The 56,969-nt window shown below is 39.0% G+C and overlaps 1 protein-coding gene across 1 annotated transcript; it reads right to left on the bottom strand.

Annotated features, from left to right (window-relative positions):
- Positions 1 to 25,158: 25,158 nt before the first annotated feature.
- Positions 25,159 to 30,707, bottom strand: LOC104608278 (seed imbibition 1). The gene is made up of 14 exons (XM_010274214.3): positions 30,630 to 30,707; positions 30,224 to 30,443; positions 29,846 to 30,093; positions 29,646 to 29,736; positions 28,603 to 28,651; positions 28,245 to 28,336; positions 28,059 to 28,166; positions 27,836 to 27,970; positions 26,886 to 27,296; positions 26,629 to 26,770; positions 26,439 to 26,506; positions 26,223 to 26,357; positions 25,898 to 26,115; positions 25,159 to 25,708 (listed from the first exon to the last, which is right to left on the bottom strand). The coding sequence occupies exons 2-14, from the start codon at positions 30,412 to 30,414 to the stop codon at positions 25,332 to 25,334; spliced, it is 2,265 nt and encodes a 754-aa protein (XP_010272516.1). The 5' UTR covers positions 30,415 to 30,443; positions 30,630 to 30,707; the 3' UTR covers positions 25,159 to 25,331.
- Positions 30,708 to 56,969: the final 26,262 nt, after the last annotated feature.

The following is a 56,969-nucleotide window of genomic DNA, read 5'->3' as shown; positions in this document are numbered from 1 at the left end:
AGTATTGCTAATTACTTAATAAAATAATTAATTTTTCCATGTTATCTATTAGTGTTCCATTTTATTTACTTTATTTTATTAATGATTAAATATTACAATTTTTTGTCAATATTATTTAAATATTTAAAATACTTAAACATTAATAAATATATAAAATTAGGCTATAGTCAAATTTATAGATTAAGTTTTTTAGTCATAATTAAATTAATCTAAACCTAAGTTCGAGGTTTAAGACTATGGGTTAGGCTTCGGTTGATCCTCGTCATGACCCAACCCTCTCAAGTTGCACCCCTAAGAGCAATGTGACATGTGTAATTAGATTGGAGGCTCCAATTTAATTTTGATAGTGTATTAACAGTTTTTAAGGTTGCATGGCCTAATCTGGCCCTCACCTCAAATGTAATAATTCTTATCTAAGCCTAGGGCGTGGCCAAGCTTGTTCATGTTAATTATAAAGCTATGATTTCTTTTACAAATTAAATTATTTTATTTTATTTTGGTTATTATAAAAATGTATAACATTTCTATCTATATATTAATATAAAACTTGTTATCTAAGACCGTCATTGGACTCCAAAAATCCAATACCTGATTAGACTTCGAATCCGATAATCCTATATTTGGATGTTAGAACTTGCATTTGATTAAGATTGGATGTAGATTTAATCTCATCTGATATGATTAAAATAATTAGTTTTAGATATTATGTGTAATTATATAAAGTTTATAATAATAAATTCAATATTTTATATTTATATTCATTTATTATACATATATACTTTAAAATAATTAGTTTATTTACATTCCAATTTCCAGGTATTTAAAACACAATCAAATTGTTATGGATTAAATTCGAAATCCAACATAATAATCAAATGTGGATGCAAATCTAGAGATTTCATAATTGGATTGATGTTGATGTGGATGTAGCTGCATCTGATTTGAATCTAATTTGCTTAAAGCCCTACTACCTACATTATGTGTGGGCCTGGTACAAATCTAAGTAGACCTAGCTCAAAAGAAAATAGTTGTTTGAGCCTGAAAAAATGCAAGATCGGGCTAAGTTATAAATGATTTGTTAATTTATCTTCTCAATACTAATTTTTATTAATTTCTTAAATTTTAATAATTGCTAGATAAAAATTTACTAAAATTTAATATTTTATTAACTTTAGTAATTTTTTATTAATTTTAATTATTAGGTTACAAATTATAGTTTTCTAACAATTAACCAATTAAATAGAATTTGAATATAAATAAAAATTTGGATGAGAATAAAATTCTCTCTTTCTTTGGAATACAATAGACTAATAATAGAAGATGGCTATAGAAATTGTTAGATAATGTATGCCCTTAGCTCCAATCAGAATGATGTACATAAACATTTATTGTAAATGAATAAATTACATTGTTTGTTTCATGTTGATATTAATATGTTTCTGTGTATTACCCCTTAAATTGGACACTTAAGAGGCTCGTATTAGTTTAGAATGTTCTCAGCCATTGGATAGACTTAGAGAGTTTATCCTAACAAGGCTGATACTAGTGTGCTGCCAAGTAGTTGGAGTAGCTTGTCTCAACTGCTAGGGTTAGATCCAAGTACAACCGGTGTTTATTAGAAGCACTAAACACAAACTAATTTCCAGTTATGCCCTAAGCCTTTGAGATAGATGGGCAAAACTAGAAAGTTACACATAACCCCAAACTTGATTATGGTATCACACTAGGTGTTAGATTGGACTGTCTTTGATATGCCAATGAGTGAAATCCATCAAGGGTCAAATACCTGGGTATGTTGGGGCAGTCTAATAATTCACCTAAGTGGATGATCATAGTGATAGGATTGGCCCATTTGTCGGACAAAGTAAATATCATGGTTTACACTACCTCTGATGGAAACTTAAAAGGCTAGCCGGTAGTGGATTTCACCCGTGTTTGAAATTTGTTTTTTGCAAAATGTATTTATATGTTATATACTACTATTTTATGAAAAAGGTTTGTAAAATGCTTTAATCTCGAGATCCATTTGAGCAAAGAGTGTGGCACTACACCTTGCAACTAGGGGAGAGGTCATTCCCTGACAGGCAATGTTTTGATCATTATAAGCCGAGAAGTTAAGTGTAAGAGACCATTATGTTGGATTTTCATAGGGTGACTGAATCCAAGGATCACTTAAGTGTAAATGTTTTGGCCCCAAACTGAACCAATGCTAATTGGGTCAAGGGTTCATTGCCCTAAGCAATGAATTTGACCTAGCCCCTTTCAAGGGTAGGGCCAAATCCATGTAGACTTGTGTGAGATCATTGTGGGGTCCCACGCCATACAATATCAGGCCCAAAGTGGCCATGCAACACCTAGGGATGTGAGCCTTTGAAGAAAATGGGCCAAATGCCCATTACTAATTAGAATAGTTAAGGGTCAAAACTGGGTATGGTTCTGGGTATGGAGCACCTATCCTCTTAAGAGGATAATACTGACCTTTTAAAAGAGTCCATATCCAGAGCAGATTTGGATAATCTCCTATTTAGATTAGGAGAGTGCTCCATATAAGGGGGTTAAGAGGAAAAGGGCGAATGGGACTTGTTCTCTTCACTCTCTTGCTCTCTCCTCTTCTCTCTTCTCTCCTAGAAACCCTATCATGACCAAGGCTTTTCAAGAACTGATTTTTATTAGTTTTTCTTTTGAGTTTTTGCAAGAAAAACATTAGGGAAATCATGCTTACACATCCCATTCGATCCAAGCAACTTGGGTAGCAGTTTTGTTAAAAACTAAGTTGTAGTTTTCCAAGTCTAAGGGTGATATCTGATTGGACGTTGATGTTGATCTCAAGGTTCTTATTCATCTTGTGGATTGTGGTCAAATGAGGGTATTTCAAGCTTTGAAAAGTGTCAAGTTAACCTGGTTGTGTTTCCAAGTTTTTTGGGTCTAAGAGGAGGGTATAAAGAGGTAGGGTGAAGGGACCAAGCAAAAATTGGGCGCTAACAGTTGCCCCCTTTTTGTTGGAGGTAGTAAGCTGCCGAATAACAAAAAAAAAGAAGCACAAAAAGATTTTTGTAAGGGATAAGTGGTTAGAGGTCGCAATTTTGATGCTGGAATTTCAGTTAAGGTTGAATCTAATGTAGTGGAAAGCCTTTGTTTGGAATGTGTGGTATCCTAAGCCTTGGAAGGCAATTGCAACTATCAAACAAACATGAGAAAAATATAGTGGTGCCATCCTAAAAATAGCTAGCCTTAGTTGATGTTTGATTTTTTATTAATGCATGCATTGGTGATTGACGATTTGAAGGGTTTGATATGTTTAGTATGTGATGAAGCTTGTTAAGTTTTTTTATTATTTCAATGGATTTCAAATTTGTTATTTGTTGGATGCTTATAGGTTGAGTTTGTATTGGTTTGACCTTTATATGGTGTGACATTTGAATTGATGAATTGATGATTTGATGAAAGCCTATAAATTTTGATTTGAGTTTTAACGGATTTAGGTTTTTGATAATTGATGTTGAAACTTGAATTTTCTATTTGATCAGGTATAGCTCCCAAAGTATACTTGATACAAAAGTATACCTGATACAAATTCCACAAATATAGCTCCAAAAGTGGTAGTTCATGCCCAAACTGAATCCCAACACCATCCTCCACTAAAGATGGGGCAGCTTGAGATGAAGTCAGTTCAGCAGCGTAGTTTTCAGTAAAACTGTAATCCAACACTTTGAATCGTACAAGGGAGGTGAGCACGAATTTTCTTTACAATTTTCTTGCAAAATTTAGAGAAGGAACTGATAAAAAATTAGTCCAAGAAAGGGAGATCGAACTAGGGTTTCTAACAGCAAGAACAGAGAGGGAGAACTGAAAACAGAAGATGATCTGGAGCAGTTCGCCTCCTCTCCTTTTATAAGCCTTATGGAGCACCACTCCTAATCGAATTAGGAGGTTCCTAATCCAAATCTTTATTTGGATTTGGACTCTTTAAGTGGATAAGACTTGTCCTCTTATCCTAATGGGTGCTCCATACCCTTATCCAAACCTAGATTTGCCCAAGTCACATGACTGCTTAAGATGTCATGTGACACCCTAATTAATCCAATTAATCTTGGGCTTTAGGCCCATTAAACAAGTGGTTCATGTCCCTAGGTAGTTGCTGGCCCATTTAGGTTTACTTTGTATGGCGTGGGACTCCAACATTGACCTTACATAAGCCCACATGGGTTCGACCTAGCCTTTGTGAAAAGCCTTGGCTGAATTCACTGTCAAGTACAATGAACCCCTAAGTCCATCAGTATGGGCTCTTAATGGGCCCAACATTTACAATAAATGATTCTTGAGTCCAACCATCCTATGAAGGCCCAAGGACAATGAACTTAAGTAAGATATAGCCCATCAGGTAAACAACCCTTAATGGTCTCTTACACATAACCTCTTAGCCCATAATGATCAAACATTGCCCGACAGGGAAGTACCTCTCCCTTGGTTGCAATGTGCAGTGTTGCACTCTCTACTCAGATGGGTCCCAGGAATTAAAACATTTTTCTTAAAACATAATATATATTATCATATAAATATGTTTTGCAAAACAAATCTCAAACACGGTTGAAATCAACTATCGGTAGTTCTGGTTTCCATAAGAGAGAGTGTAGTCCCGATCATTCACTTTGTTCGACAAAGGAGCCGATCCTATCACTATCACTATCTTTGATATGCCAATCAGTGTTTCAAACAAACACACACTCTATGTACTTCGGGTCTAACCCTAGCAGCTGAGATAGGCTACCTCAAAGAGGCAGCACATTAGTCTCAGCCTTGGAAAGATAAACTCCCCAAGTCTATCCATCAGCTAAGAACATTCTAAACTAACGCAAGTCTCATAAGTGTCTAGTTTAAGGGGTAATTACACAGAAACACACCAATCATAACATGAAACAATTATGTACTTTTAAACATTTACAATAAATGCAACAATACATCAATTTGATTGGAGCTAAGGGCATACACTATCTAACAACTCCCACTTGCACTTAGGTCCAATCTAGTACAAACCTCAGTCTCATACTCTCTACATGTTTCTCAAACACTTTCTATGCCAGTGGCTTAGTCAATGAGCTTTCCACATTCTCCGTTGATGCTACTTTTTGAATCTAGACGTCCCCTTTACCAACAATCTTCCGAAGTAAATGATACTTCCTCTCGATGTGCTTTGACTTCGAACGGGCTCTTGGCTCCTTAGCTTGAGCAATGCTCTAGTGTTGTCGCACAACAATGGAATGGGTGATGTGCTGGATGGAACAACTCCTAATTCATGAATGAACTTTTTCATCCACACTGCTTCCTTGGCAGCTTCACTTGTGGCAATGTACTCGACCTCAGTCGTGGAATCTATTGTGGACCCTTGTTTGCTACTTTTCCAGCTAACTGCATAGGACTCCATCGTAAAGATGTAATTAGATGTAGACTTTTTATCATCTGGGTTTGATTAGAAGTCGACATTAGTATACCTGACCATCTGTTGTGAACTACCATCAAAGACAAGACAATACTCTTTAGTCCTCCGAAGGTATTTGAGTATGTTTTTCACGACAATCCAATGCTCCTATCTTGTGTTTGATTAGTATCTACTTACCACATTCATAGCTTGAGCAATGCTTGGCCGAGTGCACAACATGGCATACATGATACTCCCTATGACTGAGGCATAGGGAACCTCTCTCATGCCCTCAATCTCCTTACGAGTCTTGGGAGACATACCTTTGGAGAGAGTGACTCCATGTCTGAAAGAGACAAATCCCTTCTTGGAGTTATCCATGTTGTACTTGTTAATAATCTTGTCAATATAATAGATTGGGATAATCCTATTATCCTCTTTGATCTATCTCTATAGAGTTGAAGTCCCATGATGTAAGAGGCTTCTCCAAGATCTATTATGGAGAATTGCTGCGAAAGCCATACATTCACCGTAGTCAACATTCCTACATCATTCATAATGAGCAAAATGTTGTATGCATACAAAACTAGAAACGTAACCTTGTTTCCCACTGATTTCCTGTAAACACAGGGTTCATCCAGATTTTGCTCAAAGTCAAAATGTTTGACCGTAGAATCAAATCAAATGTTCCAACTTCTTGAACCTTGCTTTAGTCCATAAATGGATCTGTTTAGTTTGTACACCATGTGTTGTCGACTAGAAGCAATAAAGCCTTGTGGTTGTTGCATATAGATATATCTTCAGTAAGATCTCCATTCAGGAACACAGTTTTGACATCCATATGCCAAATCTCATAATCGTAGTGTGCTGCTATGGCTAACAGAATCCTAATGGATTTATGCATGAACACAGGCGAAAAGGTTTCCTCATAATCGACTCCTTTCTCAGTGTACCCTTTTATTACAAGACGAGCTTTATAGGTCTCAACCTTTCCATCAGGGCCCTTCTTTCTCTTGTAGATCCATTTGCAACCAATTGCTTTCACCCCAGGGGGTGGGTCTATGAGAGTCCAGACTTCATTGGTTTTCATTGAGTCCATCTTGACTTTCATGCCATCTAACAACTTCAAGGAATTTATGTCCAACATAACTTTCGCATAAGTCACGTGATATTTCGCATTGATTGTGGCTTCCATCAAGTAACTTTCTTGATCATAGTCGTAACGAATTGGAGGCCTAGACACTTAGGTAGATCTTCTAACTTGGGTATTATCTGGAATTTGTGGGACATCTCCCATTATTTCTGAGCTCTCCTCATCAAGAACAATTTTCTGACGATGATCGTTCAAGATATAATCCTCCTCCAAGAAGTAATCATTTCGACTACAAAACACTTTTTGTTATCTTGGGTCATAGAAAAATGTACCCTACAAAGCCCTTGGGGTAGCCTATAAATAGGCAATGGCTGGTCTTGGATTCCAATTTGTTTGCACTTGTTCTTTTAACATGTGCCTGACAAGTCCAAATCTTCAAGTGTCTTACACTTGGTTTCTTACCGGTCCATAACTCATAGGGAGTAGGAACGAATTTGGTTGGAATCTAGTTCAGTACGAATATAGCAGTTTCCAATGCGTATCCCCAAAAGGATATAGATAGTTTTGAATGAACGAGAAGTGATTGGACCATATCCAATAGAGTCTGGTTTCTCCTCTCAGACACACCGTTTAATTGTGGTGTAACAGGAGGAGACAACTATGATATAATCTCATTGTCCTTTAGGTAGTCCTTGAATTCGTCGGAGAGATATTCACCTCCTTGATCTAATCGAAGGGTTTTGATGTGTCTCCCCAACCGTTTCTCGACTTCTTGTCTAAACTCCTTGAACTTTTCGAAGGATTTAGACTTGTGTCTCATTAGGTACATATAACCATACTAAGAATAATCATCGGTGAAGTTATGAAATAATAGTGTTGGTTGCGTGTCCTAACATTCATGGGACCACATACATCAGTATGTATCAGGTTAAGTGCGTCCGTAGATCTTTTAGGCTTACCCGTAAATTGCCGTTTTGTCTTCTTACCCTGAAGACAAGGCTCACAAGTTGGCAGATCTTCTACAGTTAGAAAATAAAAAAGACCATCATTCACCAATCATGTGATATGTTCTATATTAATATTGCCAAGTCGGTAATGCCACAGACATGTGGGATTAACCGTATCACGTAATCTCTTCTTGGGGATATGTTCCAACGTAGTTTCGGTTATGTTCATTTCCAGAAAAGGACGGAGGACATAGAGACCATTCTTAAGCTCTCCATAAGTAAGGAATTTATTATTCAATTTAATAGTAAACTTATCACTAAATAAAATAGAATAACCATCTTTACATAATTTAGAAACTGAAATCAGATTCCTTCTAAGTAATGGTACATAAAGATAATCTTTAAGTGTTACAATTCCTTCTCTAAAAATTAAATCTACAGTTCTTATAGTAGTAGTTCAACTGTTGCAAAAGTCCCCAAGTAGAGCACCACCTCATCATCATTCAGCCTTCTACTTTCCTTGAACCCCTATAATGTGTTACATGCATGAGTGGAAGCCCCACATTCAATACACCAGGATGTAGAAGTGACCAACATATTGGTCTCTATGACAAGAGATTCGAAATTACCTTATTTATTCTTATGGGATTCCAGATACCGATGACAGTTCCTCTTCCAGTGTTCGGTCTGTTTGTAGAAGTGACATTCATGTGATGATTTGTCTTTCTTCTGCCTTTTGACTTGCCTGCTTTCTTCTGAGGCCTCTTCTTTTCCTTCATCTTTCTTTTTCCAGATTTTCCACCTTCAACAAGCATGACTACTAGCTTATCCTTCTTAATTGGTTCTTTATCCCTCTATAACATATTGTTGAGTTCTAAGCTTTAACTTGTTCATGTTATAGTTCATGACAAACTGATTGAAGGAGAGAGGCAGAAAGTTTAGGACGGAATCAGTTTTGGTGTCATCGTCAAGCTGGGATCCAAGTGCCTCTAATTCATTTATGTACCCCATCATCTGCATGACATGGTCATGAACTGGCTGGCTCTCAGTCAGCAGAAGTGACCAACATATTGGTCTCTATGACAAGAGATTCAAAATTACCTTATTTGTTCTTACGGGATTCCAAATACTGAGGACAGTTCATCTTCCAGTGTTCAGTCTGTTTATAGAAGTGACATTCATGTGATGACTTATCTTTCTTCTGCCTTTTGACTTGCTTGCTTTCTTTTGAGGCCTCTTCTTTTCCTTCCTCTTTCTTTTTCCAGATTTTTCACCTTCAACAAACATAACTACTAGCTTATCCTTCTTAATCAGTTTTTTATCCCTCTACAACATATTGTTGAGTTCTAAGCTTTAACTTGTTCATGTTATAGTTCATGACAAACTGATTGAAGGAGAGAGGCAGAAAGTTTAGGACGGAATCAGTTTTGGCGTCATCGTCGAGTTGGGATCCAAGTGCCTCCAATTCGTTTATGTACCCCATCATCTGCATGACATGGTCATGAACTGGCTGGTTCTTAGTCATCTTCGTGGTCATCAACAACTTGAGGACCTTTTATTTAGAAGAACGGTTTTGCTCTTCGTACATAGTCTTTAGACTATCTAGAATATCTTTGCAGATTTTGATCTTATCGAATTGTTTTTGGATACTGTTGTCTAAAGATGCTACAATGTAACACCGGGCAAGAGAGTTCTTCTCCTCCCATTCCTGATGTTCCCTCCTACATGCTTCAGAAACTCTGTCACCTGGACATTCTGGAGTTGGGTTCTTGGCAACCTTATCCAATTTCTCGAACGTGAGGACCATATTAAGGTTACGATACTAGTCAGCATAATTAGGTCCATTAAGTTTGTTGTCGTCCAACAATTTGGAAAATTATCCAAATGCCATTTCTAGTAAAAGACAACAGTTATTAGTGCACAACCTAAAATTGTTTCATGTTATCTTACATAGAATGACATTTTATCTATGTTCCATCTTCATTTATTCATCTTCGAGATTTTCCTCCTATCTCAGTGACGAAGACACGGTGCATGTCCCTGGAAATGTGGGAAATCACATAAGTGCATGGAGCCAAATGTTTCAGCTGCAAAACCCCACCACTTTCTATGAAGGATTAAGTATCACTCATCCAATGAGCTTTCCCTTTGGCCTCCATTAGACAAGGTTCATTGCCATTTTAGGTTAAACCTTTCTGTCTATTAAGTGTTGACCCGTCATATCGTGGACCCCAAGGTACCATGAAAGAGTCTTCCATTTTAGGATATGCCTCTCCCACCTCGACCTATGACGTCCCTATCATCTCATGAAGCAATGCCACCGACTAGACCAACAAAATGGATAGACCAATTTTATGGTGCATCTCCACCCACCAATACAGTCCGTTTTCATATTAATGACGGAAGGCTTTTAGAGAATTCATCATATGATATACCCTATATCTTTGCACTTACTTTAATCTAGAGGGAACGAGCAAAACAGTTCCTAGGTCTGATTTAGGTTATACCGGAGTGACTCCCACTGACTTTCATAAAGTCATATTCGAATGGGCTTAAAATGGGGTAGGGTTTTGCGGGATTCCTCTTAGAGAGGAAGCTGATTAGGGGCCCATCGAAAAGGGAGATCATGCAATGATCTAAGGGCATTATGGCAATGATGTGCATTCAACCATGATGTTCACAGAGAGCCACATACGTCTAAACATGGGCCAAGCACTTATGGCCCATGAACGAATCACATTCATTCAGCACATCACAAGCACACACACAAATTGATCCAATCAATCATAAGGCTTGTAAAACCCTAATTAATTTAAATTAACACACAATCAGCCCATTAAAGGCCCAAAATTATCCAATAATTTCATCTTGATATATGGGATAAATTGCAAAAGGCATTTTGGCCCACATAGCAGGTATGCTGAAATGGGCTAATGTGCTTTAACTTAAGATAAACTGAGTTTTCAAGGGAGGCCGAATTGGTCCATGTGATGGGCCATCAAACCCTTGGCCCAAATCCTATTTTGAGCCACCTAAAATGTGACCCATGGGGGTGTAATCAGACCCCATCGAACCATTGGTTTGGCCCAACTAATTTGGACCAAACTAGGTCAAATCGGCCAAGGGTTTGGTATCCAAAACATGCAACAATTCATAAGAATCTGATCTGAAATTTTAAAAGCTGAAAATTGACAATCAATCACAACAAAAAAACAATAATCTAGGGCTGCAAGTGTGATGGTTCGAATTTGATCCGAACGAACTGCAAACCTCCAAAAAACTATTAATCGCAGATCTTGGCGCCAATAAAGAATTCGATCTACATCACACAAACAACCCAAGAACCAAAGCAACCACAATAGAAAAATTCTAAATTATATTAGAATATAATAATAAAAATTTCATATCAATTCGCCCAAAAATTGAGAACCAATTTCTCAAAGAACTACAAACTGTGCAAATCAGCTAAACTAGTTCTGCTGATTTTAGTCTTGTTTCACATCTGGTCTATTTCAGTTCAAGATTGAACCTTTGGCTCTGATACCACTGAAGGAAGGCTAAATCCATCATATGGATGGACGAACCATGCTAGATGGTTGGGCGAAATTTAAAAAATTTTCTTGCAACCTTCCAAGAATCGTATTCCCAGTTTTAGAAAAAACTGCAATTTTCAATGATCATTCTTGCACCGAAACTGGACCAATTCTGAAACCAAAAATAAGGGAGAAGTATACCTGATACAAATTCCATAAATGTAGCTCCCAAAGTGGTAGTCCACACCCAAACTGAATCCCAAAACCAGCCTTTACTAAAGATGGCACAGCTTGAGATGAAGTCGGTTCAGCAACGTAGTTTTCAGCAAAACTGCAATCCACACTTTGGATCGTACAAGGGAGGTGAGCACGAATTTTCTCTACAATTTTCTTGCAAGATTCAGAGAAAGAATTGATAAAAAATCAGTCCAAGAAAGGAGGATGAAACTAGGGTTTATGGCGGCAAGAGCAGAGAGGGAGAACTAAAAGCAAAAGATTTGGAGCAGTTCGCCTCCTCTCCTTTTATAAGCCTTAAGGAGCACCACTCCTAATTGAATTAGGAAGTTCCTAATCCAAATATTTATTTGGATTTGGATTCTCTAAGTGGATAAGACTTATCCTCTTATCCTAATGGGTGCTTCATACCCTTATCCAAACCCAGATTTGCCCAATTCACATGACTACTTAAGCTGTCATGTGACACCCTGATTAATCCAATTAATCATGGGCTTTTTAGACCCATTAAACAAGTGGCTCACGTCCCTAGGTAGTTGTTGGCCTATTTAGGTTCACTTTGTATGGCATGGAACCCCAACAATGACCTTACATAAGCCCTCATGGGTTCGGCCAACCTCTGTGAAAAAGCTTGGCCGAATTCACCGGCAAGTATAGTGAACCCCTGAGTTTATCAGTATGAGCTCTTAATGGGCCCAACATTTATAACAAATGATCATTGAGTCCAACCATCCCATGAAGGCCCAAGGACAATGGACTTAAGTAAGATATAGCCCATCAGGTAAACAACCCTTAATGATCTCTTACACTTAACCTCTTAGCCCATAATGATTAAACACTGCTCGACAAGGAATGACCTCTCCCCTAGCTGCAAGGTGCAATATTGCACTCTCTGCTCGGATGGATCCCGAGAATTAAAACATTTTTGCAAATTTTTTTCTTAAAACATAATATATTATCATATAAATATATTTTGCCAAAACAAATCTCAAACATGGTTGAAATTGACTGTTAGCAGTTCTGGTTTCCATCAGAGACAGTATAGTCCCAATCATTCACTTTGTCCGATAGAGGAGTTGATCCTGTCACTATAATCACCCATTCGAGTGAATTCTCAGACTGCTCGAACATACCCTGGTTTTGACCCCCAAAGGATCTCACTAATTGGCAAATCCAAGACAGCCCGATCCGACACCCATTGTAGTACCATAATTGAGTGTAGGTGTTATGTGTAACTTTCCAGTTCTGCCCACCAATCTTCAAGGTCCAAGGCATAACTGGAAATTGGTCCGAGTTCAGTGTTTTAAACAAACACACACTACATGTGCTTCGAGTCCAACCTTGGCAGCTGAGGCAGGCTGCCCCAATTTTCTAGGCTTTACATTAATGTAAGCCTTGGCAAGATAAACTCCCCAAGTTTATCCATCGGCTGAGAACATTCTAAACTAACCCGAGTCTCATAACTGTGTAGTTTAAGGGGTAATTGCACAGAAACACACCAATCATAACATGAAACAGTTATGTACTTTTATTCATTTACAATAAATGAATCAGTACATCAATCTGATTGTTGCTAAGGGCATACACTGTCTAACAGAAACAATAATCGTAAGGCCATGTATAAGATAATGCAGCCAAATGACATTGGCTATCAGCCTTTCGGGCCATAACTCCCAACTGGCCCCTATGCTCGAACCAATGCATAATGCACATATCCATTGGCATCTTACCCCACGTAGTCATTGCATCCACTTTAGCCTTGAACCGCTTCACTTCTTCCATCAACTCCGCATTTACGCTGGAAAATTCATTGGGAATGGATTCTGTGTACTGCAAATGGGAAAGTGAAAAAGCTCCAACAAGAGGCAATGCCAGCAATGCAACAATGTCCTCTGTGAAGCACTAGTGAGTCTAGCGAATGTGTGAGTCCTACAACACTAGTGAGTTAGCAAAGGCTCCATGAAGTCCACACCCTTGCAATCGGGCAAATGCATGAAGCAGTAAGCCAATCTCAGTAGAGTAGCGCAGTGGAGTAATCTACAGTACATGGGATTCTCCACGTAGCCCACGAGGTGTAGCTCATCGATCCCTTGTCGATCTTCATCTTTGGCTCTACAGCGATAAGCAACATTTCGCTTTTGTCTCCAATGAAGACATAGGAGCTTATTCCCCTCTACATCATCATATGTATCATCATTCCCTAAAGAAACTGGAACAGGCGGCCATAAATCCTTGCCGAGATCGGACGCCTCTACATCATCATACGTATCCACAGTTCGAACGTAGGACAGGAATGGGAAAACTTCTTGGACACATTTCTTTTGTTTACGAGGCACCATTTGCTCTTTTAGAAACTCAAAGCCCTAGGATGGAATATAGATTCGAGAATAGGAGAAGATGAAATGCTGAGAACAGACCGAAAGCAAACGATTCCTGCATTACCGATTATAGAGAGGCGAAGTAGGGGGATACCATCCAACTTTTTCCTTCTAACGTTACACTACACGCGCTGAGATATTGGGAAGCACCACACGATGGTTGAAATGAGAACTCTGACACTTGAGATCATAATCCAATTGATAGTTCTTTAAAAGCAGAATTATAAAAATACCCCTAAAAAGGTGGGCATGTAATTTGATACATTCACGTTAGATTTATGCTTGGGCTCGGGTTGGTTAATGAACTCACTCTAAAATTATAGATATATAAATGTATTTATGCAAATATATATTCATATATTTATGTATGTATGTAAATATGTATGCAAAATATTTATACAAATATATATGTATATATATGTAAATATGTATGCAGCATTTATAAATATACACACACACACATATATATATATATATATATAAATGTATATAACTGGGTCGGGCTCGGGCCGGGTTCGAGCTACCTAAGGACTAGGCCCGAGCTCGGCCCGAAAAATTAAAAAACTCAACTCTTGGAACCAAGCCCAGTCTAAGGACCGAAAATCTAAGCCTAGCCCATAAAAAATTCCGAGTTAGGCTAGTTCGGGCTCGGGCTGGGCCCGTCCAAGTTGCTCCCCTAACTAAGGCAGCCCCAACCATGAAACAATCACTTGTAACCCTTACAAAACATATTTCGGCAAAAGGCACTCACTCTCCACCTACCCAATGTATAGGGGGACAACAACCTAATACTTTTCTATGGCATTTGTTACTTCTTGATAGAAGTACTTCTATGAAGAAGCAGAGGGGCTAATTAACACACATGGGATATCAAATTACATAATATGGAGAACAGAGCGCTTTCACACCTTCATCCCACTCTATATACACCGCCAACACTCCATACATGACTTGAAGGATTTACAAAACATCACAAGAAAAAATGTTAATACCAAAATGGGGATGTTATGGGCCCGAGCGAAGGATCGTGCCACGGGTCGTTCCACAGCAGGAACCCCTGATCTTCCCTTGCCTTTGGTCTTGCGCACAGACCCTATTTTGCCTATCTAGTGGGTGATTTGTCCAAGAGACCACCCGAACTCTCCCTTGGGGTGATTTGTCCAAGAGACCACCCAAACTCTCCTCACTCGTTTCTTAACTAGAAAACGGAATGTTTATTTCAATTCGTAGCTCCTTAAATAGGAAATTACAGAAGAGAATTCCTTGTTGGATTCAGCTAGGCTAGGGTAATCCAACTCAAACTAAAACTCCTAATTTCCTACTCAAACTAAAACTCATAACTCTTACTTAAGAAGATAAAATAAGATAAGGGATAAGGGATGAGGGATAAGATTAAGCTGGCGGTGAGTTGACGTGTCCAGATAAGGGTGGGCCCACCCCTATGAGCTGTCGTGTGGGCCCCGCTCTACTACTGCTGCTGGGTCAGTGCGCGCGGCCCATGGTGCCACTGCCGCGCGGTGCATGCACGCAGTGCTGCTGCCGTGCAGTGCGTGCGGTGCGCGCTGCTGCCTGGTGGTGCGTGCTACGCGCCATGGTGCCACTGCCGTGCGGTGCCGGGCGTGTGCGTGCAGCGCGTTGTCGGGCGGTACGTGCTGCGCGCTGCCGGGCGGTGCGTGCTGCTGGGCGGCCCACTGTGTGCACTACTGCCTATGACTGCGCCGCAGTGCGCTGCCGGGTGGTGTGTCCATAACATCACACCCCTCCCGGACTACGAGCTTGTCCCCAAGCTCGAATTGGGTGTTGAAACACCCTCAAAGGAATCCTGGGTGGCTTTGCCCTCCTGGATCGGGTTCCCATGGAGGGGGTTCATCCTCATCTTCCTCTTGTTTCACCAGGAGGTAGAAAAGTCTCTTGCACATGTGCCCTGCCGAGTAGAGTTCATCGCAATTAAAACATTGCCCTTCACCCCTGCGTTCTGCCATCTCAGCCCTTGACAAGTGCTTGATAGGGGGTGTACCGCCGCTGCTCCCCACACTGGATGCTGATCTGGAATTGGTGCTAGTCTGTGGCTTCCGTTCTGGGCTGGCTGCTGGATATGGTGCCATTCCAAGTGGTTCCCTGTTGGCTGCCAGCGAAGACCCTCCTCTAGTAGGCTTCGGGTTTGTCCAAGCCGCTGCTGGGCATCCCATGCTGAACGGCCCTCAGCTAATCTGCAGTTTGTGCTCGAAGGCTCGGGCTAAATTCATTGCCGTGACCAGGTTAGGCGGGCTCTACATCTCTACATTAACTCTCAGGGGTTCGGCTAGACCAGCTGTGAACATATCCACCTGCTGGTCTGGGTGTATTGAAGAGGCCCTGGCAAGAAGGGTCTGGAACTGCTGCTGATACTCTGCTACGGTACCGATCTGCTTGAGATTAATGAGTTCCCCCAAGGGGTTGTTTGTTAGTGGGGGTCCGAACCGAAGGAGGCAGTACGATTTGAACTGCCCCCAACTAAGATCTGGTTCCTCCTGCTCCACTCGGTTGAACCAGAGCTGCGCTTTTTCGGTTAGGTGGAACGCGGCCAAGCTGATCTTGTCCTTGTCATCGATGCGTTGGTTGCAGAAGAACTGTTCGCAGTGGTGCAACCATCCCAGTGGGTCTCCAGTGCCGTTGTAGGATGGAAATTCCAGCTGGCTGTACTTGGGAATAACAGCGGCTGTTGGGGCAGCGATCTGCTGTTCGCTGGACGTCTCCGCCCCGTCCAAACAGCGGGTGTTGGTGGTGGCAGTTCCCTTAGAGCTTCTTTCGTTGTTGGAGATGAACACTTCCAGTAGGCGTCGCAACTCCCGAACATCATCCTTGACCTCACGAACTTCCAAACAGGTTTCGGCGAGCCTATGGTCTAGCTCGTGGAGCCTAGAAGACAGCGGCTCCTGTTCCCCCATGACGGTAGGCTCTGATACCAAAATGTTATGGGCCCGAGCATAGGATCGCGTCACAGGTCGTTCCACGACAGGAACCCCTGATCTTCCCTTGCCTTTGGCATTGCGCACAGACCCTATTTTGCCTATCTAGTGGGTGATTTGTCCAAGAGACCACCCGAACTCTCCCTTGGGGTGATTTGTCCAAGAGACCACCCAAACTCTCCTCACTCGTTTCTTGACTAGAAAACTGAATGCTTTATTTCAATTCGTAGCTTCTTAAATAGGAGATTACAGAAGAGAATTCCTTATTAGATTCGGCTAGGCTAGGGTAATCCAACTCAAACTAAAACTCCTAATTTCCTACTCAAACTAAAACTCATAACTCTTACTTAAAAAGATAAAATAAGATAAGGGATAAGGGATAAGATAAGGATAAGGGATAAGATAGGGATAAGGGATGAGGGATAAGATTAAGCTGGCGGCGAGTTGACATGTCCAGATAAGGGTGGGCCCACCCCTATGAGCTGTCGTGTGGGCCCCGCTTTGCTGCTGCTGCTGGGTGCGTGCGCGCGGCTCATGGTGCCACTGCCGCGCGGTGTCGGCGTGTGCGCGGTGCGTGCGGTGCGTGCTGCGCGCCATGGTGCCATTGCCGTGCGGTGCCGGGCGTGTGCGTGCAGCGTGCTATCGGGCAGTACATGCTGTGCGCTGCCGGCCTGTTGTGCGACGCTGTCAGGCGGTGCGTGCTATTGGGCGGCCCGCTGTGTGTGCTGCTGCCTATGATTGCGCCGCAGTGCGCTGCCGGGTGATGTATCCATAACAAGGGAAGCCCAATTTCAATTTTGATTTCAATAAAACATAGAATCACCAGGGTCTTGTGATATCCACAAGTCCAGGACTCGCGATGAGGTAGTCAACTCCTTCACCCTCAATATCCTATTTAGGAAGATACATTGCAAGGTAAGAAGATAAAGCCGTAAGATCTGCTTATCAATAACCATGAATAAGAGCCATACGAAGAAATCTCATTCATGATAATCACAACAGTTACATAAAGTGAAACATTTGTAAAAACCATAACAATGACCAATGTTCAGGCTATCAAAATGTGCGGTATGCCTTTGTAACAATACAAAAGCATTCTATGGAGGGAATGTGAGTCGCGGACACCGATGAGTATAAAATATCATTCATAACTTGCGATGAGCATTGAAACACCCTTTTGTAGTTGACCTACACTTCATGTGGTCGCGACAAACTGCGATGATTTGTTTTAAGGATGATTGCCAAGTTGCCTAAACGCGTCACCGTTCAATGATCCTACCTCTAACAAGTGGCCATGGGAAAACCCGCGAAGAGAAAAGTCCTCTTTTTGCCGCTTCTCTTTATAGCCTCGAGATCTCCCTATAATAAGGGGAGACACAAATCACAAGGGACGAGTCATTTGGCCCCAGAATCTTCTAACTAAATCCTCCAACTTTCCTCTTGGATAAACTAGATCCATCCCTCACATCCTTAACTCTGAACTTGTACCATCTTCATCCTTCAAGGAGGTCGTCCCTTATTGCATTACCACACCCCAACTATACGGACGATTGACTTGTTCACCTGTTCGATCGGATGATTAGGTCACGGATTGCATACTAATCTTGTCTATAAATTTCAGGTGGCTATAACTTTGCACATTGATGTTCGATTAAGGTGATTTTTTTTTGGTAACTTTTTGAGATCTATGTGTCCCAAGGGGCCATAGGCACCTTGCCTCATTATTTTTCAAAAAAAAAACCCATTTTGGCCTGAAATTGTATTTTTTAATATTTTTTCCAAATAAAAATTAAAATTGAACCAAAAAACATATATTAAAAATAAAATATTTCATATAAAACATAATTATACATTATTTATTGATAAAATAAATAATGTACACACACATATATTTGAATTTCCGTATGATTGACATGGCATGGTCTAACCTATCCAACACAACCAATCAAACCAGTGACCCACGACCTAGAGGCAAAATGGTTTGAACTCTGGATCAGTTTTTAAAACACTAGGCCAAACAGACTCTGATTAGATTTCAAAGAACAGTTCAACCTAAAAGTTGTTAGATGATGTCCTTGAATGGATAGATAAAATCATACATATTGTCGTACAAGCACTTTGTATTCAAGCTTTTAATGAAACCACTTCAATTTTTTTTCATCAATTATACCTTTTTAAGAATTTCTACCATACAAAAACATATTTTTATATGGCAATACCAAAATAAGCATGCTACACGTTGTGTAATACCATGTTTGCTTCACCCTATATGGTTTAACAGTTCATAGTATATCAGTCAAGGCCCTAGAAGAACAAAAAACCAAGGTGCATTATTACTTCTAAAATAATTTCAAACTTACTGAGGTGCAGAAAAAAAAAACATCACACAATTAAGCCTTGGGAACTGTGATTACTAATAAGGGAGCTTGATAGTTGCCTTGCTATATTCATAACTAACAGGGGCCCGTGCGATGCACGGGATGGGGCACCCTCCTTGCCCCTCGCCCCTATACGTTAAGACACTCTATTCCATCCCTGCCCCGACCCCAGTAGTGGGGCGGGGCACCCATTCCCCATCGAGGATGGGGAATCCCCAAATTTTCCCCACCATAAGACAACCACCTCAAAAAATCTAATTTATGAATATTTTATAAATAGGATTATGGGAATTTGGGGGTATTTTAGGAACTGGATTATGATAATTTGGGGGTCTTTTATAAATGAAATTATGGGATCTTAGGATTATAAGAGTATAGGAAAACTTAGAGATATTTTAAAAATTAATATTAAATCTAAGAGTATTTTACTAATTTACCATCGGGTTTAGGGAATTATATGCAAGTCCCATCCCTAATTTGGGGCAAAAATATTTTCCATGTCCCCACTTCGTTTCTACCTCATCCCCATTTAAGATTTGAGAAAACTTGCCCTATTTGGGGCGAGGCAGGGTAGGGCCCCAGTTTTATAGGAAAAATTGTCATCCCTACAATTCTAATAATTTTCTATAACTAATTAAGTAATAGTAAATTAAATAACAATAAATTATAATATTTTTTGACAATTTCCAAAAAATTATTGAAATTTCTATTGATTAGTAGTAATGCATAGAAAATTAATTATTTACAATAACTATAAATTAATATAAATTATCTACTTATAAGCCTAAATTATTTACTATTAATCAAAGTAAATGTAATTAACATAAATTAATGTAATTATGGTAAATTACATCATTTTTAATTAAAAGTAAACCATTTTTTGTTAATTAATGTAAAACCAAGTATAATCGAAGTCAACCAAGTGGTCTAGATCGTTGCCAGTAGACTTAATAATTTTCCTAAATTATTTAATAATTATTTATTGAAACAATAATAACGGTTTATTATTTAAATAATTATGAAACAATTTCTAATTAATTAATTTTCTAATTTATTTTTCCTAAATTTTTAATAATTATTTAGTTGAATAATAATAATGGATTATTACTTAAATAGTTTTGAGAATATTTTTTCATAACTAATGGATTATTTAACAATAGATTATTATTTAAGAATAAATTATTTAACAATAATGGAAGATGTCATGAATATATAGGAAACATTGAATTCCCCTTATTCCCCTTTGCTTGAAATCATGTCTATAGATATAAATATTGTTTGATTTGGAAAACCAAACCTTAATAAATTATTGCCCTATTTTTATGGGAAAGTGGAGAGAATAGAGGGGAATTAGAGATAGAAGTGAATGAGAGGATAAAAACATATACTAAACTAATTAAGGAGAGAAGTTAGGTTGTTATAGAAAGTGAGAGACATGAGTTGGGTGAGAGAGAGAACCCAATGGTAAGGGAGAGGAATGAAGAGAGAGAGTGTTGAGATGGAAAATTGGGAGTAGTGGGAAGGGGGAGAGGAGAAAGTCAAGGAGAATGAAGGATTGGGTTAATGGAGCAAGGAGAAGCAAGGTGACATGAACCACTTTGTTATATATATAGTGATAGGATTGGTCTCTTTTTCAGATAAAGTGAATATTAGGGTTTACACTCTTTGGTGGAAACCTAAACTGCTAGCAGTGGATTTCAACTTTATTTGAAATCTATTTTTGCAAAAATGTATTTATATGTTATATACTTCTATATAATGAAAAAAGTTTTAATCCTAGGATCCATCTGAGCAGAGAATGTTGCACTGCACCTTGCAGCCAAGGGAGAGGTTTATCCCTGTCGAACAGTGTTTTGATCATTATGGACTGAAAGGTTAAGTATGAGAGAGCATTACCGGGTTGATTACCTTATGGGCTTTATCTCACTTAAGTCCACTATCCTTGGGTCTTCATAAGGTGGCTAAATCCAATAATCATTTAGGTGTAAATATTGGGCCCAGACTGAGCCCATGTTGATTGGCTTAGGGATTTACTGCTCTGAACTAGGCCTATAAACGGAGCGAATTCAAGTCAAATCACGTCATATTTGAATTCGAATTCGATTATAAAACTGACTATTCGAATTCAAATTCAAATTTGACGGATATTAAAAATTAAAAACTGAATTGGAATTTGACTAGATAATCGAATAATCGAATATTCGATTAATTCGAAATCGATGGATTGCATCCTAATTCTTGAAATCCAAGAATGAACCCTCTTGTTCCCTTTGAATGAATTATGGAGAAAGTCTCAGCTTGTTTTCTTTAAATGAACAAAGGATATACATTGTTTTTGTAAATGAAGAAGGCGAATGAATAAAGGAAAAATAGAAAAGAAAAACAAAAAACCTAATAAAATTTGGAACAAACAACGGAGAAGATGGACAAAGAACATGGAGAAAGCAAGAGAGGGAGAGACTGCAACATTTTTTTCGTCTACCATAAAACAAATGGATGATAACTACAACTGTGCTATTCATTTATTGTGAAACTCTCTTTTGCTTCATTGATACATGATCTTTGCTTTCAATATGCGTTATTCTTTTTTTTAATCTCTTCCATGAAAATCAGAAAAACCAAACGTCGAGGAGGAAGTCAATGTAGGGGAATGAAAAAATGAGAGATACAAGGGAGGGAAATGGGGGGAGATGAGACCAAGCAGGTTGAAGTAATTAATGCACTTTTATCACCTATCAACTAATGAAAATAAGTCTAAACCGAGTGGTCTTATCATGGTAGAAGCAATTAGTTATTTTTTTATTTTTCATATTAAAATAAGAGTATATAATAAAATATAATATAAAAAGTTAAAGACACTTGACTGAGGTTCTAACTTTTAAGACATGTATCTTTCTTTTGTAATATATTATTATAATAATCGAATTCAGATAATTATTGAATCGAATCAACATGTATTCGAATTCGATTTGATTACTTAATCGGTACAAAGCATATATTTGAATTCGACTATTTGCATCATTTGAATTATTCGAATTTGAACCGATTTCGAATTCGAATTCGGCTTGGCCTCTTTCATAGGTGGGGCCGAACTCTCATGGACTTGTGTGAGACCTTTGTGTGGTCCCACGCCATACAATATTAGGCCCAAAGTGGCCATGCAACACTTGGGGATGTGAACCTTTAAAGAAAATGGGCTTAAAGCTCATTACAAATATGATTAGTTAAGCTGTCACTAAGGTTCAAACTTTTGCAAGTCCCCTTTTCTCTCATTAATCTCATTAAATTATATTTAGGGCCAAATTACCTCTCATTAATTTTGTATTTACTCCTATATTTAAGTGAAATTTCTTTTATTAATTAGTTAATTACTCATGTACTTAATGCATAATTTTAAATTTGAATTTCAATTTTAGCGCTTAATTAGAATTCTCTTCTCATTAATTTCGTTAATTAATAACCCTCTTTCTCATTAAATTTGTTTTGTTAGTATAAAACTACGAACTTATCAATAACATGATTCGAACCTTAGCCAATAGGCTTTAACAACTAGAGGTTCACCACTAAGCCACGCCCATTTGCTTGCTATAGGTTTATGCATTTTTATTAGTAAGTAAATTTTCTCTTTCTCTTAGTGTATGCTTATCAATAAATGTTAGAATTAATTATTAAAATTTATGTATTAATAAATATTAAGATAAATTATATTGATTATTTTAAAATAATGTATATCAATATACATTTTAGTTTTCTTTTGTTTTTTCACATTTTAGTTATTCCATCATTTGTCAATAGTTACTAAGTTTGTCCTGATATCTTGAATTTTATATAGACCATTAAATTACAGTTTTTTTTTTTTACTTTTAAATAACTTATTTACAATCATGTAAAACTTGTAACTATCATTATTAATATATTTTTTAGGATTTATTTGAATTTTTTAACATATTTATGCATATCTTGATTTTTCATCCGTATCCACACGTATCCAAAGCGTATCCCGATATGTCTCTTAAAATTATCTTTCCGATACACCTTACATTTCCGATACTTCAAACCTTAACTGTCACATGACAACTCATGTGATTTGGGTCAAAACTGGGCATGGTTCTGGGTATAGAGCACCTATCATCTTAAGAGGATAATGCTTTTCTCTTAAAAGAGTTCAGATCCAAATTATGTTTGGATAATCTCCTAATCAGATTAGGAGAGTGCTCCATATAAGGGGGTTAAGAGAAAGAAGGCAAATAGAACTTGTTTTTTTTCACTCTCTTACTCTCTCTTCTCTCTTCTCCCAGAAACCCTATCATGACCAAAACTTTTCAAGAATTGATTTTGATCAATTTTTCTTCTAGTTTTTGAAAGAAAAACGTTGAAGAATATCAAATTCACTCATCCCACAAGATCCAATCCAGTTGGATAGTAGTTGGATAGTAGATTTACTGAAATTAGAGTTGTTGAATCAATTTCTCCTATACACTACACCATTTTCAGTTGGACGGTTTTGGGACTAATATTGGGCGTGAACTACCACATTGAGATATGCAATTTGTGATATCTGTATCAACTATAATCTCCCTTCTCTTAGGTTTCAAATCTGGTTTGGATCAGTGCAAGATCAATCCTAAAAATTCAATTTTCAAATTTACTAGGAAATTAGTTCCTAAAAAGGTTAAAAAAATTTTAAAATTTCACCCAGCCATATAACATGATTTGATCATCCATATGATGGATTCTTAAGGCCCTGTTTGATGATCAAGTACTTGTTAAAAGTACTTATTTTAACAACCCTTAAGGTTGTTTGGTAATCCACTTTTCAAATCACTTATTATATTTTTAAATACTTATTGGAGTGGGGATGTTTAATAAGCTACTTTTCCCATTAGTGTTTATATTAACACAAATGACAATTTTACCCTCCACTTAGATCTCTCCCTCTCCCTATCATTTTCTTCACCGGATCTATTAAAATCACGGGAACTTAGATTGGACAATAGAAAGACTTCCAATTAACAACCTTCATGGCTTCCAAACTTTGTTTCTTAAATGTTTTCAAATCTCTCTCACAACGTTCTGAAACGGTTTCAACATTTCCTATATTTCCTATAGTTCACCATTTTAACTTAATTCGGGATAGACCCATAAGGGGAGAAATAAGAAGCAATGCATCACAGGATCCCTTCCTCGGTAAACTCGATGGTGAATATGGAAAAGATGAAAAACAGAGAGAGAGAGGAGTCAAAGAATGAAGCGAATAAAGGGGAGTTAGAGAATGAAGCTCATAATTTCAAGTAGGAATCAAATAGTAAAATAGAGAGAGAGGAGTGGGTGAATACCTAAAGGATTTCCATTACAGTACCGCTTGGGAGACGATTGGAAGGAGATGAGGCACCATCGCAATGAGGGAGAAGCCCTTTCTTGGCAACCCTTTCTGTTTGCTAGCGCGTGTTTACCTGAAACCACACGCTCAAATGTAATACATTTGGGGAAAAACATACATACGTCCCCAAAGGAACACAACAGTGAGAAAGGGAAAGGTGAGAGGAAGAAATAGAAATTACGGTTTGGAGAGGATATATGATTATCTGAGCAATGATGCCTCCTCCGTCTCCAGCCAATCCGTTCAATACGACGTTCGACATGCCCTCCCTGTTTCTCTTACCACAATTACATCCCGCGACAAGGGAGCTTGCAAATTCCACAAACCTTTTGTTTTTCTTTATTTTCTATAAAATCGAACACGGCAATGTGAAGAGCATGGTAACATCGCCGGTGGACCTGCAATCAAATGTCGCCCGTGGACCTGCAACTAAATGCCGCCGCTGCCTTGTTGTAGGGTTCCGAATGGAAGAAGATGATAAACTCGAGTGGAGGTAGTTTTGCCATTAAATAAAAACAGAGACGCATGAAACAAATTAAGGAGAGAAGTTAGGTTGTTATAGAAAGTGAGAGACATGAGTTAGGGGAGAGAGAGGAACGAAGAAAATAGGTGTTGAAGTGGCAAATTGAGAATAGTGGGAGGGGGAGAGGAGAGAGTCAAGGAGAATGCAGGATAAAGGTAATGGAGCAAGGAGAAACAAGGTAACGTGGACCAATTTGCTATATAGATGGAGAGAGAGAGAGAGCCTTTTCTTTTTTTTTTTTTTTTGCTTTTTATTTTTTGCGGTTCATGGGACTACACAAGAGGGGTAGCCCATCCCCTATACTCATGAATAGGTGCAAACATACACCTTTACTAAAACAAGGAAAGACAATCCACATAGATTGCTCATACCATTCATTTCCATGCACTACAAAACATATTGCAAACTCATGTCCATTTAAGCAACTCTTGAGGTTAAGCAAGAGATATTGGACTAAAATTGGATACATCGACTCCCCTAAAAACCGGATGATAGAACCATTTAGAGCTCTATGGTTACGTGCCACTGATATAGCTCTTCGTTTGGGATTCTCAGGACAATGCCTACCAAACCGGAGCCTCCATCATATGTAAACTCTACTTCCTCTGTATCAGCAGTTATCCTCCTAGGCTGAACAGATGAATAGCAACAAAATATGCCACATCCTCGTACTTTCATATCAATTGTTGAGCTTCTCTCAGATTCATATCTCAAATCCTTGATGGCTCCTCCAGTGTTAAACATCTGGATTAGTCCAATAGGAGCAAAAAGTCGTCTGTTGGAGAGTTCCTTAACAGGGACCACTGTAAGGACTTCATATTCACGGGATTTTAAAGTAACTGGCAAAGAAGAATTTTTTGGAAGATAAATAACCTCTCCTGCAATGGCACAAGAACAGAATTAATATAGAACCAAATATAAATGTTACATGTTTCTACAACTTGAAGTCTTTGACCAGCTTCTAATTTATAGAAGTTGACTTATTATCAAAATTTTTAGCAATCCTATATATTAAAGAGCATAATATGACAGAGATGCAATATGTAAGTTTAGCAAGCAGTTCATACCACCCAAATGAGAATAAATGACAGCATCTCCATTCCATCCATCTTCAGCAATTTTTGGTAGGTACTCAACATCATTTGAATGGATAACCCCAGTGATTGTCCCAGGTTGTTCATCATGGATTAGATTCTTCTTTCCAACCATACACCATCCTGCTCCTTGGCAGTTGAAAACTCCCATAACTCCAGAGAAATCGTTCAGATTCCATATCTTAAGGAGGCTGTATGGCAGCAATGGTGAGTTAATCAGAATCATTCAGATTCCATATGTAAGCTGTGGATGAATACATGTGCATGTGTCTATCTGTGTAAGTAAGACACTTCCTACCTCCTTCCATCTCTGGCAGGGTCTGAAAACAAGCAATCCCTTGTAGGTCTTCCTGGAAGTTTGGCCCGCAGTATGGATCCATCAGGAAGTACAAGCTTCTTTAATAAGTTGAAGTCATGATGTCCAGGTTTGTCACTGCATGAAATGGGTACCAACATGAAAAACTATTCCTTCACATTGTCAACAACCAGAACACAGACCTATGAAGTTACAAACCTGACATAAATAGCACATCCTCCAACTGCACGAGCTGCTCCATGGTATTCAGCCATGGGATGGAGGCTCTGATCAGAACATGATTCTCAAAGTTTATTATCCAACAACACTTGTTAAAAACAAGTTACTATTCAGCAACTTATGCCATTGAAAGTCTATATGATCATAAAATGGTAACTTTTAAGCTTACATGGAACATATCCCAATCAGGTTGCATGAATTCCCCAAGGAAAATGCTGTTGTAGGCAACAGAAGCAATATGAATCGTATGTGATGCTGGATCTCTTGGCCAGAAATCATCTGATGCTCTTATCACAGCTGTGCGCTTTGAGCTATATAAAAAACACATTACCATATCAAAATTCTAGATGTACATTCTACATTTTTTCCTGGATATTAAAATTAGATGATGAAAACACTGAAAACAAATATGAGAGCTGCAAGTACCTGTATAAACCATCTGTATTGTGACTCATACAAGATATAATTCCATTGTCCTGGAAGTTTCTAGCAATTGAAGCCTCTAATGCTTGATGGTACTTCCTAGCAAGTTTCACTCTCCCTCCATGGCCAGCTCCTAGAGTCTCAAGTATGTTCTGAACATCTACTTTGACTCCATCAATGCCAGCTGATGCAAGATACGAGTGTAGTTCACTGTAGAAGTTGAAAACTTTCTCAGGGTTCACAAGACCTAGGCCATTAAGAGCAATGCTGTTCAGAGCTTGACATGGCTCATTGGACTGAACCCCAGGAGATGAAATGGGGTATGACATCTTCGATTCATAGTGTTCCATTTCTGCAACACCAGGCTTAACACCACCCCAATACCCAGTTATCGCATGCCACACATAAACATATCTGGACGGAAAGATTGGAAGGAAGATGAACAGATGAACATGTGGTCAGAAAATTTTCTCTATAAAATAACACATTGATTAAAGAAACAGTAGGATAGGATAATTAAATGAAGTACAATCTGCTTTTGATGAAAAGTAACTTAGATACAATCCCTCCTTCCTCAAATAAACAAACAAGTACATAAATAATATATAAAGCTGATATTTTCCCTTAGCTTCACATCAAAATGACCACTGTCACAAAAATTTTAGTCCATCTCTTCTCTCCCAAATCTACTCATCTTTCTTTTTTCTTGCACGCGCAAATGCATATGTCACTCAACTAATATACAAATGAAAAAGGACCATTACCCAATGTTAGTCTCAGCAATCTGGGGTCTTGGGAGGATTAGACCAGGTACAGTCCTAAACTTTGGCATTTTTTTCTGCACAAAGTGGCTGCCCTTAGACTCAATTACCATTAAACCAACCAATGGCCCCTAAGGCCCTAACTAATACACAAATACGAAACAAGAAAAATACTAAATAAGGTAAGCTTACTTTAAAGCATGCTTATCTTTGATTTCAGTAACAATGTGAGCAATTCCCATTGCCGGGTCTTTTTCTCTGTGGCCCTCCTTGCCATTTTTCTGAAATTTGTGATTTTCTTTGATATGGGTTAACCTGTTAGCAAAACTGAAAGCAAAAAGATGATACCAAGATGAAGCTAGCATGTAAAACTACAAATGGCAAAAAAAATCTGGATGCTGAGATAGCTGCTCACTTTGCTGCATCTTGAACACCTGATGCGATCCCAGTGGCATCCATACCAACTGTTTGCCATCCATCATCAATTATGACAAACTTTGGGGGAGTTCCACCTTTCTCCAGGCTGCAAAAAGATAGGGATATATCACTCCACTTTACCAGGAAAAAAATATTTATCAGATACAGCCAAGTCGAGTTTTACCTTTTTAAGCCTTGTCTCACTCCTTCTGCAGTCACATCCGTATAGAACGCGTCCCATGTACACCAGCCAAACCAGTTAAGTATATCTGGCATCTAAAATAGAAAATATATATACATAACTGATTCTCCAAATTTCTACCAAAAAAAAACTGCTACACCAATTCAACTACTCAACTAAGCCTTATCCCTACTATATGGGATCGGCTATGTAAATCCTGTTCCACCAGTTCCTCTTAAGTTGAAATAGTCATTAGCCTCATTGGCTTTGTTTTCAAATACAGGTTAATAGTTCAAGCCTTGTGAAGAACAACTTTTAACCAAAAAGGACATAGGTTGAAGTAGTGAGATAAAAGAAATACCTTCTTCTTTTCACGATGAGAAAATGTTTGTAAGTGTTTCTCCACAGTTCTGTAGAAGTTTAAGATATGATAAGTCCACGATCTAAATCATGTTTACATGAACTGATGAACAAGCCCCCCCCCGTTTGTCCTAAGTCTTAAAATTCTCAGCTATGTAACAAGGAAAAAGGAAAATGAAGAAACTCTATCAACAGCCAGATCTATAGCTGTTCCTCAAGATAAAATGTTGTAAAAATATAATAAAAAAGGCAGAATGGAACTTATCAGTCAATACTTTCCAAACCCAAAGTGCAGTGATGTTGCAAAACCCGGTATTGAGAAACTAAGAAATGCAGTATGAGAATGGGTTGAATCGTGCCACTTGGTCTCTCCTTAAAACCGCATTTGCCCCCTATGGTGCAGTTAGGTAAATGCAAATCAGTCTCAAAGATAAAACAACCCACAGGTTTCTGGTAGACATGCATTCGTTTACCAAACCTCTACGAACCACTAAAGATAATGCTCAAAGAAGACGAAGACAGAGGGCTGTGTGATTGTATGTTCTATGGCTGGATCGATCAACACTATTTATAGAATGCTCTCATTCACCCGAATGTGTCCTTTCTTAGATCCTTTAAATAGTGCACTTATTAGAGGAAACACATAGAGGCAAAAACGAAGAGACAAATACGAGAAAGGAGACGTTTAAAATTAAATTTGGTGTGGCACACGTGTGTGGAAATCACTCCAAACCACTCACATGCATGTAAATATTGTTTATGCCTTCCTCCTGTTGTCCCTACTCCTATCTGTTTGATAAGCAATGTGACGACGAGAAGTTTTTAAGACGATTGTAAGAGAAAAAAAGTAAAACTAATAAAGACAAACCAAAAGGAAAAGGGAGGGAGATCAGATTCTTGTAATTTGAATCTTCCCTCCAACATAAAATCATGACATTAGGCAAGATGAAGTGACAAGATAAAAAATAAAATTTCAGGGTATGAAATGGTCCAAGGGATAAATAAGCTTTTTTTGTGGAAAACAAAGGGGATAAGCTTTCTTACTTCACAGTATTCGTTATGGCATCAAATGGATCTAATCCAGCTCCTACGAAAACCAAACGACTCCCCTCAAATCCATCAACAGCAGGATCCCCTGCATGCACCGGTGTTTCTCTTAAAACCAGAAAGAAAAAACATATAATACCTTCGTGATATTTGAACCAACGATGTCAAAATCCATCCAAAATGTTACTCCGCCATACCACTTTCCAAACAGATCTCCAACTCGTCATTTGCATTGCCTTGAAGAACAGCTCTGAAGGCTCCCTCTAGAATAGGTAAGAAAACGATATAAGCCGCTGATTGGTCTACACCTTCACCGAAGTAAGACCCGTCGTGTCCTTCGACAATCAGAAACTGTGTCTCAAATGGGATATCCTTGGCCGAAGAACCCATCCTCTGTGTCATCCACCATAGCTTGAAGCGGAAGAGACACATGAAACGCAATCCCCTATAAATTAAGAACGAAAAGAAAAAAGGGTTATACTAGCATTGTCTTATGAACAGAGAAATACATGAACCAGAAGGGGCAAATCAAATAAACAATAGAACAATTTACTTAGAAAAATTGGAAAACATACTCAAGCTTGCCGACAGGAAAGACGCGACGACTTCCACTATGATCAGAGGTGACACCGATAAAAGCTCCATTGATCAATGCCTCACCACTAGCGGGAGTGATGACGATGTTCTCATGAACATCAGACAGAATGCAGTTACCCAGAACCATCAACTTGCCATCAGCAACGGAAATTCCAGCTCCAACAGTCATTTTGTAAAGCGAAACAGAGCTAGTGATACCTACCACCGAGTACTGAGAATTATAATTCGCAGACTAAAAAGCGTAAGATTTTTCTTGTAACTCAAGTGAAGCAAGGAAAAAGGAATAAGAAACTCCGAAGATCTTAGGAAAACCCCATGCACTGCAAAAGATACAAATAAAAATGAACAAAAACAATCACTCGTTGACAAGAACAATGACAATACAGAAGAGAATGGGGGAAAGATGGAAAACCCCCGGACGACCGGACCAGTGCCGCAGGCGGAGATGCTTTTGGTTTTGGAGGAGGGAATATGCATATGCATATATGTATATATAAGGGAAAACTTTATTAGTTCCCACAACTTTAAACTCTCGGGCAATTAGTTCCCACAAATTTAAAATGGACCATTCAGACTCAAACTTTCAAAATGTCTCTCCCTAATAAAGTTATTTATATAACATCACATGATGACATGTGAAATTTATGCAATTTAAAACTTTTAAAATATTAAAATTATCTTTTAAAAAATATTGTTCATTATCTTTTACCTTAAGATCAAAACAGAGCTTAATGTTTTCTATTGAGTAGTTTGGTTCGTCAGTGTCATGGTGACGTAAGCAGACCACTTTACCATGATAATTCATCATTTTAAGCAACTAAAAACAAGTAAACATGCAAGGTTGTTGGTACTTCCCACATATATTTCTCAGTTCATGAAAGTTGTGTAGAACTCTTAAAAGGCGGTAAAACTGGTTTCATTGTTTTCCTTTCCCATTTAGTTTCAGTAAATTATATTTCAAGGATAAATAGGAGTTGAAATGGTGGTATCTATTTATCTGATTGTTGACGAACAGGTCTTACACTTGCAGTATTCTTTTTTTTTTTATTTATTAAAAAAGCTAGCCAATCTTCGGTGATCCTTGCAACAGTTGGTGTGAGTATCGAGAAACGGTTCACTTAGGTTGAAATGGAGTCATCACCTATCAGATTAGGAAGTGGAGGTGAATGGATTTTCAGAGTCGCATCAAAACTCATTTTTATTAAATAGTGACTCCAAAGCCAGAGGCACTAGCTAATCAATCGAGGTAAAACTCGGATAGGAGAGGGTAGAGGTTAGGCACTCCTCTCCCGGATCCAATAGGTGAGACCCACATGACATCACAAACAAGCGTAAACACAGACATAATTATTTAAACAAACTAACAATAAAGAGAGTAAACCCCGATAACATGCCAACGCAAAAGAAAAACCTCCCTATTTTTATTTTTATTATTATGTTTTTTATCTATTTTTTTTATTTGAGTATTATTTTTTATTTGTTACTATTACTTTTTTTTTGAAATCCTATTTGTGTTTATGCACCAACTATTCGATTAAAATACCCTTTCCCTGCAATTCTCCCCACTTATTGGCATATTCTAACTGCTAAACTAGCCCCTCTAACGCATGGGTTGAACTTGAACCCATTACCATAAAGATTTTTTTTGCTATATTTTGTATTCTTTTTGGGTACATTACAAAGACCCCCTAGGGGTGATCATTTCATCCTGGCCCGGCCTGGACCACACAAGCCCATTCCGGAAACTTTGGGCTTGGGCCTGGGTTTTGTGTTTAGGCCCGGCCTAGGCCCAAGCCCATATCAGGCCCGCAAATTTTAGGGTTGGGCTTGGGCTTAATACTTCAAACCCAGCCCTCATATATTTAAATTTACACATTTTGTGTATAATACATATGTATACATCTTATTTTACATTATATTATATATTTTATATATAAATATTATAACATGACATGTATAATTTATATTTTATGTAATATTCCATATTATATAGTATATAAAATAAAAGTTTATATGCATGTTATGTCATTTAATATAAAATGTTATAGATATATAATGCTTTATATATGAAAGATATTAGCCCAAAATCAGGCCCAACCCGGCCTGGGCCCGTGTAGACCTGGGCTAAGGCTTATGTTACAAGCTCGGAACCCCAGGCCGGGCCAGGCCCGGGCCTAACCTTTAGCCCTTATCATAAGTGCAAAGCCCGGTCTGGCCTGGCTGATCACCCCTACCCCCTGTACTATAGGGTCTGTGACAAAGACCCCCTGTATTATGACCGTAAGACAAAAACCACATTCCGTTAGCCTTGTGTTGAAGCCTGCCGTTACAGTATTTTTCAATCCCTGTATTACCGTTGTAATAACTACTAGCGAGGGGCGCCCGTGCTAAACACGGGCAATTACCAAGATTACGATTAAAATCATGTACTGAGAAAGATTATTTATAGAGTTAATAAATATCACTTAATGTAATGAAATGGAAGTAATTAATTAATTAATTTAACTAAATGTAAGTTTTTAAATAATTATTATTGATTAATGCTAGTAAAACTATTAAAAGTTTAAACTGTAAAAGTAGAACAAAATAAACTAAAACTAAAATCCAATATAAAATTATTTTTTGTAAATAAAAGAAACATTTAAAAAATAAAAGTGAAAAATTCCCATAAACATCATTACATCAACCAACTTTATTATAGAAGAAATCGTATCATGTTCCGGGTCATACATGGGTAGGATATCTAAGTACAACCAGTTTGAACAAATCTTAATGGAAAAATAAAAATTATTTAAAATAACCTCTAAACTAAAATGCAACTTAAAAGCCATCCATCTCGGTCACGTTGAGGTCCAAAAGAATGATGTGAAATGAAGTTCCAGAGAGCCCAAGTCTAAGGCATTTAAACCCAGAGGAAACAACAGTAACTTGACAACCGAGCTTTTCTCAAGGAGCTTTCGTTTCACAGCCCCATTGATGTCATCATAATCAACTAATATAACTTGAAGGCCTCTGAATTCTGAAGGTAGCTGCTCTGATGATCCACCTGGTTTAAAGATGCCTCCTCCTATAGATGGTTGGAGTTGAAACTTAAGGTCTCGTGCTTTGTGCAAAATCCTTATTGTTTGGAATTACCCAAATGTTCCCTTTCATCATCTGCATATTGGTTTCAAAATCAAGATAGTAAATTGTGAAATATAAGATGCAAAATTAATCACCAAGGCATACAAGTTGTTCACTGATGTACATATCCATCACTTACATATACTTCATTAGAGTTATCAATAGAAGCATGAACCAAGCCCAAGCAGATAACCAAATATGAGCCACACATTAGAGTTATCAATGCAAGCAAATACATCCCATAAGAATGAAGATAATTTGGCAATACATATAAAAAAATAACAATTTGGCAAACCTTATTGGCCAATTGCCATCAGTAGACATGGCTTTTCGATTGAATATTAAGATAAAAGATTTTATGGCTTGGTATATCCTGTTCAAGGTCGTAATAATTTTAAAAATAAAATATTCAATTTTTTATCAATGAAAATAAAATGTTTAATTGCAATGTCACATGAAAATTTCCTTCAGAATATTCCCAACCATATGCAATATCACCTGAAAAATTCTTCTCTCATCTCCTATTACCTGATCAGGCACTGAGTTCTCAACCTCCATGGTGAAAGAGAAACCTTTACAAGCACATAGACACTTGGCAAGACAAGCTGCTTCCTTGTTCATTTATCAGGGTTGAGAGTACAATGCTGCTCACTGCTCAGATTCTCATGCCGTATTACAGACAGCAGTCCCAAGATAAATATTTTCTCCCTAACCTGTTGCAGTGCCTGGTTCTGCTCTGCTAGTTTGTCTCTCATGAGCTGAGACTCTTCCAGAACTGCAGCATGGGATAGAGCAACAGCCACCTGATCAGCAACCATCTCCACTATCTCCAATTCATGGCAAGTCCAAACTCTACCACCAGTGTTTGGAAGAACCAAAAACAGTATTGCATAACATCGTGGGATTAATTCTGGTGTCCCTCCTTTTGAAGTTTGCTACCCACAACATGGGCATCCAAATTGCCGCCACAGCACCAGGCTCACCAAATCCACCACTGCTTGCAATACCAAGAGCCGAGTCTGGCCTCAGGATCTTCACTCCCTTGCTCTCCTTAATTTTCTTTACATCCGGATCATTTATTGGGATTGCAGGGCAAGAGTGAATCAACGAACTCCTTCCGAAGTCCGCTGCCACTGCAACAGCTACTGCCACTGTTGTTCATAATGTAACGGCGGATTTTAACAAAAGTCTTAGCAGAAGGGGTCTTTGTCTCACGGACATAGAACAAGGGGGATCTTTGTCGCAAAACAAAGTAGAGGGAAAAAAATAAAAACAGAGCATGCAATTCAGAAATAAAAAAATAAAAACAAAGGTTAACACCGTGTGAGAAATAAAATATGGGTTTCTATGGGCCCTTTGTAGAAGTTGGTTCGACGACTATCTCATCACCAACTTCAACCGCCTTTTCAGATCCTATCCATCTTATGTCAAAAATATACAAAAGAAAAAAAAAAAAGAGAAGAATAGAAACAGGAAACGAGGAAGAGGAACTTAGAAGGAAAATAACAATGGGAAATGTTAAGAGGATGATTGCATAGTTAACCTAGTCAGATTTTGGCTTGTATTAGCTCTTGGTGACAATGATCAAGATGTGTACTAGACTCGTCTAGTGCGATTTAGGTATACACATAAACAATGAAGTAGAAGAGGTCCGAGTTTATCATGATTTCAATACATCTTTCTTCCGATGGGAATAGTGACTGCAGTTGGAAGTTTGATGAGAGAGGACGATCCCCTTAGCTGCAAATCTCCTTCAAAAGGGAAAGAGATGATGAAGTAGCCATATTTCCGCTACCATTAACGTTTCTTGTTAACCAGAAATGAGGACTGAGAAGAGAGCTTTCATTGATTGTTTACAAAAAACCTTGAATGATGGAAAGGAGAAGAGAGCTAATGCGGGAAGAAAATGGAACCGAGCAATGGTTGAGATTCACACTGGAGTAGTGTGAAAATGCTGAGAGAGTATCGCCGTTGGGAGTTTTGTGTTTTTGGAGAAGATGATGAATAGGGATGGTCGTAGGTACGAGAAGGAGTAGAAGAAAAGGGAAGAAAAGAGAGAGAGGGTAGGTTTGTCGCCGCCTCTATTGTTCAGTGACAAAGAGAGAAAACTAAGCTAATTGACTAAGTGTATCTTACTTAACTATAGCTAATTGACTAAGTGTATCCTTACTGTTTAAAAATTGACTAACACTATTTTTATTGTTTTTCACGATTAACTAATTCTCCCCTGTCGTTAACATCCATTAATGCTCTCATACAATCTACGCACATGTGACCCCACGTGACCTATAAATTTTTTTCGCCCTCACTCTTTCCATTCTCGGACACCCCCTCCGCCTCTCGTCTCTCTCCCCTTCTTTCTCCATTCGGTTTCAATTAATAAAAATGTAGGAAAAAGCAGTTTTCTTCTCCACGAAGCTGCGAACAGAGGGGGGGTCTTATTCTTCTCGATGGAACAAACACAGCGGAGACCCATCACCATTACCGACGAGCGATCACCCCCATTTCTCTCTCTCTCTCACTCCTTCGTAGTATTCTTTCCATACTCTGTTATCTCCAACTGAAACAAGGTGATGAACCAGCTCATCACCGATCTCTCCCTCCTTTTCTTCTTCTTCCCCTCTCTTCTCCTTCTCTCATTTTTCTTCCTTCGTCTTTTATTTCTCTCTTTCTCCATTCTCTTCCCTTTTGATTGAACGAATCAGAGGAGGTAAAAACCAGTCACCGTCAGCATCTCTGCCCTATTTTCCCTTCCTCTCTTTCCTCCCCTACTCTTCTTCCTTTTGCTTTCCCTCTTTCTTTCTCTTTCTCCTCCCTCATTTCTTCTCATTTGGCCTCCTCTTCTCCTTCTACCATTTCTCTGCTCTTTTGTCTCCTCTCTCCTCTCTCCTCTCCTTCTCTTTCTTTCTCTCTCTCTCTCCACCTTTGTCTCCTCTCACCGTCGGTTTCATCTCTTTTCTATATGTGCAGCCCGCTGCAGATAGACTTAATTTGAATCACTGTAACTAGGGTTCGAATGAAGAAGCTAGACGGAAAGGATTGGAGAAGGATCTCAATCAAATGGATGACTAGGAAACACCGTGCCAAGAAACCTTCATGATTTGTTTCCACCTCTTCAAGTTTGGGGCTTACACAAGCCTGCTCATGTTTTTCATGTTATGCATTCTTTGGGTCATCAACAAAGAGTAGAAAACTATAAATGCTTTTTCTCTCAGATCTACTTGATGTTCCCTGTAAAAGATGATCCACCTTGACATATAAGACACCTCTTTAACGACATAAGTCACAAAAAGAATGGATTTGAGAGTCGCCCCTAGCCCTAAACCACTAAAGCTTAACCATGAATTATCGAATGTTCTACTTAATTCTCCATTGACGAATTGCTATGGATGATTGAGAATGGGGGGAGAGAGAGAACGAAAGGGACAAAGAGAGGAAGAGAGGGAGGGAGAGAAGTACGCCGCTGCTACTGCGGTGATGAAACATGGGCAAGAGGGTGATAGGTCTCAGTCAAAGCTAGAGAGAGATAGAGTATTAGGACGAGAATAGACCACAAGAGGTTTATTAACTTTCAACTGCCCCATCCATGTGGTGGGGTGGTGTTTAAATACATAAAATTCTTAACTTCCTACCACTGAAATAGCCTTAAAGTAAGGGATTAGCCTTCTAACTATATGGCCTATCCCTATGCCTTCTCATGCTAACAACTTAACAGAAATAACAAATAACTTATTTGACTCAATCTTGCTTAAGACCAGCTAACAACATGCTTAAGACTAGCTAACAATCGACAACTAACTACTTGACCGATTCTTGTGGCTTGACCGAATCCTTCTCTACTGGGCCGTTGCATGGGCCATGCATGATGGGCTGGCTTTGCATGGGCCATGCATGCGCATTATTAGTCCACGTACCTTGGGTTACGCGTGGGTACCCTGTTCGATCTTCTCGGGCCATCATTGCCCCCATCCTAAAGATGGACCTTGTCCTCAAGGTCCAGATTGAGATACTTCTTGCGCAACTCTTGGGAATTCTCCCAAGTGGCATCTTCGCTAGGAAGGTTCTTCCACTGGACGAGACTTTCCTCCACGAAAGTGGATCCTTTCTTCACCCAGCGGTTATCCAGAATGGCTACTGGTTTGGTGATGAGTTCTCCCTCCTCGTTTATGGGTGGTAAGTCGGTGTTAGTGGCAGTGGTGTCGCCCACTTGTTTTTTGAGTAGGGAGACATGGAAAACTGGATGGATGCACGAGTCCTCGGGAAGTTGCAGTTTATAGGCTACCTTGCCTATTCGTTCCTCTACTAGGTACGACCCATAATAGTGACTAGACAGTTTGTGATAGGCCCGCCTATGAACCGTCTGCTGTCAGTATGAGTGGAGCTTGAGAAAGACCAGATCGCCCACTTGGAACTCGACATCTCTTCTTTTAGCGTTAGCCATTTGGGTCATGCGGTTAATGGCCGCATGTAAGTTTACTTTGAGTTGCTGCAAAATGGCATCGCGAGAGAGCATGGCTTGATCTACTTCTACTGAGGATGTTCCACCTTGGTAATTTGGAATACAAGGTGGAGGTCTTCCATATAGTGCTTGAAAGGGGGTCACTCCGATAGAGGAATGATAGGTGGTGTTATACCAAAATTCGGCCCATGGCAGGAAGGAGCTCCACTTCTAAGGTTGCTGAAAAACAAAGCAACGAAGATACTGCTCTAGACAACGGTTGACCACTTCTGGCTGTCCATCAGTCTGGGGGTGATAAGCGGAGCTCATCTGCAATTTGGTACCAGACATCTTAAAGAACTCCCTCCAAAAGTGGCTGATGAAGATAGGGTCTCTGTCACTAACTATCATCTTGGGCATACCGTGCAACTTCACAATGCCTTCTACTACAAACTTTTCAGCTACTATCTTCGCCGTATAGGGGTGCGACAAGGTCAGGAAATGAGCTGATTTAGTGAGACGGTCTACTACCACAAAAATAGTGGTTTTGCCTTTGGAGGGTGATAGTCCTTCTATGAAGTCCATGGTAATGTCGTCCCATACTTGGCAGGGGACAGGTAATGGCTGTAAAAGTCCTGCCGGTGATAGAGTGTCTACCTTATTTTTTTGGCAAATGGTGCAAGAAGCTACATATTGTTGAATATCTTTGTACATGTTGGGCCAATAGAATTGTTGTGCCATACGCTTGTATGTGTGTAGTACCCCAGAATGTCCACCATAGGGGGAGTCATGGAACTCCTGTAAGAGTATAGGAACGAGGTGGGACTAAGGAGGGATCATGACGCGGTTTTTGTAACATACCAGTCCATTTTTCCGTGTGTAGGGAGCTCCAGGATTCTCCGTTGCCAGCTTGCTGATGCAGATCATGTAGGGGTGTGTGCTGGCCTCTTTCTTGATGGTGTCCCATAGAGATGTTTGAGGCATATAGAGAGTATTAAGGCTGGGACTGCCCAAGACTCTCGAAAGTGCATCTGTAGCAGAGTTTTCTCGTCCAGGCTTGTAGATGATTCCATAGTCGTACCTGAGCAATTTGGATACCCATTTCTGTTGTTCTGGTGTTCCAATGTGCTGCTCTAATAGATACTTGAGGCTGCACTGATCGGTCTGGACATAAAACTTGCGGCCCAACAGGTAAGGTCGCCATGTCCGTATTGCCTGAACAATGGCAAGCATTTCTTTGGCATATGTGGACTAGCTTTGCTTGTTGACGCCTAGAGCTCGGCTCATGAATGCAATGGGTCGTCCCTATTGCATCAATACTGCTCCAATACCTGCGTCGGAAGCATCTGACTCAATGGTGAAGGTCTCCTCAAAATTAGGCATTGCCAGTGTGGGAGTTGTGGTCATTGCCTTTTTTAAGGCTATAAATGCTTCTTGGGCTTCGGTGGTCCATCTAAATTCACCCTTCTTGAGAAGATTGGTAAGGGGTCGAGTTATAATCCCATAGTTGCGAACGAACTTCCTGTAATACCCTGTAAGGCCTAAGAAGCCACGCAAGCTAGTAATATGAGTGGGTTGAGGCCACTTAAGCATAGCCTCAATTTTCCCTTGGTCTACCTTGACCCTGTGGGAAGTGACAATGTGTCCCAGATACTCCACCTCTAGCTGGCCGGATATGCATTTACTAAATTTGATAAAAAATTGGTGATGCCTTAAAACCTCAAAAGCTGTTCGAACATGTTCAAGATGCATGTTCCAGTCGGGACTATAGATAAGAATATCATCAAAGAAAACTAGCACAAATTTACGGAGATAGGGTCGGAAGACAGAATTCATAATAGCCTGAAATGTGGAAGGTGCATTACACAGGCCAAAAGGCATAACCAAATACTCATAGTGACCATTGTGTGTGCGAAATGCCATTTTATGAATGTCCAATGGGTGGATCCGTACCTGGTGATATCCGGATCGTAAATCAAGTTTGGTAAAAAAGGAGGTTCCATATAGTTCATCTAGCATATCGTCAACAGTTGGGATAGGAAATCTATCCTTAATGGTCACGGCGTTGAGTGCCCGATAATCGGTAGAAAAACGCCAAGTCCCATCCTGTTTCTTAACTAGCAAGACATGGGAAGAAAATGGACTTGTGCTAGATCGGATGAGCCCCAACCGTAACATATCTTGTACTTGTTTTTCGATCTCATCTTTTTGGAAATATGCATACCTGTACGGCCGAACATTGACGGGTTCCGTTCCTCCTTTGAGAGTGATGTGGTGGTCTATCTCTCTTCATGGTGGCAGTTGTGTCGGTTCTTGGTAGAGATCACTGAATTCCGCCAGCAGTTGCTACATATCCGGGTGTAGTTGTGGAGACACCTCTTCTACGACTGCTTGGAGACAGACGGCAAGTAGCGAATGTTCCTGTTTGATCCCCTTCGTAATTTGTTTGAAGGAGGCAAGCTGAATTGTTTGGTGGTCGATCCCCTTCAACAGCCGGTGTTGGTTGGCCCAAGAAAACTCCATCGTCACATGCTTCCAATCACACACCACAGTTCCCAACTGCTCTAGCCAATGGATTCCTAGCACCATATCCAACCCATCTAGTGGTAAAGAATAAAGTGTCAAGGTGAATGGAATACCTTGTAGTAGGACATGCACGTTCTCAAATCTTCCTCGGCACTTAAGGGGTTCGCCATTGGCTACTTTGACGTTGAACGGCTCGGTAGGTACTACCGGCAGGTGCAACAGTTCGGCTATCTTATTGTTGATGAAGTTATGGGTGGATCCACTGTCGATGAGAACAATCAGTTCGTGTGATCCTACCTTGGCCATGACACGCATGGTTCTAGCTGCCGACCAACCCGTGAGAGCATGTAGAGATATTTCAGGCTCCTTGCGCAATTCGGTGAAGGTTGGTTCGGCATCCTCTGGTTCGTCGTCGCTGCAGTTCCCGACGAGCAGTAATAGTTGCGGTCTCTTGCATTTATGCCCGGGCCCAAACCTCTCGTCACAGTTGAAACATAGACCTTGAGCACGCCTTCGCTGCATCTCTGTCCAAGAAAGACGTTTCAATGATGGGGTTGACTTTGTCTTTGTCGGGAAAGAGTTGCCGGCAGTCCTGGTGGTTGTACGCAGAGTCCTCTCCTGACGACGCAGTTGTTCATCCTTCATTCTAGCCAGGCTGATAGCCTCCTTCAAGGATTTCGGTTTAAACATTCGAATCCCGTCGGCTATGTCAGTTTTGAACCCTTCCATGAACGTACCGACCAACGCCTTCTAGGTCCATCCATGCATCCTATTGCCCAGTCGTTCGAACTCTTTTTGATAGTCACGTAGAGACCCGATTTTCCGTATTTTGGATAACGACTCATCGAAGTCTTTGCAGTCGGTTGGGCCGAAACGGGCCCAGAGTTCTACAAAAATCTTCCACGTTACCTCCTTTCCGTCTTCGAGATAGGTCCGGCGAAGCCATTGCCACCATTGGTTTGCTTCTCCTTCTAGATGGAAGGAAGCTAGTGACACCTTCTGTGGATCCTCGGTGTGTTGGTATTTGAAGAACTGGTCAACACGGGTGAACCATTCGGTTGGGTCATCACCTGCATACTTGGGAAACTCAAGCTTGGCTAACTTTGAGGAAAACATGGGTCGTCCTCCTTTTGTATTGTCACGGGATTGTCCATAGGAGGACTATCCACTACGTTCATTAGCGTGGCTCGCAGATGGTTCCTGCCACATCAACAAGACTTCAAACATCTTACTAATAGCTGCTTCAAGCTGTTGTAACTTGTCATTAACACCTAACTCGAGCCTTCTCAAACTTGCTTGGAGTCCTCCAAGCCCAACTTCCAAACTCTCAATTCTTTCTTTGTTGGTTGCCATGGAGCTTAGCTCTGATACCAATGATAGGTCCCAGTCAAAGCTAGAGAGAGATAGAGTATTCTACTTGGGGCGAGAATAGGCCACAAGAGGATTATTAACTTTTAATTGCCCCATCCATGTGGTGGGGTGGTGTTTAAATACATAAACTTCTTAACTTCGTACCACTGAAATAGCCTTAAAGTAAGGGATTAGCCTTCTAACTATATGGCCTATCCCTATGCCTTCTCATGCTAACAACTTAACAGAAATAACAAATAACTTATTTGACTCAATCTTGCTTAAGACCAGCTAACAACATGCTTAAGACTAGCTAACAATCAACAACTAACTGCTTGACCGATTCTTGTGGCTTGACCGAATCCTTCTTTACTGGGTACTGCTCTACTGGGCCGTTGCATGGGCCATGCATGATGGGCTGGCTTTGCATGGGCCATGCATGCGCATTATCAGTCCACGTACCTTGGGTTACGCATGGGTACCCTGTTCGATCTTCTCGGCCCATCAGAGGGAGAGAGAGAGAACGAACGAATGGGGGAAGAGAAAGAGAGAGAGTTTTGTAGAGAAGTTCGGATTCATGGCTTCATCCTTGATTTCTTCAGCGATTTCGACGACGAAATCACCGCCGCCGTTGCATATCAGGAGTTCGCCAGAAAACTAGCCCAATTGAGATAACCCTCCTATACAGATTTTAAAAAATAGAATGGTAAAATAGTCTTTTTATCTTGTTAGTAATGGAATATTAAGAGATACTACGGTGAAGGAAGTATTAGTCAATTGTCAGAAACAGTAGGGGTAGTGTTAGTTAATTTTCAAATAGTAAGGGTATACTTAGTCAATTAGCTAAACCATAAAGGGTAGTTTAAGAAATTTACCCTTAATTGGGGCTATTTTTGTAATTTTGAAATTTTGGTTCAATGATGGGGGCTTTGGGTCAATGATCAGAGGGTTGAGATTGGCTCAGGACATAGAGAGGGGTTTTGCATGTGTGGGCCAATGAAATTGGTCGAAACAGAATCTTTTCAGATGGATGGGTAAACGGGGGTATTTTTGACTAAAATTTGGCAATGTGAGGTTTTTGAAAATTCTGAGTTGATTGACAGGGTTAGATTGAGCCAAATGAGCCCAGAAACAGAATCTATGTGCGATGGTGAGCTAAACAAAGGTGCTTTGGGTTGGAATTTTACAGGTGGGTATTTGGAGATGTCCAGAATCTGATGGTGATGTTTGATTAGTCTTGTAGGGTTAAGATCGTAGGAATTTAGGTTAATGAGATGATCCAAAAGGAATCTTTGTTTGATCGATGAACAAATTGGGGAATCTGGGGTTGAAACTTTATGGGCATGTGTTTTGGTGTATCCAAAGTTTAATGGTATGGTTTGATCAATTTGGATGTGTTAAAATCAAGGGAATATGGGTTTTGAACGTTTAGGCTAACTAGGGGCATTGAAATAGAATCTTCGCTTGATGAAGGGGTAAATGGAGGAATCTTGAGATGACATTTTATGGGTAGGTATTTTTAGAGGTCTTGAGTCTGATGGTGGTGTTTGATCTGAGGGTAAAAGTGTAGACGGGGGTTGATCGGGGCCATCAGATTTGTATCGGGCAAATTTAAGGACAGATTTGAAGGCTTTTGGAATGAAAGTTGGGTTCTTTGGGTTTTTGGTCATTTCGTAGAGGTGCCCCTCTTTGTTGTGAGGTATGAAGCTATGAAACAACAAAAACCAAAAAGAAGCACACAAAGATTTTTGCAAAGGGAAGGCTTGGAAAAGGAACAAGTCGAGGAAAGAGGATTGAGGTGAAGGAGAAAATTTTTCGTGCATCATCATTCCATTTTGTACATGTCATTTTATTTTTAGCAAAGTGACTCCTCCTAGGTATCAAGTAGACTTGTTCATGGGCCGGGTAGCCTAATAGCCCGGCCCGGCCCTTGGACGGGTTTGTTCAGGCTTTTTAGCCTGCAGGCTTGACCTCAGGCCTAAAAGTTCAGCTCGATCATTTTTTGGGCTAGGCTCGGTATTTGTCAAAAAAGCTCAGCCCAAGCCCGACCCGGCTTGATTTTTTATATAATATAAAATATATAATTATTTTTATATTTTCTAAGCCCTAAGTTCCTAACCAACTAACTCTTTCCCTTTTTTCATCAATACTTTCTCAGTTTTCACTCTTAGTCTCAGTCTTTCTATAGCTTAACGAACCAACTGGTACCACCAACGAACAAACAATCTCTGGCAAGCCGGCGTCGAGCATATGCTAGCAGCGGTAGGTAGAAACCATTTTTTTTTGCTTTACCTTCTCTGGCGAACTCAAGCACCAGTGCCACCAACGAACTAGCGAAAGTCTCGTTGTTTTTATCATTCTCCGACGGTGACGAACTAGGCTAGCAGTGGTAGCTGGTGACAGCGAGTAACCAGATCCCCTCTCTTTCTCTCTCTCTCTCGGGCTATGGGCTCAGGCCCAAGTTGTAAGCCTGTTGGTTGGGCCGAGCTCGGGCTTGGGCCGACAAAAATTTTGTTAATGAAGGTTCTAGTATCAAGAACCTTCGAAATCAGAGTACATTTGCCGTAAAAGAAAGAAAGGAAATAGAAATCATCGATAAAGAGAAACTTATCATGTGAAAACAAATACTTTTGCCAAGGTGACCCCTCCTAGTGAAGGAATGAGAGATCCATCATATGGATGGCCGAACCCTGTAGGAAGGTTGGGCAAAATTTCAAAAATTTCCTCTCCCCTCATCTGGGAATCACATTCCCTGTTTTATAAAATATGCATTTTCAAGGATCAATCTTGAACCATGAACCAAACCAGATCTGAAACCAGAAGCAGGAGAGGGATATACCTGATACGAAGAAATAATATCTTCCATTGGAGGTGTTCATGCCCAAGGAAGGAACCAAAAACTGCTCCCATTGAAGATGGCGCAGTATAGGATGGAGCAGAATCAGCAATGTTCGTCCAACGAACCGAACCCTTCACAAGAGTTCGTTGGAGGCTATGAGCACAACTTTAGATCAGCCTTTCCCCAAAGGCTGATATCAAGATTCAATCTTGATCGTTCCTGCTAGAAAGAGGAGATCGAACTGACAGTTATGGTAGTGGCAGGAAGGAGGCGGAAAGGAGAAATCAACGTAGTCTTACTGGAAGCTATTTTCTCTTTTCTGAGTTTGAGAATGTGATCTTCTAATAGCTGCCGCCCCCTCCTCCTTTTATAACCTTAAAGGGATCAGCTCCTAATCCCATTAGAAGTTGCTGATCCAAATCATATTTGGATCTGAATTCCCTTTAAGAGATAAGGATAGACCCTTATCTTATCTGCAGATTAGATCAGCCCTCTCCTATTCTTATCAGGAGGTTTCCAGATCTGAATCTATATTCAAATTTGGACTCTCTTAGTGGATAGGGTAAGACCCTATCCTATCTGCTAATCTACTCTCAGATTCGCCCCTTTGATTTACTGATCAAATCAGCCCAGTTCGAAATGGGCTTTAGGCCCAATAAGTATATGTGCTCACATAGCCTTCCAAACTGCTGCCCAGTTGGGCTTCCTTGTATGGCGTGGGACCCAAGTATTGATCTACATATCAGCCACAAGGGTTCAACCCAGCCTTTGTTACAAGGCCTAGCCGAATTCACTAGAAAGCCCAGTGAACCCCTTGAGCCCATCACATGGACTCTACGGGCCCAACACTTACACTAAGTGGTCCCTGGGCCAAGCCACCTTGTAACACCTAGGGACTGTGGGCAGATGCAAGATTAGCCCATCAGGTATTACCCTTAATGGTCTTACACTTAACCTCTCAGCCCATAATGATCATACACTGCCTGACAAGAGAGGACCTCCCCCTCGACTGCAAGGAATAGTGTTGCATTCTCTGCTCACATGGATCTCGGGAATTAAAACCTTTTTGCAAACAATTTGAAATCATAACATATATATACTTTTATATCCGTATATAAATTATATTTTGCAAAACAAATCTCAACGATTGAAATCGGTTGTCGGCAGTCTTGGTTTCCATCAAAGAGAGTGTATTACCTTTGTCTGACAAAGGGGCTGATACTATCACTATGATCACCCACTCAGGTATTACCCTCAATGGTCTTACACTTAACCTCTCAGCCCATAATGATCATACACTGCCTAACAAGAGAGGATCTCTCCCTCGGCTACAAGGAACAATGCTGCACTCTCTGCTCACATGGATCCCGGGAATTAAAACCTTTTTGCAAACAATTTGCAACCGTAACATATATATACTTTTATATCCGTATATAAAATATATTTTGCAAAACAAATCTCAACGATTGAATTCGGCTGTCGACAGTCTTGGTTTCCATCAGAGAGAGTGCATCCGCGATCAATACCTTTGTCCAACAAAGGGGCTAATCTTGTCACTATGATCACCCACTCAGATGAATTCTCGGGTTGTCCCGACATACCCAGGTTTTGACCCCCTCTAAGGATCTCACTGATTGGCATATCAAAGACAGCCCAATTCGACATCTAGTGCAGTATCATAATCGAGTCTAGGGGTCAGGTGTAACTTTCCAGTTTTGCCCACTAATCTTCAAGGTCAGGGCAATACTGGAAATCTGGTCCGGTTCAAGGTTTCAAGTAAACCTACACTGCATGTGCTTTGGGTCTCACCCTGGCAGCTGAGACAAGCCACCCCAACACTTGGAGGCACACCAGTGTCAGCCTTAGCAGGATAAATCTCCCCAGACTTATCCAACGGCTGTGAACATTCTAAACTAACACGAGTCTCATTAAGTGTCCAGTTTAAGGATACTACACAGAAACACACCACAAGAGCACAAATCAAATATGTACTTCATTCATTTACAATAAATGTCATAAGTACATCAATCTGATTGGAGCTAAGGGCATACAACTGTCTAACACCTAGGTATCAGGAACCTTGCAAAATTAGGGTAAAATTGTAAACTACTATTTTTTGGGAAAATGACCCCTGCTAGGTAAAAACCATCTGGAATCAGGGTAAATTTATCATAAAGAAAAAGCATTAAAAGTAAATCAAAATGCAATATTGAAAGTAATTCAAGAACAAAATACTTAAGTTCATTGCAAAGCACAATCACGACACAAACACATATGTTCTTTAGAAAGCATTTCAAAAGCCTTAGTAATTTGAAAACTTAACAGAGGTCTTGTGGTTGATATAACATAACTGCTCTTTTGATAGGCGATAGACATCCTTCTATGTAAGAGCAGTCTACTCTCAAAAACTTCGACAAAACACTCAATAAATTCAATGATGGTGCAAAGTGTTGTGCTTTCAAGTGCACGACAGTAATGATCAAATTGGTAATGCATGATCAATATGATGTCATGAGCTATTTTTTTCCTTTGTGCTCCTTGGAAGTGATGGGGGATTTGCAAACTAAACACAATAATGGGATGTTTAAAGGTTGTAATGATTCCGGGCATGCTGCCACACACTTCAGAAGGTGGTGAAGGACCTGTTACCAAGTTCTCTTAATCATCATTTTTATTTTTCATTTTAATTTCCATCATTCTTTTTTTAAGGCATGATCTATGCTGCAATTAGAAATAAAAACAATGATAATGATAAAATGTGTGTTATGTCGTGGTGCAATCAATAATCCACTATATGTCGATAAATTAGTAGGAAGCATTTTACAATATTAACTTCTTCACCATGAAAGACTTTAATGCCATGAGGGATTTTGTATTGGAAGGGCTAGAATCCATCATATGGATGACCGAACCATGCTAGGTGGTTGGGAAAAATTTTAAAAATTTTCTAATCCTTTTGGGAATCAAATTCCTTATGTTTTGAAAAACTACATTTTTCTACATCGGTCTTGCATTGAACCGAACCAGATTTGAATCCAAACAAAGAGGAAAATGTATACCTGATACGGATTGTACGTAAGGTAAGGCTTGGTTGGGAGATGGTCTCTTTGAAAGATAGAGAAAGACTAGGAATTGGGGAGATTGACTTTCGGGCTAAGGGTGTTAGAGTAAAGAATCCAAAAACAAAGAGTGCTCGAGTGTTGGATGTTGAATGAATTTCAATACGAGGAGGGTCTCTATTTATGGAGGAGATCCCGAGATCCTAAAAGGTAGGAGATAAAAGGTACCTAGGAACTATCAGGAAAGAGAATATTAGATTTTCTATCAATCATTAAGTGCACCACTAGGCTTTCGCCACGTATCTCGTGAGGATCTTCCTGAGGATCGGATTTCCTTCCCCTTAGGATCCCTCATTACTCATACCGCTTATGCACTTTATTTAATTGACGTGGCATTTAGTGATGTCACTGCCTGGTGGGTAGTATCTTGTTAACCCTACGTGGTGTTTCGCTACGTCTTTTGATGGGCTATGGGTTTATCGCGAATTTGGGCACATGCGGGTCTTGTCGTAGGTGCAGCTCGGGCTTGTCTTGGCTTGGCCCAGGATTGGGCTCATCGAGAGCGTGCGATGAACCACGGGTTTATCGCGGTTCTGTGATGTGCGCTGTGGGTTCATCGCAGAGAGAAAGTTAACTATAGGCTGATCGCATGTATCTGTGCAGTACCAATACAGTGTTTGAAATTTGTCTGAATTTTTCTTGAAAAATTTTGAAGAAAACTGATCTCTATCAGTCCTTGAAAGCCTAGGTCATGATAGGGTTTCTTAGAAGACAAAAGAGAAAAAGAGAGAACAAGAGAGAGTGGTGTTCTAGTCTGGTTCACCCTCTTCTTATGAAGCACTCTCCTAATCAAATTAGGAGATTATCCAAATTTAATTTGGATCTGTACTCTATTAAGAGATAAGCCTTAGGGGTGTCTATAAGAAACCGAAAAATTGAAAACCAATTTGAAAAATCCAATTAACCAAACCGGTCGATTCGGTTTTGGTTTGGTTTAAAAAAAACCGAAGGATTGGTTTGGTATTTGGTTAACCTATCAAAAAACTGGAGGTTAACCAAACTGACTAATTTTTATATATTATATATTTTTTATATTTCCCTGCCCCAGCGGCCCAGCCCAGCCCAGCCCCTAGCGCCCCTCTGACCCTCTCTCTCGGTCCAAGCCCAAAAAAATGAATTTTTTTTCATTTATTCAAACCCGAAAACAAAACCCCTTTTTCTTTCTTCTTGTTTGAACAAAAGATTTCACTCATTTACTCACAAGAAACCCTAGCAAGTAAGCCACTACTCCTCTTCCATCACCTCTTGTTTCTTTTCCGACGTCACTGTTGCCTCCGCTATCGTCTGGTTCACCGGTTTTCTATTTCACCCTTGTCATCGTCGCCTATGGGTTGTGGCCTCTTTTAGTCTTCTTTCTTCTCCTCAGATAGAATCAAAGAACCAAACAATTTCTCCTCTCCAATCACCATCGTCGGTTCTATTTCTCCCTTGTCGTCATTGCTTTTGGAAAATGCTACCGATATAATAATCTTGGTTCGGATAAGCTATACGGCATGTTTGGCATGCAATGGGACCAATTCAAATTTATGTGATTAATTTTCAAGAATGAGCTACTCTACTAGAACCATTCCACCACTTTCTATATTTTACAATCTGCTATGCTTTGAACAGGGGTTTTGCTACTGTTTAATATACTCTCTTTGATCATGTTAATATGTTATTGATCAAAAAATATTTAAGTTGCACTTTTCAAGTCAAAAAAATATTTAAGTTGATAGACCACATTTTGCTTAACATATAGGAAGCTATTTTAGTGCTTGTCCACTTGTAATATTTGAAATGTAGGAATAGATGAACCTTTCATAGCAAAGTGCTACTGCTCCTGCTAATACTGTTACATAAAAAGAAAAGAAAGATTCTTATGCTTTGGGAATGTACTACAACGTAATTTATAGCCTCTAGCCTTTTGTTTAGGCAAAACTAAGATGAACTCAAAAGTCAAAAGGAGATTTGAGAAGGCTATGATGATTTGTTTTGCATTGTTGTTAGCACCTTTAACATATGTACGGAATCAAACTTATGCTAGTGGTTTTCCTGATATTTGTATTATTTTAATAGAATGCACTTCTACTTGAGAAAAGGATAGATAATTCTACAAAATTAATCTTGTCTTGACAAAGTTCTTAAAGGTATTTTTCAATTTTCCCCTCTTCTGATAAGCTTGTAATGTGTGATTCCATCTTTCAGATGGTCAGGGGGAAGGTCTTATGTCATCATTTGTAATTTGAGGTTAACCTCAAAAAAGAATTCTTATTGTTTAACAAACTTCAGTTATGGATTTTCGATGATTCTGTATGGATGGCTTCTATTGCATAATATGATTTTTGCTGAAAAATCAATTCCTACCACTTGCTAACTTTAATAGATACCTATTTAATCAAGTAAACAACTGCTTATTTGCTTTGTATATTCAACAATGGATGTTTAATGTTTATTTATACTTATTCATTCCTTTTCTTGAAAATTTTTTGGGCCTTGAAAATTCCCAACTTTTTCTTATTCATTCTTATTCATCATTTTTCTTTACTAGATGTCAAGTATGGGTAATAGTAACACAAGCACAAATCCTCCTCCTAAACCTCAAAGTGATGGTGGCAATGCATCAAATCCACCTATTATGGAGGTTGATTCAAAGGTTAGTCTTTCTTCTACTTCTTAAAAAAAATCTTGAGTGTGGGATCACTTCACTAAGATAGTTTGTCAAGTTAGAAGTGATCAAAGAGCATCATGTAACTATTGTGGTAAGGACTTAGCTTGTCCTAGTGCAAGTGGTACAAGTTGCTTGATTAATCAGTTGACTAGATATAAGAAGTATCCTTTAAATGCGGACAATAAACAAAAAACTCTGGGGTCTTCATATCAAAATGCAAAAGAGGGGGAAAGGGCACCACACCAATACTTGTAACTTACAAGTTTGACCAAGAAGATTGTAGAAGGGCACTTGTAAGAATGATTATTGTAGATGAATTACCCTTTAATCATGTGGAATGGGAGGGGTTCCATGACTTCTGTGGTACCATGCAACCATGATTTATAGTCCCTTCACATCAAACAATAATTAGAGATTGTTATGATCTCTTTAGGGAGGAGAAGAGGAAGTTGAAGAAATATTTTAAGAAATTGCCATCGAGGATCCACCTTACTATAGACACATGGACATCTTGTCAAAATCTTAGTTATATGTGTCTCATTGCCCACTTCATAGATGGTGACTGGAGATTGTATAAAAAAAAATTAAAATTTTTGTCCAATTTTTAGTCACTCAAGAGAAGTGTTTGACAAGGCAATTGAGAGATGCTTTCTTGATTGGCGCATTGAAAAAATTTTCACTGTAATAGTAAACAATGCAAGCTCAAATAATGTGGGAATTCAATACTTGAAAAAGAGACTTAGCAGTTGGAAGGAAAGTGTTTTAAAGAGTGGGTTCTTACACATGAGATGTGGTGCACATATTTTGAGTTTAATTGTCAAAGAAGGGTTATCAAAGTTGGATGAGTCTATTTTTAGGATCCGTTCAGCAGTGAAGTATGCAAGGTCTTCTCCATCACGATTGCAAAGGTTTAAGGATTGTGTAGAGAAAGAAAAGATAGAGAGTAAGAGTCTTATTTTCCTAGTTGTTGATACTAGGTGGAGCTCTACTTACTTGATGTTGGAATCTGCTTTAAAATTTCAGAAGGCATTTGATTTGTTTGATACTATTGATAGTAAGTACATAGAGGAGCTTAGTAGTTCAAAAAATAAGGGTTTGCCTAATGATAATGATTGATATGCTCGGTGTTTGCTTCCTTTTCTTAAAATTTTCTATGAAACTACACTAAAATTGTCTAGGTCACTTTATGTAACTAGAAATGAATAGATGAAAGAAATTTATGGTATTGGGCTTGTTATTTCTAGGAGGTGTACCGGTGGTGATTTTAGTGTTAATTTGATGGCTTCCAAGATGAAAAAGATGTTTGAAAAGTATTGGGAAAATGTAAGTAATATCAACATTATGTTGTTCATTACAATGGTTCTTGACACTCGATGTAAATTGGAGTATGTGGATTGAGTTATTAATGAATGCTATGATGTTGATAATGCTCAAGTGTTGAGAGAGAGGGTGAAGCATGTTTTGGTCTCCATGTTTGAGTTTTATAGTTTAGCTAAGTCATCTCATAATGTTCAATCAAGCAATCCAATTCAAGACACAAATGAGATGGAAGTTGATAGTGTAGAAGATGTTACTGATTTTATGAATGCATTGAATAAAAAGCAAAAAGCAGGCCAATGAGGAGTAGATACCAAAACAAAATTGGATAAATATTTAGGGGAGGAATGTGAAGATCCGAAAAATAAATCATTTGACATATTGGCTTGGTGGAAAGTCAATTCGTCTAAATATCAAATGCTTTCTATGATGGCTCGAGATGTGTTAGTTATGCCTATATGTACAATTGTATCTGAGTCGGCTTTTAGCACTAGAGGTCATGTGCTTAATACATTTCGTAGTTTTCTAACTCCAAGAATGGTGGAAGCTATCATTTGTGGACAAGATTGACTACGAAGATCACATGGCTACTTTCATTTAGAGGAGAGTTTAAAAGAATTTGAGAGTATGGAATCAGGTAAACTTTTTGTTTTCTATTTTATTTTTCCTGTTCATTTTTATTTTGTTATATTAATTATAATTTGTGTTTATCTTAATATTTTTTTTGCAGAGATATCATGTATCAGTGAGGAGCATCCTCTTATTGCTATTAATGATTGAATATTTATAGTTGTGGTCTTATGAACCTCATTGAATTTAAATTTTCATGGTTGTGGTTTATGGACCTTGTTTAATGTTTATGGTTGTGAACTTGTGATTTGTGAACCTTGGAGGTAGTTTTGATTTTTGAATGATTATGGTTGTAGTCTTGTGGACCTCATTGAATTTAAACTTTCATAGTTGTGAATCTTGTTTAATGTTTATCATTGTGAACTTGTGATTTGTGAACCTTGTTAGATGGACAAGTGTTGAAAAAATAGCTTATTGAATGTTTTTTGTAGAGATATCATATTGATTGTTTTATGTTGGTTAATAGTTTAATACTTTTATGATATATAAATAATAAGCAAAAGGCTTAACCTATGAAAAAAATCAATTAGGTTATGGCTTGGCTTATTTGTTTTGGAACGGCTAACAAGTGAAACAACCACTTCTCCTAACTCTTAGAGTCTAGAGCAAAGCAAGGTTTAATCCTCCTTGCTATTCCCTTGTCCAAAAAGCAATCAGGTATTCAAACTTAAGAAACATTTTTTATACTATCAATTAGTCTTATGGATTTGAAATTTAATACTTGAATTGTTCTTATTCTTTAATTCTTCCATTGCTCTATTGGTTCTATGATTAATTACCTTGCTGCAAATCAGCCAAATCTACAATGGCCAATACCCAATAATTCCATAGGTACTAATCTTGGAACATGTATTATTTTAGGCTTGGAGCTAAGGGCCTACACTACTTAATAGCTCCCATTTGCACTTAGGTCAATCGGGTACAAGCCTCAATCTTATACTATCCACGTGTTTTTCAAACACTTCCTATGTCTATGGCTTAGTCAATGGGTTTTTCACATTTTCTGTTGATGCTACCATTTGAGTCTGAATATCTCATCTACCAACAATCTCCCATAAAACCAGTGTTGTCATTCAATAGTGGAATGGGTGATATGGTATGACTCCAAATTCTTAGATGAATTTCCTCATCCATACTACTTATTTGGTAGCCTTACTTATGATATGAGTTTGACCTTTGCTGTGGAGTATTTTTCTTACTACACTGGGTCCCAAGGTATCCAGATATAGATTTTCTATCATTTGGGTCAGGTAGGAAGTCGAAATCAGTATAATCGACCATCTGTAGTGAAGAACTACCATCGAAGATAAAACAATAGTCTTTAGTCCTACATAGGTACTTTAGTATGTTTTTTACAACAATCCAATGCTCTTGTCCTTAATTAAATTGGTATCTACTTACAACATTGACGGCCTGAGAAATGTTTGGCCAAGTGCACAACATAAGATACATGATTCTCCCTACGACTGAGGCATAGGTAACCTCTCTCATGTTCTATCTCCTAAGCGGTTTTAAGTGATATTCCTTTGAAGAGAGTGACTTAATGCCTGAAATGAATGAATCCCTTCTTGGAGTTCTGCATGTTGTATCTGTTGATAATCTTATTAATGTAAGTAGATCGGGATAATCCAATTATCCTCTTTAATCTATCTCTATAGAGTCAAAATCCCAAGATATAAGAGGCTTCTCCAAGATCTTTCATGGAGAATTGCTATGAAAGCTATACCTTCACCGTAGTCAACATTCCTATATCATTCCCAATTAGTAGAATGTCATCTACATACAGAACCATAAACATAACAAATTGGATTCCAATTTGTTCGCACTTGTCCTTTTGACGTGTGCTAAACAACCCCATATTTTCAAGTGTCTTACACTTGATTTCCTACCGGTCCATAGCTTGAAAGGAATCTTAAGAACCGACTTGGTTGGAACACGATTCAGCATGTAAATTGCAATCTCTAATGTATTCCCCTAAAGGATATGGGTAACTCTGAATGGATAAGAAGTGATTATATCATATGTAATAGAGTTCATTTTTTTCTCTCTAACACACCATTTAACTATGGTGTAGCAGGAGGAGACAAATGCGATATAATCTGATTATCCTTTAAGTAGTCCCTGAATTCGTCGAAGAGATTTTCACCTCCACAATCTTATTGAAGGGCTTTAATCTGTTTCTCAACTTCTTGTTTAAACTCCTTGAAATTTTCAAAGGATTTAGACTTATCTCTCATTAGGTACAAATAACCATACAAAGAATAATCATCGGTGAAAGTTATAAAATAATAGTGTTGGTTTCATATCCTAACGTTCATAGGACCACATGCATCAATATGTATAAGGTCAAGTGTGTCTATAGTTCTTTTAGGCTTACTTGTAAATGGATTTTTTGCCATCTTGCCTTGAATGCAAGGTTCACAAGTTGATAGATCTTCCATAGTAAGAAAATCTAAAGACCATCATTCACCAATCTTGTGATACGTTCTTTATTAATATGACTAAGTTGGTAATGCCACAGGTTCATGGGATTAATTGTATTACGTTTTCTTTTCTTTGGGATGTGCTCTGATACGGTTTCTGTCACATTTGTTTCTACTAAAGGATGAAGAACATAAGGACCATTCTCAAGTTCTCTGTGAGTAAGGAATTTGTTATTCAATTTAATTGTAATCTTATTACTGAATAAAATAGAATAACCACAACTTAGAAACTGAAATCTGATTTCTTCTAAGTAAAGGTACATAAAGACAATTCCTTCTCTAAAATTAAATCTACTGTTCCTATAGCAGTAGTTGCAACATTTGTAGTCATCCCCAAGTAAAGCACAACCTCATCATCATTCAGCTTTTTTACTTTCCTTGAACCCCTGCAATGTGTTACATGCATGAGTGGAAGCCCCAGAGTCAACACACCTAGATGTAGAAGTGACCAACATATTGGTCTTTATGACAAGAGATTCGAAATTACCTTCTTTGTTCTTATAGGATTCCAGATACTGAGAACAATTCCTCTCCCAGTTTCTAGTCTGCTTGTAGAAGTGACATTCACCGGATGACTTGTCTCTCTTCTGCTTATTTGGTTTGCCTCCCTTTTTCTATGGTTTTCTCTTACCCTTCCTTTTCTTCCTTCCAAATTTTCCACCTTCAACAAGCATGGTTACCGGCATATCCTTCTTAATCAGTTCTTCAGCTCTTTGCAACATATTGTTGAGCTCCTATAAACTAACTTTTAACTTGTTCATGTTGTAGTTCATAACAAACTGATTAAAGGACAAGTGTAGAGAGTTCAGGACGACATCAGTCTTGGTGTCATCGTCAAGTTGGGAGCTAAGAGCCTCCAATTCATTTATATAACCTATTTTTCGCATGACATGGTCATGAACTAGTTGGCACTCGATCATCCTCGTGGTCATCAACAATTTGAGGACCTTTTGTCTTGTAGAATGATTCTGCTCCTCATACATGGTTTTATGACTATCCAGGATATTTTTGCAGATATCAGATTTGTCAAACTGTCTCTAGATAGAATTATCTAAAGAGGCTATGGCATAACACTGGGCAAGAGAATTTTTCTCTTCCCATTCCTGATATTCCCTCCTTCTTGCCTCAAAAGTCCTATCACTCGGATGTTCCAGTGCTAGGTTTTTGGCAACCTTGTCCAATTTCTTGCACGTGAACACCAGGTTTAGGTTAAGAAACCAGTATGCATAATTGGGTCCTTTCAATTTGTTGTCGTTTAACAATTTAGCAAATTACCCGTGCGCCTTTTTTAATAAAACGCACGATTAATTAGTTCATGATTTTACTATTGTTTTATGTTATCTTTCATAAAATGAACTTTTATCTATGTTCCATCTCCATTTGTTAGTCTTTGAAATTTACCTCCTATCTCAGTGACAATGACATAATTCATGTCCTTAGAAATGTAGAAAATCACATAGGTGTATGGAACCAACTGTTTCATCTGCATAACCCCATCACTTTTTCTAAAGGATCACATATCCACTCATCCAGTGAGCTTTCCCTTTCGCCTCCATCAGACAAAGTTTATTGTCATTTTAGGTTAAACCTTTTCTAATTGGTAAGTGTAGACCCATCATATCGGGAGCCCCAAGGCACTGTGGTAGTGTCTTCCATTATGATGCATCTCCACCCACCAATTCAGCCCGTTTTCATGTTAATGATGGAAGGCATTTAGAGATATTATCATATGATATTCCATATCTCATTGCACTTATATTAATCATGAGGGAACGTGTATATCAGTCCCTAGGTCAGATTTAGGTCATACCATAATGGCTCCCACTGACTTTCATAAAGTTAGATTCAAATGGGTTATTTAATGGGCTAGGGTTCCTGTGAGGTTCCTCTTGGGGAGGAAGCTGTTGAGGGGTCCATTAGAAAAGGAGATCATACAATGGTTCATGGGCATCATGGCAATGATGTACATTTGACCATGATGTTCGTAGAGAGCCACGTAAGTGAATACATGAGCCAAGCAATTATGGCCCATGAATGAATTACATCCATTCAGCACATCCCATACACATACATAATTGATCCATATCAATTCAAAACTTAGAAAACCCATATCCTTTTAGATTAACACATGATCAGCCCATCAATGGACCAAATTATCCAATAATTTTATCTTGCCATATGGGTTAAATTGCAAAAAACAGTTCGGCCCATATAGTAGTCCAGGCTGAAATGGTTTAGGCTTGCTTTAA

This window comes from Nelumbo nucifera, chromosome 1 (genome assembly GCF_055504915.1).
Source record: "Nelumbo nucifera cultivar China Antique chromosome 1, China Antique-T2T, whole genome shotgun sequence".
Classification (NCBI taxonomy): Eukaryota; Viridiplantae; Streptophyta; class Magnoliopsida; order Proteales; family Nelumbonaceae; genus Nelumbo; species Nelumbo nucifera.
Note: the sequence above shows the minus strand (reverse complement) of the source record. Positions and strands in the feature narration are given on the sequence as shown.

Excerpts from the sequence above, each read along its gene's own strand:
- LOC104608278 (XM_010274214.3), bottom strand. The coding sequence starts at position 30,414 with ATGACTGTTGGAGCTGGAATTTCCGTTGCTGATGGCAAGTTGATGGTT. Across the intron at positions 26,771-26,885 it reads AATACAGATGGTTTATACAG|CTCAAAGCGCACAGCTGTGA; the intron begins GTACTTGCAGCT and ends TTTTTTATATAG. Across the intron at positions 26,358-26,438 it reads GGATGTGCTATTTATGTCAG|TGACAAACCTGGACATCATG; the intron begins GTTTGTAACTTC and ends CATTTCATGCAG.